Here is a 65,128-nt window from a genome sequence, read left to right as displayed (position 1 = left end):
GTGTGCATGTTGATATGCTACATGTCACTAAATGTTGTCTTGGTTCACTCATATTTTCGTTTTGTTACCAATAATAATCTAGATAGAATTTATTTCTTTCATGTACTACCACATTAGTTAACACTAGCCTATAACATGTGAAATGGGTGAAATCCTAAATCTTTGGCTTATTATCCCTGAAAATAAATATTGACTTCTAATTTAGCCAAGTGTGTGTGTTTGTGTGCAACAAAATATCTTAAATGCGAAATTTAAATAAGACAAGATATTTTTAACGAAGTGGAAACTCTGTGAAAAGAAAAACCACTCTGGGGCAGCCAAACCCAAAAAATCCTCTATCCAAAGACAAAGCAAGTTACAAAGCACTCGTACTCACAAAACCTATTGCAATAGTCATACCTTTAACTATAACACGAAGTCCATCATGAACGCTTCCCAACCAAATCTCCTACTTGAAGGGGTCTTTGATGAAATCATTTATCTTAGGGCCAACCCCTAAGATAGACTTCACTCGAACCCCTAAGATAGACTTCACTCGAACTGGAGCACACACCGGCAACGGCTTGAGAGCTATAAGCCTAAGATAGACTTCACTCGAACTGGAGCACACACCGGCAACGACTTGAGAGCTAGTAGATCTTCAATTCTCCCTAAACACCCTCTCAAAGCTAAGAAAATTCAATACCAAATTCTATACAATTGACAAGCCTAGGGCCCTTAATTTTTAGGATAACAGAAAACCTAAATCTGCTGTGATTCGGACTCTGGCTGTTGAGCATCCAGACGGAAGTTAGCCACTTCCGGATGGTCTTCTGCAATTGCTTTTCAGAAACAACGCAATTCTATCCTTATCAGGTCCACGTCCAAACGGCTTGGTTGAGTGTCCGAATGGTCTTCAAAACACTGGAATATTCTAAAATGTTGGACAGCGTCCGGACATGTTGCCACGTCTTCCGGACGACTTGCAAAGACTTCCCAAACAGTGTCGACTTTTGAAATCCAACTCCGTGTTGAATAATGATTGACCTAGCATCCGAACGGTGTTGCTTTGTCATCCGAACGTCTTCAACATAATCTGCTAGACACTACGGGGCGTCCGGATGTCTTCCGAGGCTCGTCCGAACGGTTGCACAGGAACCAATTGATTTGTCTTGGAATATGCAAGGACTCTTCATGGACATCTTCTAGAAGCTTGTGATCAGTCACAAGAGCACTGCCCGAATAAAAGAGAACTCTGAATTGAGAATCGACCATTCTGTTAAAAAAAAACTGTTACATAAAGTGTTTTTGTCAGCTAGAATGTTGCCAAATGGCCACGGAGAAGTGAGGGGGGTGAGCTTCTCGGGACTTGCTTTCATGATTCTTGCGAATCTCTGGCATTTGTCACAGGTCTTGACAAGAAGAGCTGAATCTTTCTTGATCGTAGGCCAATAGTAACCCGCTCGGATGGTTTTTTGTGCTACCATCCTTCCTCCTGAGTGGTCTCCGCACACACCTTCATGAATTTCCCTGAGAACATAATTCGACTCGGCCTTGGAGAGGCTTTTGAGAAGGGGTTCGGAATATCCTCTTTTGTACAGTATCTCCCCGAGAAGGCAAAACCGTGCTGCTTGTATCTTCACCCTCCGAGCCGCAACCTTATTTTCGGGCAGCAACCCATGTCTGAGGAACTGGATAATGTCCCTTGCCCACTCTGGCTCCTCTGGTGCTGAGTCTACTTCCATAACCTTGGTCCTCGGGGCTATCGAAGGTTCGGTCAGAACAATAATTTGCCTTCTTGATGCTTCAATCTCTTCCTCTGTTCCCGACGCGATCTTTGAGAATTCATCGGCTCGGATGTTTTCCTCCCGAGGTATTTTTGTGATGACGAACCTTTCGAAATAGGATTGGAATCGCCGTACCTCTTCCAAATACCTAGCCATTCTATCTTCTTGTGCTTCGAATTGCCCTTGGACTTGGCCTACGACCACCTGAGAGTCACTCCGGATTTCGACATTAGTTGCCCCCATCTCTCGGGATAATGCCAAACCTGCTATCACCACTTCGTACTCAGCTTCATTGTTCGTCGTAACGAAGTCCAGTTTTACAGCAAAACCGAACTCTTGCCCTTCGGGATTCCTGAGGAGGACTCCTACTCCGCTTCTGCTCTGTGTAGAAGAGCCATCTACAAACACAACCCAGGTTGACTCCTTAGGAAGTTCTTCTGCTTCAGGAATGTTGCTGAATTCTGCCAGGAAATCTGCTAGAACCTGTCCTTTGATAGCCGTCCGAGGATGAAACTCGATATCAAATTGTTCGAGTTCCACTGCCCAGTTGACTAATCTTCCCGAGAGGTCAGGTTTTTGCAACACCTTCTTCATCGGATACTCAGTTAAAACTCTGATAGCATGAGCCTGAAAGTATGGCCTCAATCTTCTAGCTGAAATGATCAAAGCGAACGCCAACTTCTCGATCCGAGGGTACCTCCCCTCCGCGCCATGCAGTGCTTTACTTGTAAAGTAAACCGGTTTCTGAACCCCTGAATCTTCTCGGACTAGCACCGAGCTTACTGCTGAGGGAGAGACTGTCAGATAGAGATAAAGAATCTCCCCTTCGGTTGGGCGGCTCAACAGTGGTGGGTTGGCTAGATATTCCTTCAACTTCTTGAAAGCTTCCTCACACTCCTCACTCCATATAAATGCTTTTCGTAAAATTTTAAAGAAGGGAAGGCACTTATCTGTCGACCGTGATATGAAACGGTTCAAGGCCGCAATCCTTCCTGTCAGTCGTTGGAGTTGTTTTGTTGTTCTCGGGGCCTCCATCTCGAGGACAGCTCTGACTTCAATGCCCCTTTGTGACACCATAAACCCCAGAAACTTGCCTGAAGAAACTCTGAAGGCACACTTCGCGGGGTTGAGCTTCATGTTGTATTTTCTTAGAGTCCGAAAAGTTTCTCGGAGGTCTTCTATGTGTCTGTTTGCCCGAACACTTTTAACCAGCAGGTCATCTACGTATACCTCAACGTTTCGGCCAATTTGACTTTGAAACATCCGGTTCACAAGTCGTTGATATGTGGCTCCAGCATTCTTCAGTCCGAAGGGCATCATCTTATAGCAGTAAAGTCCTCGGTCTGTGATGAAAGCAGTTTTCTCCTGGTCTGTTTCTTCCATGTAGATCTGATTGTACCCCGAGAAGGCATCCATGAAGCTTAAGAGCTCGTGTCCGGCCGTCGAATCCACCAATAAATCTATCCGAGGCAGGGGAAAGCTATCCTTCGGACATGCTTTATTCAGGTCGGTGAAATCTACGCACATCCTCCACTTCCCGTTAGACTTCTTCACCAGCACTACATTGGCCAGCCACTCGGGATAATCCACCTCTCGGATGAATCCAGCTTTCAGCAACTTCTCTACTTCTTCAGCAACAGCCATGTTTCGTTCGGCAGCAAAAGCTCTTCTTCTCTGCTTCACAGGGCGATAATTTGGATCCACATTTAGCTTATGGACAATAACCGAGGGATCAATCCCCGGCATATCTTCATGGCTCCAGGCAAATACATCTTTGTTGCGCCTCAAGAACGCCACCAGATCTTTCTTCATGGGTTGAGGGAGTTGTGAGCCTATATGAACTTTCTTTCCCGAGTCGCCTATCTCGAACTCCTCCAAGGCTTCCACAGGCTCCCCCAACGGTGATTGCTATTTTCCATCCTCCTTAGTTTTCTCCCCCCGACTGTGCTGCCTCGGGGTATCTTTCAAGGACAGATTGTAGCATCTCCTAGATTCCTTCTGGTCTCCTTTTACCTCTCCAACTCCTTCTTCTGTTGGAAACTTCATGCTGAGATGTGGTGTTGAAGTCACAGCTTTGAAGTCGTTGAGAGCCGTACGTCCTATAATGGCATTGTAGGCCGAGACCTTATCAACTATTAGGAACTTCACCATAATGACTTTCTGCCTCGGATAAGTCCCGGCTGTCATAGGTAAATCGATAGAACCGAGAGGCAACACCTTCTCTCCAGCAAAACCCTGTAGCTGGCACGAGACTGGAACCAGCTTTTCTGATGGAACACCCATGTGATCGAAAGCTGATTTAAAAAGAATATCAGCCGAGCTCCCAGTGTCAATGAGGATCCGCCGGGTCTGATAATTTGCTATGGTCAAGGTGACCACAAGGGCGTCTGTGTGCGGAAGCGAGACTCCAGCATAATCATCATCAGAAAACCCTATAACCAGTGGGTTATATTTCCGAGACTTTGGGGGCTTCTGGACCGAGTAAACTTCGAAATCATCTAGCTGCCTGGCATACGCCTTCCGAGCCGAGTTGGACTCACCTCCTCCTCTGAATCCTCCCGAGATGGTGTGAATGATAGGGAGATTGCCTTGCTGCGCCCCCCGAGGCCTGCTTCTACTTCTCTCCCTTCTTTCATCCCTCCGAGGCCGAGGTGCTGGCTCTCGGCTTCTTTCTCTTCTTTCATCTTGTCTCGGTTGATAGTTTCTTCTATTATCCCGATCCTCTTCCCTCCTAGGCCTCGGATAGTGATCTCGCTCCTGTTGATTCCTCTCATTGACGAGGAATCGGACTAGCTTCCCATTCTCAATGAATTTCTCGATCAACTGCCTCAACGAAACACACTGCTCGGTCAGATGACCGCGTGAATTGTGAAAGGCACAATACTTGTGAGCCAAGTGCAGAGGGGGATTTCCTTGAATGGGTCTCGGTCTCTGGTAATTCGGATCTTTCTTGAGTTCCATGAGCACCTCGGTGATGGAGGTGTTCAATGGTGTCCACTTGTAATCTCCGAAATTCTTCTTCACCTTCTTATACTCTGCGGGACCAGCATCCTGTATGGGCTCAGGATTCTTCTTTTTCTTAGGCTTCTCGGTGGACGGCTGTTGTTGTTGCTGGGAATTATTGAGGAGGGCTCGGAGCGTTTCTTCCTGGTTGATGTACCTGTCCATCTTCACCATAAAGGTATGAAGATCTTTCGGCGGTTTCAACGCCAATTCTGCCATCAGAGGTCCATCTTTTTTCAAGCCTTGAAAAATTGCACCGTAAATGAAGTCGTCTGGTGCACTCTCTGTGTCCAGCTTCTCCTGGTTGAACCTGCACAGATAGTCTTTTAGAGACTCATTCGGTCCCTGCTGTACTGAGAGTAAGTATCCTCGGGGTTTTCTTCTAGCTCTCCCGGATACGAACTGGGCCAGGAATTTTCTTCCAAGGGTGTCGAAGCAATCAATCGACCTTGGTGCGAGATTCCTAAGCCAGTCTCGGGCCTTTCCTGACAAGGTGAGAGGAAAAGCTCGGCATGCCACAGCATCTGGTGTCTTGTGCAGGGAGACATGGGACCGGAAATTGTCCAAGTGCTCCACTGGATCTTCACTGCCTGAAAAGACAGGAATGTCAGGTACCTTGAATCTTCCAGGTAAGTCGCAGTTGGACACTTCTTCGGTGAATATGGACTCCTTGTGCTGGAAGAGGTTGTCAACAAGGGACTCCTTCCCATCACGCTTCTGGTCAATCGTCTTTGACAGCACGTCATATTTTGCGCCCAGATCCTGGACCATCTTCTGCAACCTCCTTTCTGCCTCCGTGGGTGGAACCGGATTGATGGGCTCTCCATGATTCTCGTTCCGCCCGTCTCTCTCTCCTGACCCTTCGGGGTTTCCCTCAGGGTTTGTCCCATCGACTGCATCATGATTGAACGGCGGCGGAGTTCGTGCGGCTAGGAGCACAGCATTCTGAGCCAGCAAATCCTCAACATTCTTCTGCGCCTGGGCCAACTGTTGACTTAGTTGGGTTATCCGGGCCTCTAGTCCTGCAGATTCTACTTCTCCACGAGCATCGTCTCGGCTGGTAGGCAGTACTTCGTTTTGGATCGACTTGGAACGTCTTGTCGTCACCATCGCGGATTTGTTTTTCGTAAGAACAATTGATCGTTCTCACAGACGGCGCCAAACTGTTGGTACAGTTTCCGGTATGGTGACGTGTCGCCTAAAGATTCGCTGCTGATTTCTACCGAATACCTCAACCCTGCAAAAAGAACAAACAACTCGTCGGGGGTGCCGACCTCGCCCACTCCGATGCCTAAGTCAGTCTAAATCAGTTTTCTGCAGAGTATTCTGAATCTTAATCTCAAGAGCTTAGAGAATTCGTGATCTCATACCTGGTGTGACGGTCTTTATTTATAGGCCGGACCTTCTTGACACCTAGTTGGATTAGGAGTTTGAGTCCTAGCCTGGTTGAACTTTAACCATATCTTCAGGGAATTCGAGTAGGAGTGTGAAGTCCGTAGTTGATTGCGTTTGTACTTCTTTAAACTTGATTCCGTGTCAATAACCATTTTATCCCATAAATTATGGATCTGTAGTTTATCCCTGATCTTCTGGGATTCTATCCTTATCGCACTCTAAGACGAGTGTGGCGCATGGCACCTTTTAGAAGACTGTAGCACATTTCAGCCAACCTCCGAGGTGATGATATCCGAGATGTGTTCGCTCCGACCTGGAGATCTCGGGATATATCCGCACCATAACGGGGTTGTGTAAGTCCGAGATGTTTATACTCCGAGATGTTGACACATCCAATGGATATCACCCCGAGGAGATATCACACCTACTCGATATCATACCGAGGCGTTATTACTCCGAGACACAAATATCCGAGATATGTTCGCTCCGTTTTGACTGGGAGATCCCGGGATATTTTATATACCGTAACCTGGAATGTTAAGACCGAGACATCGTCATATCTCCGAGATGTCTTTAGACCTAGACGACCTTTTCTTTGCTGGGCGGAACTGTGCGGAACAAATGTCCGAGACATAACTCCGAGATGTCATTGGATCCACGTGTCTCTAGGGTTGATTTTATCCCTAACAAAGAGGTCAGCCGTGATTTCCGTAAGAATTACTACAGCAGCACCGAATCATGCACAAGACATTTCTTTCCAAAGACTGCAGTCCCAACACTTGATTCTTCCCAAAAAAAAAAAAAAAGACCAGCAGCTCTTACGTGATTTTCTCAAGCCACAGGACAGGAATTCTTGCCAGATTGATACGAGATCTTTCCAAATACTAACAGAGGCGGTCTAGCATGCACGTGAGACGTGGAAGCACCAAGACAAGTTTCTTTAAGAGTAGGAACGACGTGTACGTGAGAGAAGCCAAAGAGGAAATAATTGCCATGCAGGGATGGAATTTGGTCTTTGACTAAATAGTAGTTCGTGCTGCGCAAAACAGGGATGGAAGAGTCCCAGCTGAACACACACGTCTTTCTCCAAAAATAGAAGAACCAAGACACGTTCTAGTGAAGAGACCGTACATGGAAAGAATTCTTTTGTCTAGTTTAGCACTTAGCAGGTGGTCCGGTGCAAGGAGTGCTATTTTTTTTTTACACGTTTTCTGAAGAAGTGAGGCACCGAACCCTAGGACATTCAGCATATTTGATGTTCTTTTCTCTTAAAAACGTGGACACAAGGGCAGAGGCGGTATTTTGGTTTTATTTTGTAAACCTAGTGATATAATATATATATATATATATATATATATATATATATATATATATATATATATATATATATATATATATTTTATTTTTATTTTTATGATGTTAATAAAAGTTAGTCTTTTGTATTTAGCCATGAGATGCTAATTCTTCAACTTTAGTTGAAGATGAAACTTTACTTTTGATAATACTTTTATTCTTGTTATTTTATGTCATAGGTATATTAGTAGTGGGCTTAGTGCTATGGGCATAATAGCATTTGCCTTTGCCTTAGTAGTATAATGGGCCTTTGGCCTTACTGTTTGGTAAGCCTTTAAGTGGGTTTATATAAACAAGACCAGTAAATAGTTTTAGGCATTCAAGTTGTAATTCAGTCTTGGCTAAAAATAAAGGGGGAATACCTCGAATCACTCACGGAGGTTTTAAGCATCCTCGAATTTGCCTAATTTCAGTATAATATCATTTTTCAATTTTATTGTTTTTCATTGATATTACATTTCTTCCATTCCATTTCCATTTTCCTTCTTCAATTTCCATTTCAGTAATATGCGTGTTACAAATTGGTATCAAAGCCTCTGATCCCACTGCCCACTCTGATTTCCTGTCTATGAGAACCCGCTCCACTACCATGGCTGAAGGAAATCAAGCTCGATCTCTAGTTGATACCATTACCCGTGACCAATTGACGGAAGAAGCCTTGCAAGCTCACAGTGCTCATCAAACTGACTGGAACAACAGGACTACTACCCAGATCCAGAATTTGCAAACGGATATGTTGAAACTGCAGAGGAATCAGGAGGAGATGAAGCTCCATTTTGAGACTCAATTTCAGCGTATTCAGGACATGATCTCGGGAATTCCTGGGTTCAATGCGCGGGGTAAGGAGAAGGAAATGTTTCCTCCGCTGGTTACTCAGCCTCTAAGTCTAGAAGGAGGTGAAACGTCCAGGAAGGAAATCATGAAGCTGATATCTGTTCGGCTGGACTTTCCCCTATTCGATGGGGAAGATCCGGAAACGTGGTGTTGCAGAGCCGAAGAATTTTTTGTGTATTACAATATTCCGGCAGAGCAACAACTGTCCATTTCTGCTTTCCATATGGTCGGCGAGGCTAATCTATGGTTCAAGGAATTACGATCTAGCAAAAGTGTGATTGATTGGGAAGGTTTGGTGCGGTCTATTCACGCAAAATACTCGGTTCATGAGAAGCTAGAAGACCTAGCCCTCATTCACTTTTTCGATCCAAATGAAGAAGAGAAGAAAGACGTTGATCCACAACACACAATCATTCCAGAACCAGCTCCGATTGGCGCCACAAACCACATCCTAATTCCAGAATCTGATCAAGCTGGAAATCCATACCAAACAGAAATTACAGCAACATATGAGCTAATTCCTAAACTACAAACTTCAGACTCTATCGTGGAGATGCCATTTTCAAATTGGGGAGTGCCTAGTGTGCTTCTATCTCTGTCCTCCACTAAGGATGCGGTGGATGTTGTTCTTTTCAAACACCGTTGGCGTTGGAAATGTGTGAAAAAAGAAGGGGATGTGGTGGCTGAAGGGGAAGCGCCGACATGCCGCTGTCGCCGGAGCCGCGCTGGACAGAGATCCGGAGGTCGAGAAATCAGGTTGGGGGCGGACAACTTGGACCAGCACCACCACCAGAGCCTTTCTCTTGCACACATTGCAGCTTGTACGTGAAGATGGATGGGGAAGAAACGTTCATTGAAGTACCTCAAAGATGGCTACGTGGCAATTGGATATTGGCATGGAAAAGCAAGAGGTAACTTGGCTGCGTGGTTGAATGGGCTTCACTCCCCTAACATGGCTGAAGGGCAGATTGGTAAAGTAAGGGAAAAGCTGGAAATTGCAAGAAGCTTCAGGAGATAAAGTGACGTGTTAAGGATAAGGAACCAATATTGCTACGTGTCATCCTGTGTCATCATGATGCTGAAGCCTCTAGAAGCAGCATTGAGAAGGAGCTGTTTTTGTGGTGTAGTGGGCTTATTTTTTCAGTTTATCTTTTAAATATAATCATCATAATAATCGCACTTTGTAGGCAAAGTGCTTAAAGGGGTGGGTAGTGTCATAGGTATATTAGTAGTGGGCTTAGTGTTATGGGCATAATAGCATTGGCCTTTGCCTTAGTAGTATAATGGGCCTTTGGCCTTATTAGTTTGGTAAGCCTTTAAGCGGGTTTATATAAACAAGACCAGTAAATGGTTTTAGGCATTCAAGTTGTAATTCAGTCTTGGCTGAAAATGGAGGGGGAGTACCTCGAATCACTCACGGAGGTTTTAGGCATCCTTGAATTTGCCTAATTTCAGTATAATATCATTTTCCAATTTTATTGTTTTTCATTGATATTACATTTCTTCCATTCCATTTCCATTTTCCTTCTTCAATTTCCATTTCAGTAATCTGCGTGTTACATTTTATCTTATGCAATTCTGATATTTATCAAAATATTGTTGAAGTTCAATATTCAATTAATTGATTTTTGTCTTTTGATTGAATGATTATTTATTAAAAGTTGGATATTCAATGTATTTCAACCAATTGATACATTGAATGATTTGGTTGAAAGATGATATCCATTGCGATTTGTTTGTCAAATCGGATACATTGGATGATTTGATTTCAATTGGGTATTCGTTGTGATTTGTTATTAAGTTGGATTCATTGAATGATTTAATATAATTTTTATAGAACCTTGAACAATGAATATGTCTTAATTGTTTATTGGGTGTATGAATAAAATATAAGAATGTGTTGTTTGATATGGTGAGATGGATTCTAAAACTTTAGTGCTTTTTTTATTGATTGTTTTTAATTTAGTTTATTATTTTACATGATAAAATCTCAAAATTCGGAACTAGGTTAAAATAAAATTAGTTTATATAGAAATTAATTTTTGCAACGCGATTCCTTATGGATTCGACTAACTTTGTTTTACAGATCTAGCATTGAAAAAGCCAGATTTGCGACCCTTTGCCGAGCCGAGAAACAGCCGGCAATGGGGAGCAGGAAAGAGGTGGAGATTAGCTTGACGACTGTGGACAACCGGCTCGGGGCAAAGAGCAGCCAGTAATGGTGTTATTTGGAGGGACAAAAAAAAGCAGCTATGGAGAAAGAGAAAAACGACCGAAAGAAGAGAAAGTAGCTAGAAAATAAAAAATAAAAAAGTGAAGAAGTAGCTAGAAGAAGAAAAAAAAAAAATAACTATTGCGTTAGAGAAATGATTGTTGTACAATTCTTGGCACAACTCTTGTACAAGTCTAACAACTTTTTTTCAAACTAACCATTGGATCTATTTGGGATTTGATTCTTGTACAACACCAATACAACAACCGTACAACAACCCCTCACATGAGGATGAGCCCCAATATGTGGGACCCACCCTCATGTGAGGGATTGTTGTACAGTTGTTGTATTGGTGTTATAAATCTAATATTTTCCGATCTATTTTCCTACATTTGGGTCCTATATATCCAATGGTTAATTTTAAAATAAGTTATTGGAGTTGTACAAGAATTTTAAAAAGATGTAAACATATCATATATGTTTTTTCTTTTTCTCTTTTGAAGGTGTAAACATATCATTTCTCATTGCATTAACCATGAACGTAATGTGCTTTGAAAAAAAAAAAAACTAAAAAAAAAAATTCAACATCATGAAGGGAAATTGCCATTAGCTTTCATGCCACCACCAAAACATGCAATATAACACTTATACAACCTAACAATTTACTAAATTTTGTATTGTTGGTCAATGTGAGTGCGAGACCTTTGTTATTTTTTATTTTTGTGACAACCCGTTTTTTTTTAACTTTTTATTTTTTTTATACAAACATAAAACGAGTCATTACAGTGGCGTGACTATTTGTCCCTCGGCCAACATATGGTACATACCCCATAATAAGTACCTAGTAAATTAGAGTAACATCTATTTAACTATACAGCGGAAATCATAACATATATCTCAATCACAAATCTATTACAACAAAGAGCCATTTAACATCTATATGTTTAAAACTTATCAAAATAATAATTACATACAAGAATGGCTCGACAATTCAAGTGTCACAAGCAACACGGGCCATATACCAAACCTATAAAATAGTGGACATCCGTGGTCTAGCAATTACGACCGTCGCGGCGAGCTTCAGTCGTAACATCTGATGTGGTCATTTTGTACTTCAATAATAATAATACCACTTGCAATAGCACGAGTCACTGCAGGACAGTGTCTATATTGAGGATGTCGATCCACAAGGATTGTATTGGTTACGTATATCAAGCTTTAATAAAATCAATCCTAATTTATACCTTAGAAAAGTGATGTTTTTGTGATTTTTAATTTATAAACTAACACCGGAAATTAAATGCTAGAAAGTAAATTAAAGTTGAACTAAATGAGATAGGAAAATAGGGGATTGATTTCACCACTAACCTTGTACCAATGGCTATCACGTTAACATGAGACATTCATTTTAGTCATGATATTACTTGTGTGTGGTTGCCAAGCACACAACAAAGAGTCAAGAAAATACCATCATTAAAAATAAGTGTAACCCATCTTCGACTAGCACGGATCGTCTACCTAAGCTAGGGTGCAGCACGATCCGTCTGCCCTAAGCATGGACTATCAAATTTATTAACTTAGTTACACACAAACAATGATTAAGTGTAGCTCATCTTAGGATTAGTACAAATCATCTACCTAAATTACTCTAACCTAAAATGTAGCATGATTTGTCTATTCTAGGCATGAACTATCAAAACCTCTTTTTGCATGTTCAAATAATACCATTGCATAACCATTACATTTATCATCTTTTGAACAATAAATATAATTCGAGCACAATCAAAATAAAAGGCTTTCTCATAGACAAGATAAACATTTCATCATGATTGCATTTAACATTAAAACCAATTACGAAATTTGTAATTCTCATAGTTACACAATCATCAATGCCCAAAATAAATATCCCAAAGAAAAATATAATTAAGCCATTGATACTTGGGTAGGGTTTATCAAAACTCTAGGGAAAGCTTTAGCCACCCATGGAGCTCCTTTGATAATTTGGAGTTGAAGTCCCTCTCCCAATAAGCTGCTGTCCAACGAGAATCTGGAGATCAAAATGGTGCTCGAACTCCCCTTTTTATGCTTTTTTCACTGCCTTCTGCTGCTGGTTTTTTGAATGAATAAATCATGAATATTTTGTGCTAGACATCATGGGGGGACAAGAGTGGAAAGTGTGCATGCGCTGTCCAGGTTTTGAGGGAGTTGCTGTTGTCCAGCAGCTTTGGGGCTGCTGCTGTCCAGCTTTGGACAATTCGGTGCTGCATGCATAGAGAGAAGGTGTGTGTCTCGGTCCTGCTGTTGGAAAGTCACGTGTATGACTGCTGGCAGCTTAGGAGAGTAACGCGTATGCAGGTTTTCGTTCAGTGCTACCCAGCTGGTTTATCCTCTTGGGAGTTGCTGCATGGAGAGGAGTGTAGTGCTGCTAGCCTTTGAATTGATGGGTGTTGCGTACAATGCTGCTGTCCAGCAGCTTGGGAGCTGCTGTCCAGCGGCTTTGGAGTTGCTGGCCTTCTCTTGGTTCCCCTTGCTGTCCACATGCTGCCCTTGGAAAGAATTGTGTCTTGGTTGCATGGACTTCTTGGTTCTCACGGCTACAAGTCTCTCCTTTTGCAAAAAATCTCCACCAATATATATATATATATATATACATTTCTTTCCACATTTGAAAGTAAGTCTAAACGAGACGGTTTTTCCACTTCTTTCAATTTTAATTAAAATACTGTCATTTTATCTCAATGTCCTGCAAAACACTAAAACACTAAAACACTAAAACTCACAAACGACATTAGAAAATAACAAAACTAAAGGTTTAACTAATGTAAATTAATAGGTCCAAATATACAATATTTGTGACTCATCAACATCCCAAGCAAACTGGTACCAAACCATCAACTATACTGGAGTACTTGCTGCCAAAGGAATATCATCTATACAATTGTGGGGGTTTGTCATATTCATATAGGTGAAAGGATGAGTTCACCATCTCAGTACATAATACCAAAACCTCAGTGATATTAAACTAACTGAGTTTTTGCAAAGAACCAACTTTTCTTTCTTGTCTTGCGTATATAACAGCTACCAATTTTATAACTTTTGTTTGAAAAACTCCAATAGCTGATATAACAAACACCGACTAATAGAAAACATTTAAAGCATACTATATAGCTAAGATTATACATAGAAGTTCCATTATTGGAAACAACTACATACAGTCTCACATACTATAATACTTTTGATTCCGTGGCTTAGGCTTACATATACACAAGGGCGTTCGCATACGCGTAGAGCTTAAGTTGGAAAAACATGGCATTTAAATCATATAACCATCTGATAGAAATATACATAAGTTCTTTCCCACTGAGACTCTTATGCATACTAATATGTCTAGCAAAACTACTCATAGTATACAAATATCACACTCATCAAAACTATGCTATACATGCTCATGCAATGCACATGCTCATTGTTGTTCCTCATTGGAATTATGCCAAGAACATCATGGGAATTAACCCAAGAACATCATGGGAATTAACCCAAGAACATCATAGGACAAACCCCAAGTATAGTTTCCCGTGGGTTGTAAACCTCACTTCAATGCACATTTAGCTTTCATATGCTTATGCCTCATGCTTAGAACAATACATTTCATTTCATGAATCATATCTTTAACTCATGCTTTTGATTTAAATCCATAAACAATTTAACACATCAACTCATCAATCAATATTTGTGTAATTTAAACCCCAACAACAGCAGGCAATCAAACTCCTCAAATCAATTCAAATTACACTTTCATTCATGCATCATTTCATAAACATCATCGATATTTCAACATAATTGAAACTACTTAAAACATCCAAAACATGTTGTCAACATATTGTCGGTTCGGTAATAAAATCACATATCATTTGCAAATCTATTAAATACATAAAAGTACATTTTTCTCAGTGAGTAGAGTACTCACCTTGGTTGCATATGACACATGACCCGAATACTTCTCCCGTGTTCTAGTTACTTGAACTCTATATTAGAGAACAAGTCGATGTAACACCCAGTATTTTAAGATATTAAATAAAATATCTTAAAATTGGATTTATGGTCTAATAAACTAAATATGGATATTTATTCATAAATATTCATCAAGATATGTTCAAAGAGATTAAATGTTTATTGAAAAATATGTATAAGTGTATCGGCATGTTAAAACGGACCTTAAACTTTGGAATAACAAAAATAGGGTCAAACGAACTCTGTAAGTTTGCCGAAACTGTCTGTGAACCTACTGCCCCTAGGCTGGACAGCATGCATGCATGGTAGCCCAAGATTCTGCCATGTCATCACCACATCACCTTATTGATTTTCTGATGTTTTCTTGAGTTGACAAGTGTCCATTCTTGTCTTGTATGGTAGTTTAATAGTTACTACAATGTCAAGTAAATATTTAAGGATAATGTTAGTATTTTGGCCTCATTCTGTGTTTGGACAAAATCACTTATGTGTAAAGATGCTGTAAACAGGGATTCCACTTGTCAGAGCATTTTCAGAAGACTCTGCACTGCGAAAAAGATAGAAGATTTCAGATTCCCTGTCAGCCGTCCGGACGACGTGTCATCCCGTCCGGACGTCCATCTGTCCACTGTTCCATCCGTCCGGACGACGTGTTCATTCCGACCGGACGCTAGACAGACCTGCATCATCCGTCCGAACGATGTATCATTCCGTCCGGACCCTCCACTGTATCGAGAAGCTTCTGTTCCAGCTTGCATCCGTCTGAACCTCTTAGCAGCCTGTCCGGACGTCAATCAGCTTCAGATTCTTTCCAAGTTCAGAATATGGGATGATTGATACACCGTCCGGACGATATGGTTTCCCGTCCGGACGCACTCCTACATAAGGCAAGAATCGCAATTCAAATATCACCGTCTGGACGTCAGTTAGCATTGGTCCGGACGCACGTGCAACTAATATGGAAATTGCCGATTCGACTTCAACCGTCCGGACATCTGCCTCTCTTGGTCCAGACGCACGCATAGCAGATATGGAAATTGCGTGTTGAAGAATTGTCGTTCGGACGTTCATCCCCATTGGTCCGGACGCACTAAGCCTTATATGGAAATTACTTGCAGCGGACGTGTGACCGTCCGGACGCGGATCTTAAACAGGAAAAAATTTCAGTGAAATTTTCGAAAAATCCTGTCGTACAGTTGTCCGTCCGGACGACCCAGGTTTATCGTTCGGACAGCGTCCGTACATATTACAGCAATCGCCCATTCTGCACCTCAGCCTATAAATAGAGGCCCTTGGGTATTGAGAACTGCAAGAATTCGGTATTGAATTCCACAAGAGCTTAGAGAAGTTCAAGATCGCTCTGAAGCCGTTACAAGTGTGTTGCGCTACATCTGAAGTCTATCTTAGGGGTTTGCCCTAAGATAAAGGATTCCATTGAAGACCCCTTCAGGTAAGAGACCTGGTTGGGAAGCGTTCGTGTTGGGTTACACGTCAGAGAGCAAGGTACGACCACTGCATCGGTACATGTGAGTGTTACTATCTTGTATCTAGCTTCGTCTTCTGAATAGTGGAATTCCTGGGTTTGGCTGCCCCGGAGTGGTTTTTCTCTTGATTGAGTTTCCAATTCGTCAACAAAAATCTGTGTGTCTTTTACTTTCCGCTGTGCTTAATTTTTGTTGACACTTGTGCACACACTTTATTTTTAGAAGTCAATTTCAATTTTTAGATAAAATTACCTAACTATAGGATAAGGTTAATAAGATAAGAGATATTATAAGTGAAATGATTATATTCCTTTTAGATGGGTGAGTCACCTAAGCTAAGTGAAGCCCTCTTCTACGCATATAACTCACTTCCTTTTATCTTCCCTTATCTTTTCTTGTGATGAGTCATAGTGTAATCATGATATACTAAATATGTTCACACTTGAATGTATTGTTTTGAAAACTTAATTCGTGATATCTTTACAAAGTCATCATTGATTGATGGTTCATTGCAACACCTCACCTACCCATGTGCAAAACTCTCAACCATTGATCCAAACTTAATGCTTAAGAAACTCTCCCAACAATTAGATGAAAATAAGATAAGGAATATTTTTGAAGTGTAATGATTATTTTAGATGAATCACCCCCTCTCTCTTAAACGTTTAAACTCTTTATTTGTCTTCTCTTTGATTCTTTTCTAACAAATCATCATTGCTTGATGACTCATAGTAATTAATCATAAACTTGCTCTACAAGTTGGTTTCCAATCCATTAGATGAGATTATGGTGGAAAGATCTTGACCATTCATTCTTTTATAAAAGGATGGCTTCTCTCACAAATCCCATATTCTTCTTCTCTTGGAGAAACTCTCTCAAATTTCTCTCTCGGCTTCTCGCTTATTTTTGCAACTCTCTCTTCTTCTCTTTTGGTTCGGTTGCATCAAGAGAAAGGAAGAAGCTCTCTAGCTCTTCCTCTAGTCCTCTTTAATTGGAATTGCATCAAAGAAGAAGGATTGCATCTTCTTCTCCCTTGGACGGCAAATTTTGGTAAGTCTCTACCTTCTCTTCTCTTGATTTCTCTAGTTCTTTCATGCCTCTTTGCATCACTCCATCCATGGATGTTGTAGCATGAAGAGCTCTTGCTCTGTTCCTTTTAGTTTTGGTTCAAAAGAAGAACTCTCTTTTTCTTCTTCACGAACATATATAGATATCTTTAACTCTCTCTCTACCTGTCGGATTGGAACAAGAAAAGGAGAATCAAGGATCCTCTTCATCATGAGAAGTTCTCTTAATTCCTCTCTTTCTCTTCCTCACAAGTGTCTAGCAACAAAGAGGAAAGAAGGATCTCTCTCTCTCGGGTTTTGAATAAGGTATGAATCTCTAAGATCCTCTTTATGTTATCTCTTAATTAGTAGAAAAGATAAGAAAATGGAAAAAGAAGTTTTAAAAGATAAGTGGTAGATCGAGATATGAAAAGGAAAGAACGCTCTAGAAGATAAGAGGTAGAACGAATTAAGAAACGAAAAGAATAACATGTTTTATGATTACGTATGTTACAAAATATCTCAAAAGATATTTTAAGATATTTTAGAAAATATCCTAGTAGATATTTTGAGATATCTTAGAAAATATCCTAAAAGATATTTTGAGATATCTTACAGAATATCATAAAAAGATATTTTAGATATTTTGAGATATTTTACAAAATATTCTAAAAAGATATTTTAGAAATTTTGGATAAGATTCTTATCCTTTAATGTTATAACTTATGTTTTAAAATAAGGTTTTTAAAGTAGAGTTTAATCCCTTGTTGTTGGTTGAGTGGTTGAAGTCTATTTGACCAAATATTGTGGTGGTTGGCCGAATGGACTGTGATATGGGGGACATTGTGGATTTGTTGATTTAGGGCTGTGAAGTGTTAACTATTTGTTGATTATGTGATGTTAAAATTAGTATTTTAAAAAGGGTATTTTGGTAATTGTTATGTTTAAGGGTATTTTGATAATTTAATAATGAATTCAATTATAATGTCCACATGAAATATATGGCATTATGATCGAAGGATTTTATATGCCGTTACTATATCGAATCAATAATAGGATTAAGAAATCATAAATGAGTATAGGGTTAAAATCTATGTTTAGTGAATTGTACTAATTCACTATTTGCTTGTATTATATATTATATTGCAGTGATTATATTTATGGATCAATCATTGTAGCAGGAAAGAACTGTGAGTATTTCTTACTCACTGAGGATGATAAGAGTAGTATAGACTTTAGAATATGGTGATTGCTGCTTTATTTGATTATATGTTAATTGATGTTTGGCATTTATTATGTGTAACATGTTTTGATTGAGATTATGTATATGATGTTGTTTGCATGATCATACTATGGTGTGATATGAGTCTGTTAATAAAAAGTCTTGAGGTTTAGGTACCAAGGTGTCGGTGAATTGAGGAGACCAACAGGTAAACGAAAGTTTAGGTACCAAGGAATCAATACACTGATAAGACCGACGGATAAACCAAAGGTTGAAGGAATAATAGAGAAAAACAGTGGTAGAGGTATGGCTCAGTAATAGTAGAGAAAATAGCGTTAATGGTATGTCAAATTAGCGGAGAAGATAGCGCTAATATGTGTTAAATTAGCGGAGAAGATAGCGCTAATAATGTGTTAAATTAGCGGAAAAGATAGCGCTAATAATGTGTTAACAAGAGATTTGATTATGAGTAGTAAAGAGGTAAAGTAGATGAACTAGCATGATTATATATGAATGTGATTATATGTATGTGGATATAACTGTCATCATTTGGATGCATTGGATATGGTTATATAAATCAGCGTGTCACTATGTGGTTGAGGACCGTTGACTCACTCGACCACAATATGGGATTGTGGTGTTAACCACAATCACATGCGAGTTTTGCAGGAATGAAGGCAGGAGCTGCTAGGTTATGGATGAGACCTTTAGTTTGTAGATGTTATATACAACGGTTATGTAATGTTTGTGCCGCATGTGGTACGTATGTTGTTAATTGGATGTATTCTATTATATCAGAACAAATGGTTATTATTTTATATATTGAGGTTGTTCAGTCAGCTCTAACGTATTATTGTAAAAGAAGAAAATGTATTCCATTGTCAATTTATACTCTGATGACATCATTGTTGATGTCATAACGATACGTGGAAATCAAAATTTTCACTTATGCCTTTTTGTAAAAGTTCGGGTCATTACAGTCGAGGTCTCCAATCATGACACGAGCCTACAAACATTTATGACGTTAGGCTATACTATTGAACTCTATACTCTATGACACAAATACTACTCATGTGCTCTCACGTTGTATCACCCGCATCTAAAGCTAACTAGGTAACCTTAGCTACTATTAAGTTAACCTTGATTTTAGGTTCATATTTATTTCGCTTATTATCTTTAAGATGCATTTACTATTTTATTTGCCTAATTATTATTAGATCACATTATCATTGCTAATTCTTTTTATAGCTCGTTACTTATTTACTAAGTTAACAATATATTTTAAACTTATATACATGCATATGTATATACATATATACATATACACATACAACGCTTAAACCTAATCCATTGATACACATAAATATAATGTGTACACGGATAGGTGAATTAGGTATTTAGTCATCTTATTGATAATTAAGCTTTAAGTGAGGAGACCGTAGGTTCTCACAACACGCTAATCTGGACCATAGGTTCCATTATGAGAGGAGTGCAAAAGAAAATAATTAAGACATTGCATATAAAACTGTCATATTACTACTTTATAATTGTGTATATATTCAATCTATATCTATGATTCACGACCATGGACTATATATTGAATATACATGTGATTATGAAGCCATAATTGCATTGTGTTGCATTTATTAAATAAATCAGAATTCATTATATTATTGGAAACAGCGGACTCACTTAGGTATTTTGTATTACTGTTTTCCTCTTTATATTATATATTATTACAGGTTATGAGGAGGAGGAGTACCAGGATTACCCTGATCCTTAGGTGGATCCTATTGACAGTACTTGAGGCTAGCTTGCCTCCATTTTGTGGATTGCTGTGTTCCAGTCTTTCATTATATTATCTTGAGAACGATATTTATATTTCTGTTGGTGTGTATTAGCGATACTCTAGTTATTTTGACTTGTAAATTATATGTGTCTTGTGTGGCACAAATACTATCTTATGTGTAATTATTAAGTTAAACTTTATATATCTATTTTGAGGTATTTTAGTTAGAAGTTCTGATGTGTTATTTAATTCCAAGTTTGTTGGATAAATATAGATTCCGCTAAACCCTAAAGCAACCAGATTTTCTAAAAAAGAGAGAAAATCAATGTTAGATCAGTCAAAAGTTAAACCTTATTTATTACTAGGGCCTAGCCACCCTCATCTGATACACTCTCCCTAAGATGCAGCACTTTTCTTTTACTTAGTCCTTTAGTGACCATCTATTCCCGTAATGATTTGATCACTAACTATTTATGTAGGGACAAGTTCAAGAACAGATTTATAGCCCAAAAGCAATGAATTTTTTTTTATTTATCCATATTTTCTGAATTTTAAATTTTTTTTATCACTTGGTGTTGCAACATAGAGAGAATGCCAGAATATTTAAGTTCTAGGTTCAACTAGCAAAGTAGTCAATTTGACCATCTTAGCAAAAAAAAAAAAAAAATCTCTCTCATCAGAATTTCCAGAAGCTAAAAGTCATAGAGATAAAAAAATGTTCTTTAGAAGAGCCTTGGATAGTGCACATTTTTCATCACATGAGAAAATCAACTATCTAACATTAAGATGCACAAGAAACTTTGCAGACATCAGGCATAGACTCTTAATCATATATAAGCATTTTTAATCAAATGAACTGAGATATCAAGCAAGAATACATGCAATATCTAAAAAGCTATCAAAAGGAAAAATAAAAAAATTTCGCATCTTCTCACTTTTTCTTTTTCTTTTTTTTTTTTTTTTATGTTGAAAATAAATAAGACAGAAAAACGACAAAAAACATGCTAGATGAAAATAAATACACAAAGACCTCCTAGCATGTATGGTAAGAGCAAACATGACCTCAGGGAGAGAGGTTTGGAAATAGCAAGACAGAAAAGTAGCAGCATTATGTGCTTTTTCTATCATCCCCAAATAGTAACTGTAGAAGTTTCTCAAGACAACAAGAGAACATATAGGGGATAGAATAAATGGTTCCTCAAACAGAATGCAAGGCATGAATAAGATATGACATGATAAACTATGCAATGCAAACATACCTAACATGCACTAGGATTTATGAACCAAAACCCTAGGCGGTGAGACTTCACCTTTAATAGTTCAGCCCACTCCTCCTAAAGGGGTGAATGGTCTTATCATTCTTGACCCATACCTGCTTGACCCGTGGAGGTGGTTCACGGGCCATGTCCATGTTGGCTATTCTCCTTAGCATACCTTGCATATGGCTTAGCTACCCTTCATAGTCATGGTAGCTATTGGGATTCTGTGGCTTTCTCTTGTAGTGCCTTGATTTGTTCATCTTTGGTTTGCCACTCTGATTGGCAGGAACAAACTTTTGCTAAGTAGAATTTTTATTTTTTCACGTGCGAAAAGCCGCACAAAAGTATTTGTGATGGGATCTAGCTTATTTGAGATGAAAATGACCGCTGCCAATAAGAATTCTTATAATTAGTGACTACAATTGTCATTGCTAATATTTGATTATTAGATTATTAGTGGCAACATAAAATGTAATCACTAATAGTATAAATAATTAAAAGCTTTACACACATCAACGACAACTTTTGTCATCACTAATTTTTTTTATGAAATTTTTTTTAGCAACAATGATTCTTGTCCAAGGTAGAACAATCTGTCGGGCCCAAGTAATCGGCGGACCCAAAGAGTCGACGGTCCTTGGAGGGATGTAAAATATAGCCGGGTTATTTTATGATGTGTAGATTGCCAACATGTTTAACGACCAAGAAGAAAAGAAAAGACTATTAACATATTGTGATTTAGAAGATATTCGGCATATTAATTTGTCCTAAATTTCCTAATTCCTCTCTTCTAAAACATTCTCATATTTAGATTTTCTTTGTCTTCAAGTATTACTTTAGTTATTATATTTTTCCTAAAATGGCTTTCCTTTTGGCATCAGGTATTTCCATAAATTTGGAATTCCTTTGGCACCAATTAGTATTTCCATATTTTTCTTCTTTGTTTTATTTCCATTTTTAAGAAGATTTTATTACCTTTCATAGCCTTAGAGTTTTAAATACAACTTGACAAGAGACAGGGATACAAGAGAAACCCAGTACAGAACCACAAAAAGCCCAAACCATAAACTAAAAATTACATCAGCATATTAACATTGAGATTATAGTGTTGACAAAGATTGAAATTCTCTGTAGACATTTTAAATCCCCATTTCCCTAAAATTCAGGATCGGACCTCCCAAATAATCACATTTAAAATCTGTTCCTCAGTTTTTGGTTGACCTTTATGCTTAAGCTCATTCCTAGCACGCCACAGATTATAGATTGTAGAACTCAAGACTAATCTGCCTAGCATAGCAACTATGGTCTTCGACTTCCATCTTCTACACTCCATCCCAATCACATCCTACCAAGAGGAAGGAGGAGAAGAAATACAGGACCAAAACATGCAAGCCTTCCATATACGGGAAGAGAAACCTCACCCAAAAAAGATGTGATCTCAACTTTCCATACAACTTCTGTCATGCCCCCATTTTGGAATATAAACGTGAACTTGAGTGCTAAAAACATTCAAATGAAAAGCGTACATTTACAACATATAGATTGTAACTTCCTATTTTATTATTCATGCCTATTAATAATTCTTTACAATGCCATAAACTCCAAAAAGAGACATACTATACAATATAAAGGTTTGGTCGATTCACAACGATCTATTGCTCTTAGCGAGATCTACGCCATTACAAAGAAATGACTTCATCTTACTGGGTCATCTGAAAAGATTTGGGGGAAAATTGGTGAGTTTGACAACTCAGTAAGGAAAGCACAACAAATAAGAGTATGATATATATATATATTTTTTTTTCCAGAAATTCTGAACAGAGTTTAAATAAGTTAGCAAGTAAAGAAAACAGTTAAATGACATACAATTAGATCAAATGCAGAATGGTGCATGCATCATTTATACGTGTAAGTTTTACCCTCCACCGGCCCACCTTTGCTACTTAGCCGTGAGCGGCACACGTTACGTTTGGCACGTCCAAAAGGATCGATCCCGAGGGACCTAATCGCTCATATTGTTGTCACAAAGGAGAGCTAACTGGCTAGGAACTTCCCTAGGTGAAGACCCCCCGACCGATAGCCCACACTTTTGGTGTAGTTGCCACGCTACCCATATGGATCCGAATCATAACACGATGCTGCCGTGGGGTAAAACTTTGTGTAATATATGCACATATAATTACGATGATGCCATCATTTTTTTCGCTCATATGGAGCACATGCAACATATACGATACGGTGCACAAATACAACTATACAGAACCTCATGAAATCTTCATATAACACATATACATTTTGAGAACCATAGTTTCATTAACTTCATTCATATGGTGTATGTGTAACTCATTCACAATTCATACTTTGAGAGCTATAATTTTATCTACATCATATAATCACATGATTTCTCAATCACATTTGATAATAAGAGTAATATCATGAAAGAATTTAAAGAGACAATTAATATAAACGAATAAAGGAGTTTAGGAAAATCCCCGATTTTTTATTTTGAAAAGTGTGATTAAAATTTCGTCGGGGTTTAGGTTGTGTTCCCTTACCTGGACTTACCATTAGTGTCAGGGTTGACCTTCTACCTAAATAAATTGCAAGAAGAAGTTTAGAGGAATATTCTGAAATTTGAAGCCTAAAACTTAAACTAAGGTATCCAATAACATGTAACCATAAATCTCCAAATTATATTACCTATCTATATTTATAAATCAAAATTACCACTTAGTCGACTAAATCGTCAACATTTTGGCAATTTCAATATGAACTCATTCAGCCTAAACCACATAAAATCTCCTCCCAAAAATAGTAACTCCCTTGAATCACCTAGTCATTAGTCCAACACTCCATACCCCAAACATACTAATATCAAGCCGAGCTCATTAAAGTTTATGGCATCATAATAGAATTCAGCAGCAAAATTTCCTATAGACAAGGTCTCAACCCAATCGGCCATTAACAAAAAGTCTTTCACAAAAATACCCCATCAAGATCATTCAGAAAAATCATAACTACAACAAATCTCAATCACCAAATCCATAATTCAAACCACATAGGCTAAAGAAACTCATTCAGTTTCTCTACCTAAAAAAAAAAATAAAAACAAACCCATAATTTATTCTCAACTTAACTAAATGAAATCAACAATTCAAACATAAATTAATGTCTAAAACCTTCAATATTCACTATGTTTTTACTATTAAAAGTCCTCCTCCACAATCGGCTACCCACAACCTAGGAATTCCAATTACATAGTATCACCAAAATCCAATATCATATATTCAATCACAACTCTTCAATTTTAATCGATCAAATCTACCTCCAAACACATAAAAATAAAAAAATAATAATAATAAAAAAAAAAAGCCCATAATTTCCTTTTAACAAACTCAAAAACCCATCTGTAAAAGAAATTAAAGATACTCTCATATTAAGTCCCCTTACGGTTTTGATTTTCTAAACTTGTTCATATATTCAGTTTTTAGCCTTATACATGCAGTGATACTACTAGAAAATTCATCAAAAACTTTATACAAATCAATCCAGAATTTTAACAGATTCGGTCATCCATAGGAAATTCACATTTGCTTAACAAATCATAACATCTAACCGGTTTCTCCATCCAAAACTCCTTAAACAACCACCAAAATGAAAAAAATAAGAACTCAGAATTTTACAAAGTCAGAATCACCCAAAACCTAGAGAAACCCATTCAGTCTTTCTAAAAATTTCTTCATCAAAACGATCAAAATCAAATTACCCATTCAGTGTGGAATTTCAAAAGACAACAGATTCCTACCCAACCGGTTCAGAACCAAAATAACTACATCAAACACCCATGGAATCCCAACTAACAATCTATCAACACCACATGGTTAGAACACCACCCAACCGGTAAAACACCACAAATCCAAGATACCCAATCAACCATAAATCAACAATAATAAACTGATAAATTAAATTGAATAACAGGATTTACCTTAAGAATTTTTATAGAAAATCTACCGGAAATCATCACACTATCGAACCCACCAGAAAACCCACTGGAAACCAGTTTTGGTTCAGCCTGGGTCTGCTATGAGTCCTCTACAGTTGGCCGGAAATCACACCTCCGGCCTTCTCTGCACAGACCCACCAACGATCGGGTCCTCTCTCTCTCTCTCCCGTCGATCTCTCTTTCTCCCGATCTCTCACTCTCTCTCTCGGCATCTCTCTCTCTCTCTCAGTATCTCTCTCTCTCTCTCTCTCCCGATCTGATTCTCCCCCACCGGTTCCCTCATCTCTCTGCGTGCCCTCTCTCTGCTCTGTGTATGTGTTTGGGCGAGACAAAAAGAGGAAGCGAGGAAGAAGAAAATAAAAGGAAAAGAGGAGAAAAGAAAGAATAAAAGAAGAAGATAGAAGAGAGTTTGCTGAAGAGATTAAATAGGCATGGAAACAACTTGCAACTTGCAAGATATTTTTTTTCTTAAAACTTGTTGACTAAGTTAACTTAACTTGATAAGTTAACTTAACTTGATAAATTTTGTATTATTATAAGATTTAATCTACAAAATATCTTAAGTTAATCTTTTAGATATTATTATTCTTAGATATTTTTATACAAAATTTAGTAATTAAGTTTTGTAAGATATTTTTATCTCGGGTTCTTATTATTTTAATCAACTCTTTTGTATTATAATTTTAAGTTCGATTAGAGTCTAGTTTCTTTCATTATTAATATTATTCTCTCAGCAATATTATTACATGGATAATATTATTATACTGAATAATATTATGGCAAATAAAATTTATACACAATGATAAATATTACACATCAATTAATATTATCATATTTATATTGTAATAACGCCTATCGAACTAGTAAAATTATTATACTAATAATGTTACTCTAATTTCACTACTGAATATACGAGTCTGTCTATTTAATTATTCAGTGATATTATTAGAGTCCAATAATATTTCCTATTTTATTAAATCGAAGTTTATAAAGCTAATGAATATTTATTTTCATAAATATTCGTATTTAAAATACGGGGTATTACATCATTCCCCCATTAACTGAATTTCGTCCCCGAAATTCAAAAACCATAAAGTTTTCAACAGAGATTTAGATTTCTAAATCTAAAGTCAAAACGACTTAGATTTTAAGATGTAGCATTTAATTTATTCCAACCGGTAATGCTTATCTATGAAAATCTAATTTATTCCTATCATTTTCATTTCCATTTCTCTGCTTCAACGTAAAGGTCTGCTCTTATTGTAGACCTCGTCTATTTATTCGTCTGTATTAGCAAAACCTGATCAGATCATTGTATTCGAATTACTTTAAGTAATATCTTGAAATTTCACCTTATCTTCTATTGTTAAAGTTCATTCTGCTTCTTTTCAGAAATAAAGTTATTATAGACGAAAACTTCGACCATGATAAGCGGTTGTTTTTTTCCTTTCAAAAAGGGTGTAAGAAAATAATATTTTATATAGTACCATGATCTATTCTATGAGTCGTTCTACTGACTAAGGCGGGGGTACTAACATTTATTCAATATGGACTGGCAGGTTTGTGTATACTTCCTCATAAACCTCATCGAAAACAAGAGAGTATACTCGCGCTTGAGCGGGTGTCACATATTTGTTAGGTACACTCAACCGATAAAGTCTAACTTAACTTAGATTCGGTCTTCTTAGTGTGAGCATCGAGATTTGCATCAAGAATACGTAGTTCTGACCTTGTTATTCAACACTTCCCAAGGAAAGTCTTCCATCTTATGTTATTGAAATTCCACCTCACAATTCTAGGGAAGAAATTTATTCAAAGTCCAACGTCTCGATAAAAAGACCGTGCTTAATTAATCCTTAGGAGTTGGAGTTTCTTTCCATTAGAAAATCCTTAAACATTATTTCATTTTCACTTAAACAGTCATTTGTGTTAAACCTCTTCAAATTCCAATACCTACAAACCCAAACTGAATATGTAACGACCTGCTTTTTACAAAAAAGCGTAAGTAATTATATCTGGATAATTATGTGTCATTAACCTTTCAGAGACGATAAATCTAGCAGCGGAAAAATACGAATATCTTTTTTTTTCTTTACAACCATCAGGGACAACTCCCTTACAATGCATTCAGAGCTTTAATTGAAATTCCTCTATACATACATTAAAAATTCTTTATACTAATTACAAAGAAACATGTGTCACACATGACACTAAAGCATATATGAAAACTTACTAAATACAAGTAAATCCTTAAAAATGGTACATATAAAGCATATATGGAAACTTACTAAATACAAGTAAATCCTTAAAAATGGTACATACAAAACAGTACAAACATTTATAGGTACAAAGCACTAAAATCTAACTACAACAGCTTTTAAATCTCTTAAGCTAGCAGTTAATCCAATCCATAATCTTCATAACCTGCGCAAACATCTATGAGACAGTGGTTATAACCACAACCCCATAGTTCCATAAGTGAGCTAACTGTCATTCAATAATATCAATGATTTATGCGTTATTTAAGGAACAGAGATAGCATAATGATGTAGTGATAGTTTTCTATGCAAAGTTTAACAGTTCAATATAGTCATTACACTCCTTTGTTATAAGGGTCGTCCCCCCGGTCAGCGTCTTTCTAGGAATCAATCCCTCACCATTACATTTTGATTAGCTTATTTTCGCACTAGCAGAGTACGTCACACGTCACTCTACTAGCACTTTGAGAGTCGTCCCAATCAATATGAATTATTGTGTTTTCGGTTCCAGGCACTTTTCCCATCCTGAACCTTTAGGAGACGTCCCTCCCAATATTTATAGGTTGATTATTAACTGTATGCAATGATCATTCACTCGCATCCAATTAAAATAAAACGTAAACACAACACTATTGAAATCCAGTACTACCCTCAGTAAGTAATTTATACTTAACAGCCCTTTTGTGCAGTCACAGTTCATCATCTGCATCAAATACATTTACATGTGCATAAAAGGTCAATATCATTTCTCTTAGAAATTCATGCCTAAACATGAATTCCATTTTTATACATATACACATACATAGAAGAAATCATCTATTAATTGGAAAATCATTTACATTTATTAACACTTAACATGGTTAAGTCTTAATATTTGCTTAATCAATTAGCAAATCAATACCTTAGAATAATATCTAATCTAGGTCTCAAGTAGTACTTGAGTACAATCTAAAATTCTTAATATCATTTCCTAGAGCATAGATAAATCAATCATCAATAATAAGACACAAGCCCATTAATAGAATACCCATTTGGTCCATATATCAAACTGTCTATAAATTATCCAACAACATGTTTATTATAACAAACGCGTATCCGAAATACAAACCTCACACCAATTGTTATCTTAAACATAAGGATAATAACCCATTTAATTACAATAGGGAATTCTTACTAAAATTAGTTTAAACCAAACATGACAAGGCACAACAATTCATGCTTCACATAGATCTGGTCAACACATGATATATGACTTAACATCAAATGGCCAAACAATAATAAAACACATACCAAGCACACACTTACACTAATCCAAACAATACCTCATACACCATTGATCAACAACAAAAGCCACCTAGGGACTTAAATTTAGTTACCAATCCATTAGGACTAAATTTAATCCATTCCAATTTAACTAACACATAAATATCTAGCCAATACCTGCAAATAACATTCCAATATCTATTCAATTGAAACAACCTAAAACAAATACCCAAAACACCATATGGCCAATATAGGAAATCTATCCTTTAAAATTCATTACTAATCCGGTTACTAAAATACATATTCACTCAAATATTTATTCAGCTATTATAACCTCAAAATCAGGTATTTGTTTATTTTTAAAATCCCAAAATATTTTGGTTAAAACAGGGATATTAGCAACACATACACAACCGGCAAGCAAGACCTAAATTCCAGAATATCACGGTTTCGGTTGGCTGGCAAAACAAGGAAGAACTACTTCTACACACACGGTCAAGCAGGGAAAAACACCCAAAACAGAAAACATTAATCACATAATCACGGGTCAGCCGATCCAACAACAAACAGGGTCTCTAAATGTTGGGGATAAATTCCACTCAACCCGATCCAAGGAGGAGATAGACATTTAACAACTAATTCAGATAAATCAGAGAATTGGGATAAGACTTATGGTCCAATCAAATAAGAAGAATTATTAGATCAGAAGTCTAAGAAGATATCCAATTAGAAGTTTAATAAAGGATTAAAGTCCAATTAGAACTCTAACAGCAGTTCTAGATTAACAAGGAGCAGGAGTCCTAATCCAGGTTTGGCTCCACCTCTTTGCCTATAAATAGGCCCATACCCCAGGTATAAACTAAGACTCAATTTCATGCATAGATCATTATTTTCTCACAGAAGCTAACTTAGGCATCAGAGCGGGATCCCCGGAAGGGTCCCTAGTTTTTGTTGTTTTGCAGAATTATTAAGAAGCGCAAAGAACATTAGAAGAGCGTGCAGATTCACACCATACCAGAAACTGTACCAACAGTTTGGTGCCGTCTGTGGGAAACGATTATTCGTTCCTCATAAAAGAAAAATAAGATCCAGCATGGTGATGAACACACGTTCCGGAAGCCAGACCAACCGAAAGCCCATAATCTGAATGGAGCCAGTTATTCAGAATAATTTGCAGCCTCCACCGAACCCTCCCTCGGGGGGTGGAGATCAAGATCGCATAGCAGCGTTGGAAGCCCAGATTGAATCCTTAACACAGCGGAATGCCGAGTTGCTGCGAAGGAGGCCGAAACAGCCCAATCCCGAGATGAACAGGGATGAGCGTGAGGAAGAAGACCACAACGATAACATTAATCCTCGGAGGGAGAATGACCGCCAAGGAGATCTGAGCAGAGTTATTGCCGAGCTAGAGAGAAGGTGCACGTACATGGAGATGGAAAGAAATGACAAAAGCAGATCCGTAGTGGTGGACAAGCTCCTAATGGGTACAGACTCACCCTTCACCAGACGGGTAGCAGACTATCGGCTTCCCGAGAAGTTTAAGGTACCCCAAATTCTAAGTTATGCAGGAGACGGAGATCCCCTAGACCTAGAGAATTTTCGAGCTCATCTAGACCTTCACGGGACACCCGATGAAGTAGCGTGTCGGGCCTTCCCCCTTACTCTTTCGGGGAATGCCCGAGACTGGTTTAGGAAGCTGCCCCCGAATTCCGTTAATCAGTTCAAGGAGTTGTCCAAAATATTCCTAACCGAATTTCTAGCTTTACGAACAAGGAAGAAGTCTTCGAGATATTTGCTATCATTGCACCAGCAAAGCAACGAAAGTCTTAAGGAGTTCATGGCTCGGTTTAACCGAGAGAAGGTAACGGTCGAAGATTCAACCGAGGATATGGTCTTTGCTGCCATTTATCAAGGAATTTCACCCGAGGAGCCTTTGATGAAGAAGTTGGTTCGGAAGCAACCGAGTACCTTGCAAGGCCTCATGGATAAGATAGAAGAATTCATCAATCAGGAAGAAACGCTGAAGTCTATGGCCAGTTCTAGGCCACCCCAAGAGACAGCACCAGAAAAGAAAAGGAAAGAATTCAGGAAAGCTGATGGGGAAGAGCAGAGGCAGGTAAAGAAGTTCAAAGATTACAATTTTACACCTCTCAATGCCGAGATATCAGAAGTTCTTATGGAGATAAAAAGAGATCCGGCGTTTCGGAAACCACAAAAGATACCAGGTAATCCTCCTTACAGGAATGCAGGCAAATATTGTGATTTTCATAAACAAGCAGGTCATTACACCGAGGGGTGCGTAACCCTAAGGTTGTTAATAGAAGAATTCATAAAGAATGACAAGCTGGTTTGGTTCTTGGGAGAAAAACGAAACCAGCAAGGAAATAACAGGCCTCAGAATCATCAGGACTATCAGCCCCGAGATCAGCAGCCACAGGATTACTATCCCCGAGACCGTCCTCAGCTAGGCGAGAGGCATCAAGAGAATGATCCCCGAGATGACATAGAAAGAAGAGAAGACCGAGGAAGCAGAAGCCCACGGCATAGAGAGCCGAGGCAACAACAGTATCTGCCTGTGATCCCATAAAAAGGACTCTCGGGAATTTCAGGCTAGACTTTTATTTTTAGCATTTATGTTTGCAAAGAACTAGACTTTTATTTTTAACTCAGACTAGTTATAATAAAAGACAGAAAATTTCCCAGATTTTGGGAATAAGTATTTTCAGAATAAAAGAATATAGCTGACTTAAGCATCAGAATGTTCCCGGTCTAGGGACCGGGAACCTGTTGATGTCGTTTCTTTTGCAGGCAAAAGCCTCTCGGATCAGTCCTAGCTGAGAGTCTCGGATGAGTCCTAGCCGAGTACAGGAAGAAAACTCTCGGATCAGTCCTAGCCGAGAGTTTCGGATCAGTCCTAGCCGAGTACAAGAAGAAAACTCTCGGATCAGTCCTAGCCGAGAGTCTCTGATCAGTCCTAGCCGAGGGCAGGAAGAAAACTTTCGAATCAGTCCTAGCCGAGAGTCTCGGATCAGTCCTAGCCGAGTACAGGAAGAAAACTCTCGGATCAGTCCTAGCCGCGAGCAAGAAGAAAGCATTCTCGGATCAATCCTTGCCGAGAGAGAGAAATAAAGAGAGCCAGGGGGGTCGAATTTAACCCTCGGGTTTTGCAGGTTTTTCAAGAGACAGGGAGAAAACCTTAAGGAAAAACAAGAAGGTAATGGGGGGTAAGATTTAACCCTCAGGTTTTGCAGGTTAGCAGGTTTTTAGAAGGAGACAAAGCTCGGGTTTCCTTAGACATGGAATTCCCATTATTCAAGCAAGCTTCGGATAAGGGAATTGGGGGGTAACTGTTGGGAATAAATTCCACTCAACCCGATCCAAGGAGGAGATAGACATTTAACAACTAATTCAGATAAATCAGAGAATTGGGATAAGACTTATGGTCCAATCAAATAAGAAGAATTATTAGATCTGAAGTCTAAGAAGATATCCAATTAGAAGTTTAATAAAGGATTAAAGTCCAATTAGAACTCTGACAGCAGTTCTAGATCAACAAAGAGCAGGAGTCCTAATCCAGGTTTGACTCCACCTCTTTCCCTATAAATAGGCCCATACCCCAGGTATAAACTAAGACTCAATTTCATGCATAGATCATTATTTTCTCACAGAAGCTAACTTAGTTATCGGAGAAGGGTCCCTAGTTTTGTTGTTTTGCAGAATTATTGAGAAGCGCGAAGAACATTAGAAGGGCGTGCAGATTCACACCATACCGGAAACTGTACCAACACTAAACAGCAATGATTTCCCCAAATCAGCCAACTCAGAAAACCCATAGCCACTGCCGACACACAATCGGTTGGAACAAGAACACAAAACAGGGAAATCAACATCCAAAAATACCCCATCACAATAAAAATCCCTTAACCAATCAATAGAAAACCCCCAAAAATCATCAAACCCTAATTTAACAATAATCAAATCAATCCCCAAAATAAATCATCATAGGTTATAAGAAATTACCCCAATGATTTTCATAGCAAATCCACCGGAATTTGCCACTGATTCCGCTGGAAAAGTCGCCGAAAATCTAGCCTTCAAGCCGTCGGGTCTCACGGGTACGGGTCACGGGTCCAAGCTCCTGGGTTCTGCCGAAGCTCCTCTATTGCCGGATTTCGACTCTGGAGCCGATCATGGATTATCGGACCTCCATCTCTCACTCTCGGTCTCTCTGTCTCTCTCTCCCGATCTCACTCTCTGATCTCGCTCTCTCGCTCTCCTTGAATCTCTCTCTCTCAGACTCTGTTCTCTGTGGTCGGTCGGGCAAGAAGAACAGAGAAGAGAAATGAAGAAGGAAGAAGAATGAAGAAGAAAAGAATGAAAGAAGAGTAAGGAAGAACCGGTTATGAGAATTACTGAAGAGAGAGAGTAGTCGATTTTATAAAAGAATTAGGATATTATTTTTTGTAATCATTAATTTTAGTAAAATATCACTAGATATTTTGTATATAACTTAGTAGTTAAGTTTTTCTAAAATATCTTTCATTAAAATATCTCTTATAAAAATATCTCTAGATATTTTATCGGTTGATATTTTTACATTGGTCTTAACCATTATGTATATAACTCATTAAAACTACAATCTATATCCGTTTTGAGTCTAATTCGTTTCATGGATAATATTATTATCTCAATAATATTATAGCACCATAAATATATACCAAATATATATATATATATATCATATAATAGCACAGTAAATATTACACATAATATTATTCGACAATATTATCACGCCAATTAATCCACAAATTAATTTGGTCTGTCAATTTATTAATCATGTAATATTATTATGGTCTAATAATATTATTCTTTATTTATAAAATTACGGTTTATAAATAATAAGACCAAAAAATATTTATTTTCATAAATATCCATGTATTCCTTATTAATTATCGAGGATTAAAACACCATGTTTAAAGCCACGTGTTTTATTAACTGATCGATGTGAATATTGTTTCCAACAATATTAAGTCGTTCGAGCGTCTAGTCTTGAGAATCGAACGTCAATTCTAGACTTGTCTATTTTATTCAGTCTTAAATTCTAATTTAAGACATTTTATTTTATTTCTTAAAATCTGGGGCGCTACAGAATACATCATAACTATAGAGATCCCAGGGGATTTTCCTACTAAGTGTTTCTGCCACAACATTAGCCTTTCTAGAGTAGTAATCAATCAAACGATCATAATCCTTAATCAACTCAAGTCATTCATACTACCTTTAAACTCTTTAAAAAAATAAATGAATATTTATGTAGTATTTGCAGAGCTATCCAAGAAACAAATTCCATTTCTTCAAATAATTCTATCATATATCATAGAACAATGATAATCTTACATAAAGAGACACAAAAAAAATAAAAAATAAAAAATAAAAAATCTAAGCTAATACTTAAATAAAACTCATTGATGAGATACACCCACGCCACCAAAATCCTATACAGCATATAATACCATATCAAGAATCAGACCTTAACAAAATATGTTCAACAACTATAGTCTCATCATCAAGTATACAATTCAATAGTTACTCAGAACTAATCAATTCTTTAGTAACTTACTAATATGCTCGAGTGATCCTAAAAACTTAAAACCTCTCACACAGTCAAAAATCAAACTCAAAATCCTCAAAATCAATATTAACAACCCAAATATAACTCCCATATTAATAGTTACAAACATCAAGATCAAGCTAGCAACTAAGAAATGAACATACTTACAAGCTCTTAGTTGGTAAGCCACATATCAATAATCATACCCTAATTGGTTAACTTCCAGAATCATAACAAAACACACATCCACCCAAAACAAAGATCAATCACTTATCCACAATTCTTCGTAACCAAATTAAATTATAGTATACTCAAAACCTTCTCATATTAACCTAGTTTCCTCAATAAACTTCATAATCTAACAGCAACTACCTCAAAAACTTCCAACCAAAATTTAAATTTCTTAATCACAATCCAATCTTCTAACTACTAAAAGGAAACACTAATATGCTTTAATCCTTGAAAATGTTTCTTACACTCTTTGGTCCAGTCAACTATATCAATGAGATCGCCATACTGATAATCATTCCACTATAATATTTAACAAGACCTAAGAAACTTCTATCACACTAGTTGAAATTGCTCAAAGAACCATAACATTCACCTCTATAGAAATTCGACCAATACCCCTTAAAAGCAACTTGATTTACAACCCACACGTCTTTTCTCTCGAGATTTTGTTATTCCACCCTCAAAAGATATCCACGCTTCTCTAAGCCTTAGACTACACCGGTCTATTATAAACAAAATCACTGAATTCATCAAATCCATATATGTAGCTGGAGTGTTAGTCAACCCAGTGTCCTAACCATTCTATCATCAGAATGACCTCAAACCAAACATATCCAATTAAATTTCCACATAACTCTTTACCCTCAATATTCTAAGTACTATATACATATATATATATATATATATTTAAGTACCCAGTCCGTTCCAATATAAGTCGACACAAAGAATTCACAATTTCTAGCTAGTTGTACTACAACATAATTCTAGCAAGATCCACGCTTAGATTTTAAGTCTACTGTCCTCAAAAGTCCACATAAGCTTAGTATCACCTGATACCACTATTGCCAAGGGGTAAATTGATTAAATCTCCATATTTACCTCAATTTTGGTGGCTAACTAGCATTCCTTGCCATTACCAATCTCTTTGGTACACTACTAAACTATCTATCCTCAGAATAGATATCCATCCTAAGAAAGAAGATTCAGGTCCATTACATCTCTAAACCCCCAACATTATTCTTTTGTAATTTTGATGCACTATGAAACTTTCAACAATTTAATTAATCTTGATACACTAAGTCCCCAAAAGACATCTTTCCTGATTCTCCCAAGATTTATCAAGTGCGCATTAAACCATTAGTATTCACTTATAAAATTTGCTTCCACTGTGTGATAACAAATAGTCGAATTTTATTTCCTACATCCATATTCCTGCAAAAGTAATATGCATCAAAAGCCTGCAATTTAATATCCTTCTTAATTATACCTCAAAACATGGTCCTAGATACCAATCCATCCAAAACAAGTTGGCCTATAACCGATGCAATCTAAAACAATTGCCACTCCTCGAAAAAAGATTGTACAACTTAACACTTAGGTAAACAAATCTTGAAAACCTATCCCACTTTGATACTGATAATAACTTGTTCCTTGGTATTATTTCCAACTTAGAGACTTCAACTTTAATAAGATCAATCCTATGGTTCACAAAGTCAATCTGCTATGATGCAGGATCAAATCTGTTCCTTAGATCATGTAGAAGTTAGACTCTAAAAATCCACTCCTATAGTCCATAGAGCAAATTACTCTAAAACCATGTTGTCACACCCCCATTTTAGGATATAAGGAGAAACGCGAACTTGAGTGCTAAAAACATTCAAATGAAAGCGTACATTTACAACATCTAGATTGTAACTTCTTATTTTATTATTCATGCCTATTAATAATTCTATACAATGCCATGAACTCTAAAAAGAGACATACTATACAATATACTGGTTTGGTCGGTTCACAACGATCTATTGCTCTTAGCGAGGTCTACGTCATTACAATGAAATGACTTCGTCTTACTGGGTCATCTGAAAAGATTTGGGGGAAAAGGGGTGAGTTTGACAACTCAGTAAGGAAAGTACAACAAACAAGAGTATGATATTTTTATTTTTATTTTCAGAAATTCTAAATAGAGTTTAGATAATTTAGCAAGTAAAGAAAACAGTTAAATGACATATAATTATATCAAATGCAGAATGGTGCATGCATCATTTATACAGCATGTAAGTTTTACCCTCCACCGGCCCACCTCCGCTACTTAGCCGTGAGCGGCGCACGTTACGTTTGGCACATCCAAAAGGACCGATCCCGAAGGACCTAATCGCTCATCATGTTGTCACAAGGGAGAGCTGACGGGCTAGGAACTTCCCTAGGTGAAGACCCCCCGACCGATAACCCATACTTTTTGTGTGGTTGCCATGCTACCCATATGGATCCGGATCATAACACGATGCTGTCGTGGGGTAAAACTGTGTAATATATGCATATATAATTATGATGCTGCCATCATTTTTTTCGCTCACATGGAGCACATGCAACATATACGATATGGTGCACAAATACAACTATACAGAACCTCATGAAATCTTCATATAACACATACATTTTGAGAACCATAGTTTCATTAACTTCATTCATATGGTATATATGTAACTTGATGAGTGTCAAATATTGTATAATTAGACCCCTAAATTTACATTTGTTAGACCTTTAGTTTTGTTATTTTATGATATTTTTGGTTAATTTTGGTGTCTTGGTGTTTTACAGGTTATTAAGAGAAAATGATGTTCTTTTTGTCAAATTACAAAGAAGTGGGGAAAAACAAATTTTTAAAGCCCTCTTCACCATGACGTAGCCGTGCATGAGTTTGTTTTTATAAATTTCTTTCTAGGAAGGTGTCGTGCCATATAGAGAATTAAGTTGAGAATATTTTATTTGAGCCTTAAGTTAGTTTTGGCTTTACACTATTTCTCTCCATTTATGAGACACTGAACAAAACAAAACATGGAAAGTTGGAAACCTGAAAGTGCGGCGCAAGCTTGTAGAGACACGATTTTTTTTCCATGCACAATGAGACAGCACAGACCTGTGGAGACCGAATTCTTTCCAAGACCTAGGCGGCTATTCAATGAATGCATGGGTTTTTCTTTCCAAGACAAGCAATCTTCCTTCCATAAAAAAAAAACATGCGTTTCTTTCCATACCTGACAGGGATAGCACTGAAGACACTAACTGGACAAGACCGAAACTTAAGGGATTTAATATATACTTCTTTTCTTTTCTCTTGAAATCACATACGTGGATGTGTGGACAATGGAGCTGACTTACGTGAGGGTGCCTTCTACTTGATTCTTTCCATACCCATCATACACGTGAATTGGCAGCAACAAGGAAGACACGTCGTGCGGCAAAAATTGGAAAGAATAATCTCTTATTTCCAAAACTAGTGAGGACCGAATATCACACTGATTTCTTTCCAAAAGAAGTCAGCAGCCTAAACACGATTTCTTTCCAGACCTTGGAGTACCGAGCAACAGACACGTTTAGCCCTAGTTCTTGCCTATAAATATCATGGTTTTCTCTTGTAAAAAGGGTGGTGGGGGGTGGAGGCGAAAAGCCCTCTTTGCACATAGCGTCTAATTTTCTCTTTTGTAAGTCTTCTATTTTCTTTATGTTTTTAATAAAATTTAGCTTTTTATTTTTATCCATGAGTAGCTAATTTTTCAACTAAGTTTAAGGATGAAACCTCACCTTTGAAGAGCAATAATATTTTCATAAGAGTTTATGCTATCCGATTTTATTGGATTTAATATTTCTAATGTTCTACTTCTTTTCAATTATTGAAATGGTTTTTTGGATATCTATTAGGATTTCCGGATACATGTGATGATTTTGAGAATAGTCTCATTTAATTGATTGCTTGGATTTTTCATTTATCAAAACATTGGATATTCATTGTGTTTCGTTCTACGGATACATTTGATGATTCAGTATAAACTGGATATCTTTTGTGATTTGTGCAAAGAACGGATTCATTGAATGATTTAATTGATTTTTGAAGCATAGTAGAACATACATAAGATTTGTACGGTAAGAACTTCAGATATGTATTGACGAACATGAGAATATATTGTTGTGATTTGGTGGGTATGAATTCTAAAACCATAGTACATTTTGTTTTGTTTTGTTTTATTTTTCTATTATTCACAAAATTTGGAATTAGGTTAAAATAGAATTAGTTTAAATAGAAATTAATTTTTGCAACGCAATTTCCTGTGGATTCAACCTCGCACTTGCACATACACTATATTGCAAACGATTCGTGCGCTTGCGAGTATTAAAATTTGCACATCATAACTCATTCACAATTCATACTTTGAGAACTATAATTTTATCTACATCATATAATCACATGATTTCTCAATCACATTTGATAATAAGAGTAATATCATGACAGAATTTAAAGAGACAATTAATATAAAGGAATAAACGAGTTTAGGAAAATCCTCGACTTTTTATTTTGAAAAGTGTGATTAAAATTTCGCTGGGGTTTTTAGATTGTGTTCCCTTACCTGGACTTACCATTAGCGTCAAGGTCGACCTTCTACCTAAATAAATTGCAAAAAGAAGTTTAGAGGAATATTCTGAAATTTGAAGCCTAAAACTTAAACTAAGGTATCCTATAACATGTAATCATAAATCTCCAAATTATATTACCTATCTATATTTATAAATCAAAATTCTAGGAATTTCAATAGGAACTCATTTAGCCTAAACCACATAAAATCCCCTCCCAAAAATAGTAACTCCCTTCAATCACGTAGTCATTAGTCCAACACTCCATACCCCAAACAAACTAATATCAAGCCGAGCTCATTGAAGTTTATGGCATCATAATAGAATTCAGCAGCAAAATTTCCCATAGACAAGGTCTCAACCCAATTGGCCATTAACAAAAAAGTCTTTCACAAAAATACCCTATCAAGATCATTCAGAAAAATCATAACCACAACAAATCTCAATCACCAAATCCATAATTCAAACCCCATAGGCTAAAGAAACTCATTCAGTTTATCTACCTAAAAAAAATAGAAACAAACCCAGAATTTATTCTCAACTTAACTAAATGAAATCAACAATTCAAAAAGAAATTAATTTCTAAAACCTTCAATATTCACTATGTTTTTACTATTAAAAGTCCTCCACAATCGGCTACCCACAACCTAGGAATTCCAATTACATAGTATCACCAAAATCCAATATCATATAATCAACCACAATTCAATCACAACTCTTCAATTTTAATCAGTCAAATCTACCTCCAAACACATAAAAAAAAAAAAACAAATTAAAAAAAAAAACCCATAATTTCCTTTTAACAAATTCAATAACCCATCGGTAAAGAAATTAAAGATACTCTCAGATTAAGTCCCCTTACAGTTTTGATTTTCTAAACTTGTCCATATATTCAGTTTTTAGCCATATACATGTACTGATACTATTAGAAAATTCATCAAAAACTTTATACAAATCAACCCAAAATTTTAACAGATTCGGTCATCCATAGGAAATTCACATTTGCTTAACAAACCATAACCTCTAACCAGTTTCTCCATCCAAAACTCCATAAACAACCACCAAAATAAAACAAAATAAGAACTTAGAATTTTACAAAGTCAGAATCACCCAAAACATTGAGAAACCCAGTCAGTCTTTCTAAAAATCTCTTCATCAAAACGGTCCAAATCAAATTACCCATTCAGTGTGAAATTTCAAAAGACAACATATTCCTACCCAACCGGTTCAGAACCAAAATAAATACATCAAACACACATGGAATCCCAACTAACAATCTATCAACACCACATGGTTAGAACACCACCCAACCGGTCAAACACCACAAATCCAAGATATCCAATCAACCATAAATCAACAATAATAAACTGATAAATTAAATTGAATCACAGGATTTACCTTGAGAATTTTTATAGAAAATCTACTGGAAATCATCCCACTGTCGAACCCACCAGAAAACCCACCTGAAACCGGTTCTGGTTCAGCCTGGGTCTGCTACGTGTCCTCTATAGTTGGCTGAAAATCGGCCTGGGATCCACCGGAAATCGCACCTCCGGCCTTCTCCGCACAGACCCACCAACGATCGGGTTCTCTCTCTCTCTCCCGTCGATCTCTCTTTCTCCGGATCTCTCACTCTCTCTCTCGGCATCTCTCCCTCTTTGCTGGATCTCTCCCTCAGTCTCAATCTCTCTCTCTCTCTCTCTCTCTCTCCCGGTTTGATTCTCCCACACCGGTTCCCTTATCTCTCTGTGTGCCTTCTCTCTGCTCTATGTATGTGTTTGGGCGAGACAGAAAGAGGAAGCGAGGAATTAGAAAATAAAAGCAAAAGAGGAGAGAAGAAAGAATAAAAGAAGAAGATAGAACAAAGTTTGCTGAAGAGGTTAAATAGGCGTGGAAACAACTTGCGCTGCAAGTTGTAGGATATTTTTTTTCTTTACAACTTGTTGTCAAGTTAACTTAACTTGATAAATTTTGTATTATTATAAGATTTAATCTACAAAATATCTTAAGTTAATCTTTTAGATATTATTATTCTTAGATACTTTTATACCAAACTTAGTAATTAAGTTTTGTAAGATATTTTTATCTCGGGTTCTTACTATTTTAATCAAACTCTTTAGTATTATAATTTTAAGTTCGATTAGAGTGTAGTTTCTTTCATTATTAATATTATTCTCTCAGCAATATTATTACACGGATAATATTATTATACTGAATAATGTTATGCCAAATAATATTTATACACAATGATTAATATTACACATCAATTAATATTATCATATTAATATTGTAATAATGTCTATCGAACTAGTAATATTATTATACTAATAACGTTTCTCTAATTTAACTACTAAATATACGAGTCTGTCTATTTAATTATTCAGTGATATTATTAGAGTCCAATAATATTTCCTATTTTATTAAATCGAAGTTTATAAAGATAATAAATATTTATTTTCATAAATATTCGTATTTAAAATACGAGGTATTACAACTTTTGCAGAAAAAGCATAACACATGCATCACCCTTATACCTCCATTTGGATAGACGATAACCAGTGGAAAGGTGATCCCTCTTAGCCAACCACAAGACAAAAACATGTTTAGGAATAACATATGGAAACTAGACAAGCTGCCACCAATCAACTTTTGTTTTCCTTAGACTGAGAGCATCCCAAGTATCAAAATTGACATAAAAGCCTTTCCTAGATGCCGACCAAATAGATTTATCACAAGCACCTATTTTGATCTCCGAGAGAGAACTTTGAATTTCTACAAGGGCATCAGACGTAGCAGGGCACCAACACCAATCACCATTGATGAGGACAGTAGAAAGTTTAGCCTCCAACCTACTTTGAGCATCATACACAACCCTTAAACCATACTACTCAGACAGAACACCAGTAGGATGCCAATTGTCCACCCATATATGAATAGTTGACCCATCCCCAACCTTAAATTTCAAAAAGAGCTTAGCAATATCTCGTAACTTCAGGAGCTTGCGCCAACTCCAAGAGCAATCCTGAGGAATACAAATACTCCAAAAGCTTCTCCCCCTCAAAAGATACTTAATAACCCAAGCAACCCAAATGGAGCTTGAATGAGTAAACAGACTCCACACATGACGCAACATGGAAGAAATATTCCATACCTCCAAGCTTTTTAAGCCTAAACCACCTTTCTTTTTAGGATAGCACACCTCATCCCAAGCCACTTTCAATCCCTATTTGAGGGATTAGCTTTCAGTCCCAAGAGGTACTCAAACTCGTGAAGAGCATCTTTTATCACACTAATAGAGCCCATACTAGTATTGAAATCCTCCTAATTTGAAGTGAAATATAAATCACTTATGTTTTGGTTTTGAATAAATTTCACAAATCTAGTGATACATATTATCAAATAATTTAAAGTTTTTGATGACATAAATCTTAGTTAACGTGACATCATGCATACTATGTAAACTCTAAAAATGATGTCAAGATAGGACGCTATTGAGCCACAATTGTTTTTAAAAGTAGAATAATGATTCAATACCACCTAAATATACAACTTTTCACCACCTTGCCTATGTGACAAGGTGGTCCTCCACTACTTTTTGAGTTTTTTTATTTTTTAAAAATAAATTAAGGTGAGGGACCACCTTGTCACATAGACAAGGTGGTAGAAAGTTGTATATTTAGGTGGTAGTGAATCATTACTCTTAAAAGTATTTATGATGCATTTAGTTATTTGATGCAAAAAGCATTAAACAAACACCCTACCGCGTGCCACCTTTACTTTGTGGTAGTGTCCACCCAAGTTTAATCCTTTTAAAGTCAAATTGTTGTTTCAGGCAAAACATGGGAAAGTTCATTTTCCTTGGTTAATTTATCTAATTTCATCTTCTTCTTCTTTTCTATATATATATATAGATCCGCACGCCACAATATTAGAAGTAGACCGACATTTTGCACATACATAGTATCTTACAAATACTTTATTTTTTGTCAAATTACTACATACAATTCATGATGCAGTAATTATTGTAAGCTTCCTCCATCGAATAAATAGTTCTTATATACAATGATATATACAGATTACATGGTGACTTTGACATTAATAAACAAATCTTAATCTTTTGTAAGTTTTTTTTTTTTTTTTTTACATCTGCAATGCAGTGGCTATAGCTGAACTTTTGAATGCGATACTAGTTATCCCTCGATTCCATTTCCATGGTGTCTGGAAGGATCCTAGGTGAATAAATTTTTTTTTTGAACAATGAAATAACCTTCATTATAATTTGAGACCCAAAGGGTCAAAAGCTGTAATTAGGGAGTACTAAGACTCCTAAAAACAAAGTATATGACTAATTCTTGACTTGGAGGGCAGCTGCCTTAGCAGAAGAATACAAAAAAAACACATATCTTTTACAATAAGTTCCACTATGAGAAAATAAGAGAGCAAAATCTAATGTAAAAACTAGATCTAAAGTCTACTATGGCAGGTTGCAGAGATTAAACAATAGAACGCAATCTAAAGAAGCCAAAAAACATAAACTAAATAACATTGGCCGGCATAGAGCGTAGGGAGTCACATGTAGATCTGTATAAGGCTCTTTTTAAACGAAAAAAAAAAAAAAAAAAAAAAAAAAAAAAAAAAAAAAAAAAAAAAAAACCTGTTCTAAAATAAGCTTATCCGAGTACTGGAATAAAACCCCACGAAAACCTGCTCAAGATTATGCCTATTCTAGTGCTGGAATAGAAGTAACCCAATTGTCCATTCAAACATCAATCTTCTTCTTCATCAAAACGCTGCCGACGCCCTGGAAAAGAAATACCCCAGGTTGTTAGGGGTGGGCAAAAATTGCAGATCCGATCCGACCCACAAAAATCGCACCGATCCGACCCGCAGAAGCCGGTTTTTAAGTGTAAATTTGCGGGTACGGGTTTTTAATGGGTATATCCGTGCGGGGCGGGGCGGGGCGCGAGTTGGTGTTTTAAAAAAATCGGGGCCCCGCCCCGCCCCGCACAACAAAGAAAAGTGTAAAAAACCCTAAAATGTTAACCTTGCGCCGCAGCTCCTACCCCTGTTCTTCACTTTCAATTTTCTTTCACCCTTCGTCCCTTCCCCTGTTCTTCACCTCGCCGCACACTTCTTCATCTTCTTCATTTACGCTGCTCTTCATCTTCTTCATCTATGCCGCTCTTCAGCCTTTTCATCTACGCTGCACACAGACCAAGTCTTGCCTTCCCTGCACCAAGAGTCCAAGATGGCAAGACCTAACAAAACCCCTCCTTGCGAAGTGCAAACCCCGAGTCCTTCCATCCTTAGTCCCTTCTTTCTTCATTTTGTTTGGGTTTGCAGGTATTTTCCATTTTTCAGAGCTTCACGGGTCTCATTCTAAGGCGTTGAAATTAGGGTTTGTTTGTTTGGTTGCTTTCTATTTTGTTATGAATCAACAATTATTGGTGGTTGATCTAGGGTTTTCTTAACGATTTGGTTTCTTTTGTTGTTTGTGGTATTGTTCTGTTTCCCTCGCACCGCACACCCCCGTCCCGCACGAATATTTCTCACTTACTGCGGTTCACGGGTTGGATTTACTAAACCCGCAGGGTTGCGGGGCGGGGCCAAAAATGGCGGAAATCCGCCCCGCCCCGCCCCGCCCCGTGCACACCCCTACAGGTTGTGCAACCAATCATCATTCCTTCCTCCTCAAACGTTGCCGACGACCCCTGAAACAACACATAAAGTGTAGATCCGAGAGAGAGAACTCCTCTACATCCTCCACACTCCCCACACCAGTCCAAGCCTCGCCAGAAACAGAAAGCAGATCTTTGCTCCTTACTTTGAACATCCCAACTGTAGAGCAAAACCCACCAACTCCAAATCCTCAAAAGGATTAGAGGAAAACACCTTCACCTCTTGGGTTTACAGAGAGCCACCTAGAGGGAAGAAATCCAACAGTCCATGGCTCAGAGTCGGACCGAAAACAAAACCATAAACAGAAGGCAAATAAACAAGAAGGAAAAAGTGAAGAATAGGGAGGAGGGGGTGTTGATTTGAAGAGAAACCTAAATACTTGTCTTATTAACATCTTAATTAATAGAAGCATTTTCTCCAATTTTTCTTTTTCCATCTTGTACTCCATTTGTTTCGACGTAAAATTGTTTCAGGGAAGTCATTTTTCAGAAAAAATGTTTTTTGCTGAAAACAATTTCCGGTGATTGGCGCGTACGGAAAATCACATATATTTTTTATATTTTCATTCAATCATATTAACTTATAAAAATTAATTTTTAATCACAACATAAAAATATAAATGTATAATAATATAAAAATCACTGTTGACGAGATTCTGTCACTGACCAACAGGATTCCGGCTACTTTCACTGGATTTCGGCTACTGCTCCTGGATTCCGGGATAAAGGCCGGAATTCAAACAGTTTTGCCAGAATCTAGGTTGGCTAGATTCAGGCCAAAGTGGCCGGAATCCGGCTGGATCCCGGCCAATGGGCCAGAAGCCGATCGTTATGGCCGGGATCCGACCGTTCTAGCTCGATCCCTGCCAGATGCCCGGAATCCAACCATTTTGGTCGTTGGAATCTGGGCTAACCAGATTTTGGCGAAGGTGACCGGAATCCCGTCGCTAGAATCCAACGACAATGACAGAACGTTGTCAGATTCTAATGGTCTTTGAATGCTTGAACGTGAAGGTCGACTGGGTCGTTTAAAAGATGGTCGAATGTGTCTGCTGTATGGGGAAAATGATTTACACTTTTAAAAAGCGTAAATCATTTTCCGAAACAATCGAAAATTATTTTCTGGTTGACTGTTATTTTTGCCCTTGCCAAACACCAGAAAATGCCAAAATTATTTTCCAAAAACCATTTTACACTGAAACAAACGAAGCATTAATAGAATTTGCAACATACCTTTATTTAAAACTAATATTAATTTAACCTTTATTGGCCCGGTCCCTTTGTAGCTTGCATTAAAAACTAGTACCAAGACTTTATTTAATAGGTGTTTGTAAACTTGTGATAGGATATCGAGATGAAAAAAAGTTGGATGCAGAAAACTTATAGATTTAGTGAGAAATATTCAAAAGGTGTTGAACAACTAATTCCTTCTAGCAAATGATATTTGTACACATTTTTTTGTACATATACTTAAATTTGATGTGAAACTCATACATATGGGATGAGCCCCACATGCATGGGTTCTACACCAAATATGAGTGTGTACAAAATGTGTAAAAATACATGTGTACACATGACACATCTCATTCCTTCCACAATTCTTTTCATCTTAATTAATTAGCATAACCACTTGGTCGGTGATAACCACTCCTTCTGACCGTATAGGATGCAATCCATCTCCAAAAGAATATCCTATGCATCGCACTTGCATTATTTGGGAGTAATTATATTAGTACATTAAATGTCCATCAAGTGTCAATAAAAAAATGAGGTGGCTTTTAAAATTACCATTTGATCAATCACACGCCCAATGGTGATTTTAAAAGCCACCTCATTTGTTGATGAACACTTGATGGATATTTAATGTACTAATAGAATTACTCATTATTTGGGATGCTCAGTCAAGAAGAATGTCTTTTTGCTCTTTTCTTAATTCTCATGTTTTTCGAGGAGAGACCGACACTCTTTTCACAAATCACTTTGTTCTTTAACTTCTCACAAAATGTTGAGCTTTTTATTTATGATAAATGCATTTTAGGGATGGATTATTGAGAATTTCAAAGGAGATTCATTTTTTAATGTTTTGATTAGTACGGTGTATGTAATTTGGAGAGAAAGAAACTCTAACAATATTGTGATCTTTACTTAGTAATTAGGAACTAAAAAAATTGTTTAAGAAAACCACACTCCAAAAGCAAGAAGCACTATCGCGCTCCAGCCAAAAATAAAAAATAAAAAAACACAAATAATAGTGATTCATTAAAGAAAAAAAAAAAAGTAACAATCATTCGTATGTGTTGTTAAAAAAACTAAAGCATAGGGTAAGGATCTAGTTTTCTCTCTCTTTTTTATAAAACACTTCAAGCAAAATCTTGACCATTGAAAAAAAAAAAAACTACAACACCTATGCTCTAGTCTTTTTTTATAGCACCTAAGCTAAATTCATTAAAATATTAGTCATTACAACACCTAAGCTAAATCCTACTTTTATATGACCACGTCTTTTTGGATTCTACTTATGTTTTTTCCTATCATCCGTTCTCTTCTATTGTTTACTGGACAAAAGGTGTACACTGTAATATTTAGCTATGTTTTCAAATCTAAGTAATGGAGATTGTTGCAAAGTTTCATTAGTGAGAAAAGAAAAAGAGATGTCGGATAGAGGAAATACATAATAATTGCTATGTATGTTCGATTTTAATTAAGAGTTTCCATATAACTTAAGTGTAATTTTAATAGTGTTTATATGAATTTGTGGACATTCTTTTCATGTAAGATCATTATCAGCAACTTTCTTAAATCTTATTCATTTATCTAAATGTAAGAAAAACTCTACAAAAATCCCTGTAACATGTACATTCCTTTGGTGTTTCCTAAGCCAAGGGAACCAAAAGTGCTACATTTGCTTCCCTTAACATTATTTTAATATAAAAAAATATTTCTCTCTCCTCTCTCTTCTCTTTCTTATATTTCTTTTTTTTTCTTGCATTTAATTGCAAGAATATTTAAATGTCTTTCTCTCTCTTCTCTTTTTCCCTAACATTTATTTCAATTAATATTAAATGGTATTAGGAAAGCTATTATATATGAAGCAAAATTTAAATAAGAAAGTAAAAAGTAGTTTGATTCCTTAAATTTAATTAAGAAAACTGCTGCTACTACTCTAATCCAATTTTTTAAGGCAGAATTTTACAAACAAGAATTTACTTAACATATATGTCACTCCTGTTGGAACTTTGATAATCTTGTCCTATATTTTGACAAGTCATGTTTAGATAAGCATCATGTTCGTCAAAGCTATTCAATCAACATGGACATTTTTCCGATACTTAAATTATCTTTTTGATTTTCTTATTAACACCTTTCTCACCATCGAATAATGCTTCACATGGCCACACGTCTTTATACAGGCAGATATCAAGACCAATCAATGAGGTTTTGTCTACACAAAACATAATGTGGTGAACTAATTAAATAAGAGCCAGATCTTGCATATTACTTTTTTATTATACTCGTGCATATTTAACTCAAACAAAAAAACCTTACACAACAATTTTCAAATATAATATATCTAGCCAAACAATTACATATATATATATATAAGAGTCCAAAACATCATAAACTGGTCAAGATGAGGAATTCCTTTAATCTTGTTAAATTTCTCAAGGATGTTGAAGGGAATTTAGTGGAGGATATGTCGAGGATTAAGGAGATAGTGATTGAGTTCTATCAAAAGTTCACTACAAAAAACAAAGGAATTCGTGACATGGCTACAGTAACCGGATCTGTGCCATGTCCGTGAATCACAACGTGTAGTTTAAGGCCACGTTCGGAAAAATCTTCGCAATGTGGTCTTTGTTCCACGTCCGCATTTCCGGACGTGGTAAAGTCGACACATCACCATACTGTGACGTGTTTATCTTCCATGTCACTGTATGGTAACGTCCTACATTCACCACGTCACTATATGTATAATTATTTAAAAAAAAAAAAAAAACAGAAATGTAAATTATTAGCGACATGCAAAAACTGACACGTCATTAACTTAATGGCGTGGCATGGTGCCACATCATTAAGTTAATGACGTTTTATAAAACCACGTCAGAAAAAAAAATGACACGTCACAATGCCACGTCGTACAATACTGACGGGTAGGTTTAACACGTCAGCAAAATATGACGTGACGGTAGGGCACGTCATATATGATTGACGTGGCATTTAGACATGTCACACATTAATGACGTGTAAAAATACCGCGTCACCAAATATTTTCTAACGTGGCTTTTTCTACATCATTAAATGATGACGTGTAATGTCAGCATGTCATACATTAATGACGTGTTCTCACGACACGTCATTAATGGCCAACATGCTATAATCCGACATGTGGTGATTTTGGGACATGCCTTATATATGTGGCACATCGCTAAATAAATAAATATTTAAAATATTTATTTATTGACATATAATTATTTAGATAATATATTTAACATATTAAAATATTATTTGATTATAATTAATTAAATAATACTATTGAATATTAAATAACTATGTGATAAGTCTTGAATTATTTGATTTAAGACCCCTTAATTTGCATTTGTTAGACCTTGTTTGTGTTGTATATATAACGTTTGTTGTAGTTTTGTTTTATGTCTTATTTTCAGGTCTTAATTGAAATCTAGTTCAAAACACCTGAATTAGACCTGAAAATACATTAAGGGCGATTTGGTCATTTCCATAGTTCAAAGTTGCTCCTGCCAAGTGAAGAATCGGCTAAGGCAAATTGATCGATGGAATCATTAGTCGAAGAAAAATCGATTATGCGAGATGCGATTGATCGAGATAGGGCAACCACGAATGCGATCAAACGAAATGCGATCGATCGACGTTATAATCGATCGATCGAATTTGGATATTTTCGGAACAATCTGGAACAATGTTGACATGTCACTCTTCCTAGATATTTTTAGATATTTTTAGATATTTCCTAGATATTTCTTAGATATTATTAGATATTTCAAAAATATCTTAGATATTTCCAAATATCTCTTATCTTATCTTATCTTATCCTATCCTATCCTATCCTATCTTATCCTATCCTATCCTATCCTATCCTATCCTATCCTAACTTATCTTATCATATCATATCCTATCATATCCAATCTTATCTTATCTTATCTTATCCTATCATATCCTATCTTATCTTATCCTATCCTATCCTATCCTATCTTATCTTATCTTATCTTATCTCTTCTTTAGATATTATTTTGTAATCTCTTTCCTCTATAAATAGAGAGCAACATGAGAGGTAGAGATTATGCATCTTTTGGGAGTTCGATTATCTCAGGTGTATCTTCTTAGTTAATTTTAGTGCTTTTCATTTCCTTGTGTAATCCGAATTCCATACTTTCAATATATTGATTTTAGTTTATTTTGATCGTGTTTCTTTATTATTTTTATGCTTAAATTAGTTTACTTCATGTCTAGCTAAATCTCATCTTAGGGTTTGATCAAATTATTATGGAGTGTTCTTGATGTTCTTGAGTTTTTCTTGATATGTTTGATGATTGTGTAAGGCTAGAGGATTTCAAAACTCATGCTAAAAAGTTTTGTCTTCAATATTCCAATCCATTTATTCATGAAAAAGAGTTATACTTGTCTATGAGTTTTCTTGAATAAAACCAACGTTCTTGAAAGAGAACGATGTCTTTTGCAATGGTTCTATTTGACATGATACGTGTTTACTTGTTAGAGTTACCTTATAGGGTATGCCAGAGAGCACCGGTCATTTCATACCTTTGGTAGTGTAAAACGTCTTTCCATTGTAGTTTAACCTTTTCATGAAATAGATCGGTGTGAAACTAAGATATCTTATCATTGTGGCCTAACTAAGGTGTTCATGTATTGTGTATGCTTATTAGAATGTTTTATAGAGTAGTAAGCTAGGGAGCATCAATCCCCCACACTTTTGGTAGTATAAACGTTTTTTCAATTATAGATTAATCTTTACGTGGTAAGTGTTTGATGTGAAACTAGGTGCTTTATAACTACGTCCTATCGAAAGTATTTTAATGTCGAGGTCATCGTAATGGTTGACGCCCATTACGCGCTCATATCATGCATGTTAGGAAGATCCATATAGACTTAAGCATTTCATTGGTTGAGGATTAGATGAGATCAATACCCTAAGTTTTCTTTTAAGTTTTGTTTTCATTTTCCGCTTTCCATTACTTTACTCGTTGTAGCTTCAATTCTACAACCTTACTTTTATTTTCATTTGCAAAGTTAAGCTAAATACGCTCTTTAAGTATCCCGTTACGCAAAACAACCCCCAATCTCTGTGGTTCGATAACCCTTACTATAATACAATTGATTCGTACTATTGCGAAGTGGTAAAACTTATAAATTTAAAATCCACGTAGTCGATTCGCACTACCACTATATATATTAGTACATGCAATTTATAACTAGTTAATTATGTATGACATGATTATTAATATATTTAACATAATAATATGAGTACTAATCATACAATTAACTATCTGATCTAAGCATTCTTTTGTATACCCTAACCCTAGATTTGTACTATATATAGTATACGTAGAGTTAGGATTTACATTTGTATACTATACATATAATATATAAACTTTAAAAAATAAAACAACTTTTAATTAATACTATATACATCATGTATATATTCTTTTTATTGAACACTGACCCTAGATTAGTGTAATATATAGAAAACGTAGGGTTAAAGTTTACATTTGTATGCTACATATAATATATATACTTTAAAAAATAAAACAACTTTTAATTAATACTATATACATCATGTATATATTCTTTTTATTGAACCTTGACCCTAGATTAGTGTAATATATAGAAAACGTAGGGTTAAAGTTTACATTTGTATGCTACATATAATATATATACTTTAAAAAATAAAACAACTTTTAATTAATACTATATACATCATGTATATATTCTATTTATATACCCTAACCCTAGATTAGTGCTATATATAGAAAACATAACGTTAGGGTTTACATTTGTATGCAATACTTATAATATATATACTTTACAAAATAAAACAACTTTTCATTAATACTATATACATCATGTATATATTCTTTTTATTGAACCCTAACCCTAGATTAGTGTAATATATAGAAAACGTAGGGTTAGAGTTTACATTTGTATGCTACATATAATATATATACTTTAAAAAATAAAACAACTTTTAATTAATACTATATACATCATGTATATATTCTATTTATATACCCTAGCCCTAAATTAGTGCTATATATAGAAAACATAGCGTTAGGGTTTACATTTGTATGCAATACTTATAATATATATATTTTACAAAATAAAACAACTTTTCATTAATACTATATACATCATGTATATATTCTTTTTATTGAACCCTGACCCTAGATTAGTGTAATATATAGAAAACGTAGGGTTAGGGTTTGCATTTGTATGCTATACATATAATATATATACTTTACAAAATAAAACAACTTTTAATTATTATATATTCTATTTATATACCCTAACCCTAGATTTGTGCTATATATAATATACGTAGGGTTATGGTTTACATTTGTATGCTATACATATAATATATATACTTTAAAAAATAAAACAACTTTTAATTAATACTATATACATCATTTATATATTTTATTTATATACCCTAACCCGAAATTAGTGCTATAGATACAAAACGTAGGGTTAGAGTTTACATTTGTATGCTATACATATAATATATATACTTTACAAAATAAAACAACTTTTAATTAAAACTATATAAATCATGTATATATTCTATTTATATACCATAACCCTAGATTTGTTCTATATATAGTATACGTAGGGTTAAGGTTTACATTTGTATGCTATAAATATAATATATATACTTTAAAAAATAAAACAACTTTTAATTAATATTATATACATCATGTATATATTCTATTTATATACCACAACCCTAGATTTGTGCTATATATAGTATATGTAGGGTTTACATTTGTATGCTATACATACAATATATATACTTTACAAAATAAAATAACTTTTAATTAATATATATTCTATTTACATACCCTAACCCTAAGCTTGTGCTATATATAGTATACATAGGGTTAGAATTTACATTTGTATGCTATAAATATAATATATATACTTTAAAAAATAAAACAACTTTTAATTAATAATAATACTTTAAAAAATAAATATTAATTAGTGACGTGGCTAGTGCACACGTCACACAATTGTGACGTGGCTTCATGCCACATGACACAATTGTGACGTGGCTTGGTGCCATGTCACACAATTGCGACGTGCAGGCTTCATGCACGTCGCAATTTGCATGACGTGGTACTGTGCCATGTCACTAAGTCATGACATGGCACATTGCCACATCACAAAAAAATTTGCTGGGCATCCGCGCCCCTGCGTGGAAAATCTCCGCGCCACTTACCAAAAAAAAAAAAAAATTAATTGATTTTTTTCCTCCCCTTTTAAAGTTCTTGAACACTCTACTCTCTCTCTCTCTCTCTCTCTCTCTCTCTCTAACTCATATCCACCGACCCACCGCGCGTCCAGCCTACCCCCTCCGGCAAAAAATCAACACCGGCCGTCCCTCTCTCTCTCTCTCTCTAACACCAAGGTGCCCACCGTCAGCCAAGCCCCTCCGGCGACACCACCTCTAACTCTCTCACACTCTCTCAGTTCCCTCTCTCTCTCTCTCTCTCTCTCTCTCTCTCTCTCTCTCTCTCGGTTAGAATATCTGTCTCTTTTTCATCTCAGGTCCACCGATTGAAGCCCGGAAAAGCTCCACCAATGCCACTGTGAGTCTCCATCGGCTGACTCACTATCTCTTACATGTATTTCATTTTTTGCAATTTTTCGTAATTTTTTTTTTTTTTTTTGGTTCTGTACGTGTGTGTTTTCTTGATTTTTTTTGGGTACTATTGATGTATAAATGTGTTGTGTGTGTGTATTTTTTTTAATTGTTGTTGTGAGATATTTTTTGGATTAGATTTTTTTTTTTTTCATTTTTTGGGGGTTGATTGTTGGGTGGTTAAGCATTTCAGTTTTTGTTTGTGTTTGTGTTTTTTTTTTTCTTTGGCTGTTTATGTTTCAGTTACGTTCTGTGTTGTTGTTGTTTTTTTTTTTTTTTTGTTTAATTGTTGTTGTGAGAAGATTAGAGATATTTTTAGGGTGGTTAAACGTTTCAGTTTGTGTTTGTGTTAAGCACGGAATTTAATATAAGTATTCATAAAATAATAATAATTTATAAATTAAAACTTTATATTTTGTGGCAAAGTTCCCCTCCTGCTTAATGTATTCATAGCATTGCTGTAACATGCTCTTTGAATAGTCCAAGGCAACAACATGGAAAAACAATCCACTCTTGGCAAATGGTCTAGAAAATAACCAACTTCCACAATTGGCATCAACAATATTTCCTACTAAAACCAGCTTTAAGAAATCCCTCATCATTTAAAACTGCAGTAGATCACTACAAATAACTTAATTTTTAGCCACATGCAGCTAGCTGGTATGTGTTTTAAATAGTACTCGCAAGCGCACGAATCGTTTGCAATATAGTGTGTGCAAGTGCGAGGTCGAATCCACAAGGAAATGGTCAAATATTAGTGTCTTGCTTGATCAACCTCATTTTAACCTAGTTCCAAAGGTTTGAGAAGTGATTCAAGAACAAAAGACTAAATAAAAGAGATAGAGTGAAATATGCAAATTAAAAGGAACTAAGGCTAAGGAATCCACCAAACCAAATCCTACAACTCACACTCTTGGTTTCCACTTGAACACCCAAAGAACATTAAGCTTAGGGTGTCATTCAAGTTTCTTAACCATAAACCCGAGAACCATTAAATGAATCCAACACATAGAAAAATCACAAAGAGTACCAATTGAAATCAAAACATCCAATGTATCATTCAATCACAATGGATATCATCATTCAAACCGATAAAACAATGTATTCGTCGGTTGAAACACATAAAATGTCCTCTTTCCAACACTAACCACATTCATTGCAAAAGATAAATCTTTAAATGAATGGAACTTGAACAACTAATATGATATATCATTAAATGTGCAAGTGGTACGGCAAGATTGTGAGTGTCATCAATGGAAAGGTTTCATCCTCAACCCTAGTTGAGGTTACTAGCCTTCCATGACTAAGAACACCACAAGAAAATGATGAACAACCATGGAAATGAAAGAAAAGCTTTACAAAGAGAAAGTATCTGAAAATAAAACTACTGAAATACACTACAAGATGCACGAAATTAAACCTATCTACTGATTTTCTGCTTTATTCTACTCTATTCTTTCCTCCTCTACTCTCCTAACAAGGAGGCATGGCTATGGCTTTTATAGAAGAAAGCTAGGGCTAGAAATGACTCATCTACCCTCCTCTAGGGTTCCTCTGCTGCTAGAGACAACCACAAACACGAAACCAGTGTGTTCTGCTGCGAAAATCAGAGGGAGGACTGCTTTTTGGCTTCTGATTGGGCGTTCTGGCGCGCTCTGCAAAAGCAGTTTCTGGGAAATTTCGATCGATCGACTTTTATTTCGATCGATCGACTTCGGGCAAAGTTTCGATCGATCGAATTTTAATTTCGATCGATCGACTTTTTAGGACCTCCAAATTTCCAGTCATTTTCTTATGAAATTTGCCATTCCTCTCTTATTGTCCTACAGAAACAGAAAACACAAAAACTAACCAAAACATTAGAAAATAATAAGGCTAAAGGTCTAACTAGTGCAAATCAAGGGGTCCAAATATACAATATTTGGCACTCATCACTAGCCACGTGGGTCCCATATGGCTAATCAGGTTGTCGCTAAATGCTACTAAGCTACGTGGTATTTTTATACATGTGGTTACTTAGCGACGTGTCTTTTAGCCACGTGTCACTCACATGTGGTTAAATGCTTTTTTTAAAAAAAGAAAGGAAAAAAAAAAAAACCTTTTAGCCCCTTGGAACTAACCGACGTCGCTAAAATCATTTTTTTTTTCGCCGGTATTTTCTTTCTGGCCCTCACCGAAATCTTTTTTTTTTTTCCCTCGCCGGAAACTTCTTCAAGGCCAGCGAAATCTTCCCCTTCCTTCCCCCATGAAACCCAACCCAAAAAATCACCACGTCGTCATTCCTATTTTACCAGTGGAGATGCATATTTATTGGAGACAGAGCGAAATGAAACTACAAAAACAAAAACAAAAAACAATAACATTTTACATTTGAAAGAATTATAAATGAAAGAATTAGTAACGTTTTACATTTGACACATCACTAATTAGTGATAGATATTCTATCAATCCTATACTCCTGTCATGATCAATCGGACTAGTACTTATTAGGATCAATCGCACGTTAGATCGAACATTTTCACTATGTCGAGTACGATTGATCGAACTATATCACAATCGATTGGACTAATTAATGTACTATGATCGATCAGATGGTCTATCGATCATATTATTCTATCATGATCGATCGAACTACTACACTAGGATCGATCAGACGTTCAATCGAACCTTCACTATGTCAAGTCTGATTGATCAAACACTATCACGATCGATTGGACTAATGCAATAGGTCTGATCGGATGTTTGATCAATTGGAGTAATATACTTTAATCGATAAAATATTCTATCGATGCTATGATCATGTCATGATCGATCGGATGTTCAATCGAATCTTCTCTGTGTCAAGTCTGATCGATTGTGATACAGTTTGATTGATTTGACTTAACACAGAGAAGGTTCGATCGAACGTCCGATCGATCCTAGTTGAGTAGTCTGATCAATCGTAATAGAATAATAGGATCGATAGACCATCTTATCGATCATAGTGCATTAATTCGTCCGATCTACAGTAAGGTTACTAAAAGAGTGAATTTTTGTAGTGCCCCAAATAATTTTCTAACGAGACCTGATAGACGAATAACAACAACCAATATACATTAAAAATTCCCTACAATTCCAACAACAATCACAACAATATACACTCCCATCAATCATCAACGTCAATCAAAACAAATAAAAATCATACAACCAATATTTGTCTTTTGATATATATGAACAAAGTATAAACATTACATGCAAAACACAACCAACGACTCGAAAGAATATAGTTGCGCATGAATCGGTTTCCTCACCACAGATAAATGAATAGCAACTAAAGGTTGCGCAACAACATACTTCATATTACCTATAAATGATAAAACAAACACACTCAGCAAACAACAATACGTGTGACGTGCTATTAAGTCCAACATTTAGGATCAACGCGTGGAAAGTAAAGAAACATCATCAATATTAAAAGAAATAACGTCATACAGACAAATCATTAATTATTACCTGAACTGACGCAAACAGACGAGCTAACATGCAAACAAGAAGTGGAATATATGTCAAGTGCTAGGGTAACCTACGAAATACACAACGTATCCAAATTAATGCTACATATTTGTACATGATGCACACGAACATGAATTCCAACAACAATCTTAACAATATACATTCCCATCAATCATCAACGTAAATCACAACAATTGAAAATCATACAACCAATATTTGTCTTGTAAAAAATATGACCAAAGTATACATAAACATTACACGCAAAACACTATCAATGACTTGAAAAAAATATAGTAGCACATGAGTCGATTTTCTCACCACAGATACGTGAACATCGACTAACAGTTGCGCAACAGCATGCTCCATATATATATGATATAACAAACACACTCAGTAAACAACAATACGATAGCTTCATATTAAGTCCAACACTTAGTAGCAATACGTGGAATGATAAGAAGCATCATCAACATTAAAAGAAATATCCCCACACAAACAAGTCATTAATTATTACCTGAATCGCTGCTAATTGACTAGCTAACATTTAAACAAGACATGGAATATATGTCAAGTGCTAGGGTAACATGCGAAATACACAACGTACCCAAATTAATGCTATATACATCATACACACGAACATGAATTGATTTTAATTATTTGACAATGAGAACTATATTGTTTACCTAATGCACACTTTAAGCATTACCACATGTATTAATGATTCACCAATTTGTTAGCAATTACCAATCAATGTAGAAACAAATAACAGGAAACCAATAAAGTTTTATTGAATCATATACGCTAAGATTGGCTCTAAATCTGGTTGGACGTGGTCGAATTCATCACTTGGATCTTGATCGTTATTTCTGGTTAATAGCAACGGCTCACACTAGTGGTAGGTGTCTAGTGACTCACGAGACCCTTCACCCTGACCAACGTCGTAGATGTTCCTGGGTTTAGTCCGCACAACACAAGCCCAACCTGGGTTCCTTTCATCTTCGACGTAAAATACTTGGTCAACTTGTGAAATTAGTACGTATTGGTCATCAATCACCAGGTCTCCCATGTGGACAAGGCGATTGTAGCTGACAAGTTCCATGCCATACTCATCCACCTTGAACCCCCTGTTTCTCGTGGTGTCTGCCCAATCACACTTGAACATGATGTACTTAGTCCTGTCGTACTGCTTTACCTGAATTATATATGTTAACTCCCCATAGTATGTTAAGCCATCAACCGTCGACACACACACGCTGATGTTCTGTGTCCTCTTCCCCACATCATGTGCAACAATGCACAACATTTTACCTTTAGGTTGACTCGTGTTGCTGCCCCTTTTGGACCATCTGGATTTCGTTGGGATCTATTGTGGAAGCTTGGTACGTTACCTAGATACCTCGAGCAGAACGTCACCAACTCGGTTGCTATGTACCTGATGAGTGCCAAAAAGTGTATATTTGGACCCCCTTAATTTGCATGAGCTAAACCTTTAATTTTGTTATTTTATAATATTTTTGGTTAGTTTTGGTGTTCTAGTATTTTTGCAGGTGATTGATAAAAAATTATGAACTTTTGGTGGAATTACAAATAAATTGGAAAATGCAATTAAGAATGCCGGAAGAAAGCCAATTCGCAAGACAAAAAAAAAAATGAAATGGAAGAAGAAGAAAAAATTGAGGAAAAAGTTGGCTGGAACGTGGGACTTACAAGGGAAAGAAAAGAAGAAATGAACATTGGCTGGAACGTGGGACCGAATAGAAGAAGCAGGAAGTCTAAAATCAAGCAGAACAAGACAGCACGTGGACAGCACCTCCCTCCACACCAGCAGCAGCTCCTAAGCAACGCAGCACCTACATCATTTCTCTTCTCCCCAAGCAGCAGCACACGTCATTTTCAAGGGCTGGATCTTCACTTTCTCTATGTGCTGGACAACAGCAACTCAAGGACCAAGACAGCTTGGGCAGCAAGGTGCCTCACGCCCAAGCCAGTCCAGCAGCACCCAAAGCAGCTCAGTAACACGTCCAAGGCAGCAGCAGCTTCCTTCACGCCAACAACACTTGACAGCATGGACAACAGCTCTTCCCAAGGCTCTCCCCAACCAGCAACACATGTTCCTCCTCTCCAATTCCAACAGCACACAGGAAGTCCCATCCAAGCTGTGCTGGCAGCAATGTTTTGGAGCACAAAAACACCAACACTTCACTCGAGGTTTAGTCTATAAATAGAAGGAGAGGAGAGAAAAGAAGAGAATGGTCTGTGGAGTAGGGCACAACCCTCACACACCAAGTCTCTCTTCTAGAGGATTTTGTTCTTCCATTTTTTTTTTCTTCCTTTTGTAAGTGTTTATTTTTATGCTTTTAATTCAAGGTTTTAGATTTTATTCTTACTATTATGTGTAGCTAAAATTCCATCTAGGGTTGAGGATGAAACCTCACCATTGAAGAGAAATTATGTTTTCATGCTTGTTTATGCTATTTGATTTTATGGGCTTTTGATTTCTCATTGTTTTACTTCTATTCGATTTTTGAGATGATTTTTGGATATCTCTTGTGATTTCCAGATACAAGTGATGATTTGAAATAGTCTCATTTAATTGATTGCTTCGTTTATATATATAAATGTTGGATATTCATTGTGTTTCGCTCCACGAATACATTTGATGATTTGGTTTAAACCGGATATCTTTTGTGATTTGTACAAAGAATGGATTCATTGAATGATTTAAACAATTTTTTTAAGCTTAGTAGAACATACGTAAGATTTTTATAGTGACGACCTCGGATATGTATTGATGAGCATGAGACTTTGTTGTTGTGATTTGGTGGGTGTGGATTCCAAAACCCTAGACCCCTTTATTTTCATTAATTTTGTTTATGTTTTCTTTTGTTAAAAATCCCTAAATTTGGAACTAGGTTAAAATAGGATTAGTTTGAATAGAGATTAATTTTTGCAACACAATTCCCTGTGGTATCGACCTTGCACTTGCATAACACTATATTGCAAAACGATTCGTGCACTTGCGAGTACAATAAAATTTTCACAACAGTACCCATCTGCAATCCAGAGCCGCCTTATTGCGCACATTAGACTTGAACCCCCCAAGGCTCCTACATATGAATATTAGTCAATCACTTCAATTAGTCATTGTGTTATAAAACTCATACCAATTTAAATTAATAAATATACATACATAAATTTTAACTTTCTGCAGGATATATCCACCTATACTGTATGGTGCCCTCGAGTCGGCACTCACGAACAAAGTGCACGACCAAATGAACCATGCTAGTAAAAAAACGGGCGGGAATACTTGTTCCATCTTGCACAAAGTGACACAGGCATTACCCTCTAGCCAGTCCATGTCTCTTGGGTTAAATTTGTTAAGCTGAGGTCCCTGAAAAATGTGAATAGCTCAATAAGAGGTTTGTTAGTATTTTATATTGGCAACATTCTGGTTAAGAAAAATAGTTTATGTAACAGTTGCTTTTTAACAGGATTATCGGTTTTATTCAGAGTCTTCATGTATTCAGACAATGTTCAAATCAAAGCATGTGACTGATCAAAAGCTTCTAGAAGATGTCCATGAAGATTCCTTGTAAATTCCAAGCCAAAACAACTGTTCCAATGCAACCGTCTGGACGAGCCTTTGAAGGCATCCGGACGCCCCGCAGTGTCTAGCAGATTACGTTGAAGACGTCCGGACGTCAAAGCAACACCGTCTGGACAATAGGTCAATCACTATTCAACACGGAGTTTGGATTTCAGAAGTTGACACTGTTAGGGAAGTCTCTACAACACATTCGGAAGATGTCTAACATTTCAGAATATTCCAGTGTTCCATTCGGACGCTGTCTAACATTTCAAAATATTCCAGTGTTCCTTTAGAATGCAGAAAGGAGTTATAGCGAAGACCATTCGGACGCTCGACCAAGCCGTCCAGACTTGCACCTGATAAGGATATAATTGCGTTGTTTCTGAAAAAGATATTGCAGAAGACCGTCCGGACGTGGCTATCTTTCGTCCGGATGCTCAACAGCCAGAGCCCGAATTTCAGCAGATTTAGGTTTTCTTTAAGCCTATAAATAGAGGGCCTAAGGCTTGTAAATTGTATTAATTCTATATCGAATTCCATAGTGCTTAGAGAGGGTGTTTAGGGAGAATCGAAGATCAGCTAGCTCTCAAGCCGTTGCCGGTGTGTGCAAACAGTTCGTTTGAAGTTTATCTTAAGGGTTGGCCCTAAGGTAAAGGAGACGGGAAGCGTTCACGATGGGCTTCGTGTCAGAGTTACAGGTATGATTACTGCATAAGGGTATGTGAGTGCGAGTGTCTTGTAACTAGCTTTGTTTTCAGTATAGTGGATTTCCTGGGTTTGGCTGCCCCGGATTGGTTTTTCTCTTCATAGAGTTTCCACTTCGTAACAAATATCTTGTCTTCTTTAAATTCCTCATTTAAGATATTTTGTTACACACAAACACACACACTTGGTTATTAGAAGTCAATAATTAAATTTTTTTTCAATTGGTATTAGAGTAGGTTACACTTCTGTTTTAGATTTATTTCTTGAGTGTGATCCATGACTTCTTCTAACATAAATCTTCTTGAGTTCTCTAAAGAAGATTTTTATGATTTCTCTAAAGATACCCTTTTGATAGGTAAACTCTTTAAGAAATCCAATAGAGAACTCAAGAAGATTAAGCAAGAAAAAGAGTCTTTGTTTTTACAATTATCCGAATCACATATTTTGATTGACTCTTTTGAATCTAAGAATACCATGCTTTTTGATACGGTTGATGCACTTGAGAATAAATTAAAAGAATCAGAGGATCTCTTGGAAAAATTCTCTAGTAATAATTTGAAAATCATGCTTTGTATTCAAATAGATATTTCTAACAAGCCTGATTTAATTGTTAATGATTTAAGTACTTATACTTCATATGCTTCTGATTCTGAATTAGATTCTGTTGATATTAACCCTGTGATAAAAGATACAACTTGTTTAGATAATTCTTGCTTAACTAATCATGTGATGCCTGACTCCAAAGAATTAGGAATACAAGGTAATTTTATTCCTAAATGTCATAATTGTGGGAAGATTGGTCATATATAGGCCAAATTGTTATTTTTTGAAATCCCACAGGCCTTGGATTAAGTAAGATGCTTTGAGGAAAAGTGGAGTTGAAGATTCTTCCTCATCAAAATATGTCCCTCCGCATAGGAGACATATAAAAGGTAAGGGCAATATTTTTTGTAAGAATGGTAACCATATTTCTGCAGAGAAAGTCAAGCAGCATTCCAACAAAAGAAGTCTGCCCACCTGTCATCACCGGGCCATCACCGGTCACATCCGACCCAAATGTCCACATCTTCAAGCTCAGAAGTCAAAGGTTCAAAAGGAGTTGCCAACAAGAGCTACATCAGGCACTTTACCTCAGACTACATTCCAGGCTCCATGGCATCAACAGCTGATGTGAATTTTAAATGTACTCGCAAGTACACGAATCGTTTGCAATAAAGGGTTTTGCAAGTGTGAGTGATGTGAACCCCGTCAAGAATAAGATCTCCATCAGTGAGGTCGATCCCACAGGGAATTGTATTTTTGAAAACAAATTTATGACTAAATTAATCAAATCCTAACCTAGTTCCAAAAATTAAGAGATTTTGATTTTTTGATAATAAAAAAAAAAACATAAACTAAATAAAGTAAAATAAAACAAAAGAAAAGGTACTAAGGTTTTGGAATCCACACTCACCAAATCATAGCAACATATTCTCATGTTCATCAATACACATCTGAAATTCTCACCATACAACTTTTATGTATGTTCTACTATACTTCAAAAAATCATTAAATCATTCAATGCATCCATTCTTTTCACAAATCACAAAAGATATCCGGTTTAAACCAAATCATCAAATGTATCTGTAGAACGAAACACAATGAATATCCAACGTTTTGATAAATAAAAACCCAACCAATCAATTTTGTGAAATTATCTCAAATCATCAAATGTATCCTTGAATCATAAAAGATATCCAAGAATCATTCCACAAATTGAAAAGATGAAAAATTAAACCAAATAAAATTGGATAGTATAAACTTACATGAAAATATTGTTTCTATTTAATGGTGAGACTTCATCCTCAACCTTAGTTGAAAATCTAGTTACACATGATTATTGAAAATAAAAACCTACCCTAAAGAAAAACTAAACTAAAAAGAAAAGAATATATTTGGTCTCTAGCTTCTCACACTTTTTTCTTGAGGCTTAGAGGTCCATTTATAAGGAGAAAACAAATCCTAGAAGCACTAGAAAATAGATAAAAATTGGAGGTTAGTCTTCTAATTTGAGTACGTTACTCAAAACTCAATCCAAGAAGGAAAATGATTCCGAATTCGCCCAGATTTGTGGTTTTTTATTTCGAGACACGTTTGGACTTCTGAATTAGGAAAATACTATTTCACATTGATTTTTAATACTTTGAGTTAGCTTTGCAACGCCGCTTGATTCATCTAAATCTGATACTTGAGCTGAAAATTATGACCAAAATACTATAACATGTGCAGAATCTAAAATTCTAATCCGATTTTGACTCCAATTAGAGAAATTCCAATTTAGTCATCTCCTTGATTTGGTTGAACATAACCACATCATCTAGGTCTTCTCAAAGTGTGCTTTCTTCCAAACTTTATATTTTTCACCTTAAGCTGCTGTTTTCACACAATGTCCCGCAGAACACTAGAATACCAAAACTAACCAAAAACATTAGAAAATAATAAGGCAAAAGGTTTAGTAAATGCAAATTAAGGGATCCACATATGCAATATTTGGCACTCAGCGACAGCTGAAGTTGGTTCCTGCCAATCAGAGTGGCAAATCAAAGAAGAACAATTCAAGGTGCTACAAGAGAAAGCCGCAAAAGCCCATTAGCAACATTGGCTATGAAGGGTTGCTGAACCTAATGCAATGTATGCTAAGAAGAATGGACAACATGAACAAGACCTGCAAACCACTGCCACAGGTCAAGCAGGTATGGGTCAGGAATGATGAGACCATTCACCCCTTGAGGGGGAGTGGACTCACCTAGTAGAGGTGAAGTCTTACCATGCTTAGGATTTTGGTTTCTAAATCCTAGTGCATGTTAGGTATGTTTTGCATTGCATAGTTTATCATGTCATATCCTATTCGTGCCTTGCATTCTATTTAAGGAACCATTTATTCTATCCCCATATTTTATCTTGTTGTCTTGAGAAACTTCTGCAGATATTTTTTTGGGGATAAGAGTTAAAGCACGTCGGGCGACTGCTTTTCTGTCTTGGTATTTCTAAACATCTCTCCCTGAGGACAGGTTTGATTTTACCTTACATGCTGGAATTAGATGTTATTTCATTTTCCATAAGCATGTCCTTGTTGTTTTTCTATTTTATTACTTTCAACAAAAAATAAAAAATAAAAAAATTGGGGGAGAAGATGCAGAATTTTTATTTTTTTTTAGAATTGCTTTTCAGATATTGTATGTGTTTTTGCCTGATATCTCAGTTCATTGTGCATTAATTGAGTATGCTTACATATGATTGAGAGTTTATGTCTAATGTCTGCAAAGTTTCCATGCTGCATCTATTTGATAGATAGTTGCTTTTCTCATGCGATGAAAATGTGCACTATCCAAGGCTCCCCTAAGGTACATTTTTTTCTCTCTGACTTTTAGCTTCTGAAAATTTTAATGAGAGATATTTTTTTTTGCTAAGATGGTCAAATTGACCAACTTGCCAGTTGAACCTAGAACCCATAAATTCTGGCATTCTTTCTAGGTTGCAGCACCAAGTGATAAAAAGCATTCAAAACTGAATAAATATGGATAAATAAAAAGATCCACTGCTTTTGTGCTATAAATATGTTCT

The 65,128-nt window shown here is 36.4% G+C and overlaps 1 protein-coding gene and 2 long non-coding RNA genes across 4 annotated transcripts in view; 2 read left to right on the top strand and 1 right to left on the bottom strand.

The window, feature by feature from the left end:
* The window catches only part of LOC133880931 (receptor-like serine/threonine-protein kinase SD1-8), a 4,819-nt gene extending 4,681 nt beyond the window's left edge, over positions 1-138 (top strand). Inside the window, exon 7 of the mRNA XM_062319895.1 lies at positions 1-138. This exon is cut by the window's left edge and continues 365 nt beyond it. The gene's annotated coding sequence lies outside the window, so the exon portion shown is untranslated.
* A 16,790-nt stretch (positions 139-16,928) lies between these two features.
* On the top strand, positions 16,929-20,321 carry LOC133880887 (uncharacterized). 2 transcript variants are annotated; one of them, XR_009902455.1, is made up of 5 exons: positions 16,929-17,108; positions 17,314-17,431; positions 18,254-18,294; positions 18,996-19,085; positions 20,069-20,321. It is a non-coding gene; the product is annotated as an uncharacterized LOC133880887 (long non-coding RNA). The 2 variants fall into 2 exon arrangements; XR_009902454.1 differs by having other exon boundaries at positions 17,309-17,431.
* A 7,328-nt stretch (positions 20,322-27,649) lies between these two features.
* LOC133881445 (uncharacterized) lies at positions 27,650-40,979 on the bottom strand. The gene is made up of 3 exons (XR_009902518.1): positions 40,546-40,979; positions 39,144-39,179; positions 27,650-27,813 (listed from the first exon to the last, which is right to left on the bottom strand). It is a non-coding gene; the product is annotated as an uncharacterized LOC133881445 (long non-coding RNA).
* Between the last annotated feature and the right edge of the window lie 24,149 nt (positions 40,980-65,128).

Source organism: Alnus glutinosa, chromosome 11, assembly GCF_958979055.1.
Source record: "Alnus glutinosa chromosome 11, dhAlnGlut1.1, whole genome shotgun sequence".
Lineage (NCBI taxonomy): Eukaryota > Viridiplantae > Streptophyta > Magnoliopsida > Fagales > Betulaceae > Alnus > Alnus glutinosa.
The sequence above is the reverse complement of the archived record's forward strand: the minus strand, read 5'-3'. Positions and strand labels throughout refer to the sequence as shown.